Genomic DNA, 72089 nt, shown 5'->3' with positions numbered 1-72089 from the left:
TTGCAGTAATTGTAAGGTTTGAATACATAACATGTTGAACTTTTTACCTGCTCCCTCATTTTTCTCACAGTTTTCCTTCACCCCTATACAGCTCATAAGTTGTAATGTAAATTTCCAACATGTTGTTTTTGAGTATTGCTATTGCATTGGTTTGGCCTTTGTTCTTTGTCTCGCCATTTCATTGTGCGTCCTCCCTTGCCAAATTAAGATAAATGTATCTACAATACACAGGATACTGAAATCAAATATAACAGGGGATAAACCAAAGAGAAAACACAAAAGAAAAAAGAAATCACATAGTACATTAAAAACAACAACCACAAACAGAAAATTCTGTTCCCATATCCAGGAGGTCATTTTGCTCATCATCATCTTATATGGTCATAAAAACATAGTTATTGAGCAATTTTGCTCAACTGCTAAGACTATCCTAGACATTTCTAACTTATTACAAATGAGGAAACCACGGAATCTGTTTCTTTGTGTCTTGTTTATTTTACTTCATAGGATTTTTCCAAGTCTTTCCAGTGCATACATAAACCACATTTTGTCAATTCGTTCATCTACTGAGTGGCATATTGGTTTAAAACATGACTGCATATAACTATCACTTAGTGTCATTCAAAAATGAGAGAAGCCACTTCCCCAGACATTCTAAAAGCATGATTTCTAATTAAGATAGGATTTTCATGGTGGTACGAGTTTTGAGATATCTGGATGAGTCTCGTGTATATCTTGCACTGAATTAGGCAGGAAGATATCCAATATCATAGAGAATAAAAATGGTAGTGACAAAAATATTTCCCTTGAGAAAGATATAGAAGGCTTCCAGAAGTATAAAGTAGTTCAGATAATTTTGAAGAATTTAGAAATGCAAGCTTAAGTATGTCTCTTTAAATAACAATTATGTAAGTGGAAGGGCAAAAGAAGGGGAAGAGAAGAAAATGACTGACCGCATATCATTGTCCCATGATAGAGTATAAAAAGACATAATGTATAACTTTCAAGTTAGAGACCAATAGAATACATCCTACTTAATTTAGGTTCATGCAAAATAATTACTTGGCTTTTTCCTATTTTAATGCTCCAAAACAATTGAAGAATTATAGAAAAGTTATGTGATTGCCATTGCTTTAACCTGAACACTAACTGTGATGAGCCCTTTTTTTCTCACTTTGCAGTTGGAAAATAGTCCCTGGTTGATGATGTTGTGGCTGATTAAAGTCAGAGTTAAGGGCTTGTACTTGTACAATTATCCCAGAATAGGTTAAAGCAGGTTTTTCCCCAAGATATCCAAGTACATTGTCTGAATTTGTACTTTGAACACACCCTCACACCTGAGCACATTATTTGAAATTATACTTCAGCATTTCTTGGCACATTCTATTTTGTGCCCTTGTCTTCTTTGCACATTCCTTTTGAGCTCATATTTGCTCTATTTCCATTTCATCTGTAAAAACTGATAAGAAAATTGTTCAACTACCACTTCTTCTTTGCACATGCCCTGTCTATGTATGAAGGTACAATGTCCATGTTAAGCAATAGTGTAGTACTAACTCTCTGAGGAGAAAAGTTCCACAATATGACCCTATGTCCACATTAGAGTGTGTAGAATTTAAAGCATTGTAAGACAAACCGTGATATTGGAATTAGAAGGCTCCTTATGGACATTTTCTTGGAGCTCATTAGTTTTCCCAAGGGAAATATAAATACCCACAAAATCTGGATTGATATTTTTAATGTTACCACTGTGCACGCATGCATATTAAAAATTTGCACAAATAAAGAAACAAAAATACTAAACCATAACAGGTAGATTGACTACATGCTTATATCAAATTATGGAATAGATTTTGGAAGCATTGCAAATTCCTAACCAGTATGAAATAACTTCCTCTCTCCCCATCACTACACACAAAGATTTAAGAGTGTGAACAGAATTATTTCAAGTAATATAGTATAAATGTTACTGCAATATCATGTGTATATCTAAAATTACCTTGAAAGTAATAGATTCTACATTCTATTGAAATATTAATTATTCTATTCTAGGAAACTTTTGGAACAATAGACTGTATGTCTTTGAAATGAAAAAGGTAAAAAAATAGCATAAAAGTTTTAGAGTAAGTCTGTATTCAGCAACATATATATATATATATATATATATTATGTAGAAAGACATACATTTTTAGAGATTATTTGTCATCAGAAATATATACATATATATGAATTTATGTGTAGAACGATGTATATTATAGTGAAACAAAAATCTTAAAACATAATTAAAATTTAAAAAATACATCCAACCAAGCGCCAGGGACTCGTGCCTATAATTTAAGCTGTTCTGGGTAATGAGATCTTAGAATTGTGTTCGAAACTAGTTCAGACAGGAAAGTACTTGTTAGGGGGCTGGGAAGGTGGCTTAGTGGTAGAGCCCTTGCCTTGCATGCATGAAGCCCTGGGTAAGATTCCTCAGCACCACATAATCAAAAAGAAAAAAAGCTGGAAGTGGCTCTGTATCTCAAGTGGTCGAGCACTAGCCTTGAACTGAAGAGCTGAGGGACAGCCCCCAGGCCCCACTACTGGATCCCCCCACTAAAGAAGTACTTGTTAGATTCTGATCTCCAATTAACCACTAAAAACCAGAATTACCTCTGTGCCTCAAGTTGTAGAATGCTGGCTTTGAGCATAAAAAGGCTTAGGAATAATGCCCAGGCCTTGCAAACAACAACAACAAAATATATCACATTAATTTCACAAAAGCACCATTTAACTGCTGTGAACATTTCTTAGAAACATGAATACATGCCCCTGGAAAATGTTAGGTAAAAAGTATAGAATATTTATGTTTATGTTAAAGACATGACTATTTAGTTTGTTTAAGATATTAAGGTAATAATTAAGAATTAAGAATAATGATAATTTATTGGGACTGGTCTTTTATTCTATTTTACTATAGTAATAAAATGATATTTGTAATGATTGTATAAAAATACTCTTGTTTGGTATTTGAGTTATAATAAGTAATAAACACTTTTAATTGATTTCCAAAAAAATCATTTTCTTAATGGTATCAATCCTTTTGTAATTTCAAAACAATTAAAAAAATTAGTCCAGTGCTGGTTGGCTCCAAGGCTATATTTGTTTTCTTGTTCTAGTTTTAATATGTTGGTAGAAATTAAAATTCCAAAAATTCATTGGATATTGATATTCAGGAACATCTTCATAGGTACTAATATTGGAGTCGCTTAAGTGGAATTGTTTTATTTCATTTGTTATTTTCACAAATAAATAAAGATGATTATGTATTTTGTTTCTTTTCATTGCTATTGGCTCTTACCTTGAGAATAATTTTTTTCCTAGCAAAGTAGAGAAAAGCAATTGAATTGAGTAAGTAACATATGACTTTCATAGAATGCAGATGCATAGATTTGGGTCTTCTGTCATTTGCTAAAAGTTTCTTGCGGAAAAGGTTATCAATTACTTATATGTGATGCATAACTCCTAGATATTACAGTTATCACATACACTTTTTGATTGAGTTATCGCTGTATGAACTCAAAAAAAAAACGGACCAAAAACACTCAAAATACACAAAATCACATATTTGTTTTAAATGCTGTAGTTTACAAAGAATTTTTAGTCAATATTGAAAACATCTTTTAGGTATTCTGCAATTTATGTGAAGTATTTTAACAATTGTTTTGTTTTTGTTGCCATGAAATTTACATGCAATATTTAATCTCCTTTTATTGTATAGATTTAGTGCTTTGGAAGTAAATTATACAATAATAGGTTTTCCAAGCCTAATTTTCACAAACTTGCATTTCTTCAAATAGAAATGCTGTAAATTTTAGAACAGACATTAAAATAGATATAAAATTCACTTACAGGAATTTATCCAGCATACATCCTCTATAGTGTGTCTTTTCAAATTTGTTTTTGGGGATTATTTCCAGGGTCTCACACATATTACTCAAGTACACTGTCAATGAACTACATTCCCTGTCCAAACAAGATTTTTACTTCTCTTTAATACATACATAGAAGTGTAATGGCTGGATCATATACAATTCTCTTTGACCTTTTGAAGAATTGAAATCTTGCTTGCTAAAATGATCGAACTATTATACAAATCATTCTCCTATGTAGAGCTTATCATTTTCTCCACAAATGCATTACTATATTTTGTGTCATCTTTTTATATTAGGTTCAGACTAGTGAGTTTTCTTTGTCTTTTTTCTTAGATACTAAAGAGGAACTTATTTTATATGCTCCTTCTATTGACTATTAATTTGCATATGTTCTTCAAAGAAATATCTTATTCAGGAAAAAATTTATATAGAATTAGAAGATATAAAAATACTTAAGATTCAGAATCATTGTAGCATTAACATTGGAGCATTAACACATATGTTCCCTGTATCTGTTGGATATGTTTTCACTTCGGTTATAGGGTCCTTTGAATTATGAAATGCTATCAATTGATATAATCCAGTTTATTCTTGCTTATCTTTAGCCACTAATGCTTTCCATGTCCAAGTTTTAGAAACGTTTACTGATGTAATGTCATGAATTTTTATATTTATATTTTATAGGTTTTCACATCTCACATTTAGTTTGATAATCATTTTTTATTTTAAATTTTTGTGTAAGGATGGAGGTAGGACGTGTGCCTGAGGCTCATATCTGTTACCCTAACTACTGAGGAGTCTGAGATCTGAGGATCACAGTTTAAAGCCAGCCGTGGCAGGAACGTCCATGAGACTCTTATATCCAATAAACCACTAGAAAACCAGATCTGGTGCTGTGACTCAAGCGGTAGGGCACGCGCGTTGAGCAGAAGAGCACACAGACAGCGCCTAAGCCCAGAGTTGAAGCCTAATGAATGACAAAAAACAAAACAAAACAAAAAAGTATTGAGGTAGTAGTCTAAGATCATTCTTTAAATCTCAAGAGACAATAGTGCCAATACACCATTTAAGATTTTATTTTTATTTCATAAAGTTATAGGATAGTTTTCAAAATTTATTGACCATAAAACTAAGAATTTATTTTTGACAAATCTGTTACAATCTTCTATGTATCTGCTCTTATAGTAGAACTATTTTGTCTTCACTAGTAAACATGGTAATAAGTTTCAAAGCTAGAATGAAGGCTGAAGCTACATCATTTTACATGATTGTTCTGACTGACCTGTATTCCTTGAATTTACATACAAGTTTATTGAGCAGGTGGACCAATATTCTACAGAGATATCTAGATGTTTGATAGTCACTCATATTTTGTACCTTGTAAAAACACAAGACCCCAGATATTATATATCGAGAAATGTCTTTAGAGAATACTTGAAATAACTAAAATTAATTTAGGAATGAGTTAAGATTTAGATAATGCTGTAGCATAATAAATCTGAATGATAACAACTTGAGCTATACAACAGAGGAGAGTGAGAGGGGAAAGAATGATGGACCATGTAGGAGCTATATGACATTGCTATTGTGTTTCAAAAAACAGAAAGATTTCAGAGAAGAGAAGGAGAAGAGTAATTGTCCTAAGTCAAGTTTCTTTTTAATCCATCTAATAGTTTGGACCAAAAGTCAGTGAAAATGGAAAAATAAAATAAAAAATAGAGGATTGTATATACCTGTAACAATGTAAGGATATTGTAATAAGAATATGATAATTAATTCTCAAAGAAATAAGAGAAAGAGTAGCTAAACTCTAAAGGAAAAAAAATGAAGAGAGAAAAGAAGCAAAGTAAAACCTTTATCAATAACAAACACAAGAGTTTGGAAGTGGAAAGGCAGTGGGAATATTCTAAGTAACTAAATATTGCTAGCGTGGATAGAATATGGATCACGTTTTATCATATATTATTTTGAAAAAACATACTAGGAATGAAAGTTTCAAAGTCATGATTTAAAACACTATTTTGATTATAACTAGGCAGTATAGCTCAGTGGTAAAACATTGGCCTAGCATGTGTAAAGCAATGGTGTGACCTCCCAAACATTACAAAGTACACAGAAAGTGCACACACACAAAAACCATATAAACACACACATACACACCACATACACATATTTGGAATATAGATTTTATCATATTAAACAGAGGAAATTATAATAAATAGTAAAAGTATGTTATATGATATCATAATATTGCTTGTACTATTTAAAAGTTTAGTAGAAATAAAATAATCACAGTATGCTTGGATTTTAATAGCTTAAGTAAATTGAAAATTAATACAAGAAATGAGAACCTTTGCAAATAAGTTTTAAATAATAAACATTTTGAAACGTGTCCTTTTATTTTGAAAAAAGATTGATGTTACTTGTATTTTAACTCAAGATTTAGAATATGATAGCGAGGTGCTGTATATAACACTAGCGATGGCTATATCTCTAATCAGTTCACTATGAATAGTTTTATAATAAGGTCACAGAGTTTCTCAGTATCTCCCGAATTACAAACTCTATTTACACTTCCCACCATAGCTAGAAAATGGATTCCACAAATCAACATGCCGAGCTCAAACATTTTTTTTAATTCAAGTAAAAATATTTCCAAAAAGTGACCAAGTAATGAAGCCTTTCTTAATAAAGTATGTGCTTCTTGAAAATACAGTAAGTATTTGTTACCTGGACAAATATGTTCATAAGTATAAGAAAATAAATTTATTTGACATCATTAACATTATAAAAATTAAGAAAACAATTTTTAAATAGTCACATGTTAAATATTATAAAAGCAAAATACATGTCTGAATAATTTACATGTGTAAAAATCATGCAAAAATAAATAAACTAATTCTACAACTCTGAAAAAAATGAATTATCCTAAAGAAACAAATGAAAACATTTAAGCACAAAATATGAAATTTAGAAAATAAAATGAAGTGTACTCTTTAGTTGACTTAATTAAGTGTAAACCCTCTGTATATCAACCCATTGATCAATAGCAACAGCAAAAGTATCAGTGGTTCTTGTTTTGAGTGTACAAAAATATCGATGGAAGATATAACAATGTTCCTTCCCTAAGAAATGTATTCATTACCTCATTTATGTAACTTTAACTCCTTTGTACATTACCATTACAATAAAATTAATTGAAATTTAAAATAAACCTATATATATATATATATATATATATATATATATATATATATATATATATATATATATATATACCAATTAAGAATTCTTAGAAGCCATTGGTTAAAAACTTTCTAAAAATCTTCCCTAAATATGCAAGGAATATACTTTGATGATACTATTTAAATACTTCAACTTTAGCAGAAAAGCAAAAAGTTTAAAAACTATTACAAAGTAAAGTAATAAATCAGAATATATTACTATTAATAATAATCATAAGACGAATTTATAGTGGTAGTCAAATATGTAAGAAATGAGGCAATTTGCCATTCATTTGCACTTAATAAGTGTGAAAGAATTTTCTAGGATTTTTAAATTATCATAAGTTTAATGAAGAAACTATTCTGTCACATCATATGATAATCAGATAAAGCTGATATTAAAGAACAGATTGTACTAAGTTTTTGATTGTTCATGTATATACTTAATTTGGTTGTGGGAAATTGTGGGTATTTCAAGCTGGAGTATATTTTTCTTTCTAGGCCAGCGTCATATCAGTGGTTAATTTTAGGATAGGGATTTTCTTTCCACAAGAACATGCACCTGATCTGTCCTTTTAGCCTTCCCATTATCAATGGAATCTGACATGAACACCAACTTGTCTAGCCTGCTACCTTGACTGTCCTGGATCCGCAGTCCTTCCAATGTTAGTAACTAGATAGTTAAGGATGTTGGAAATGATCCAATGCACCCAGCTGTAGATTGAGAAGGAATTCCACTAAACTTTTGGCCTGGGTTCTATTCTCAAGCCTCCTAAGTAGGTAAGAGTATAGATGGGAACCCCTGGTACCAAGCAGTAACTATTTTTAAAGCAATTAGACATATATATATATATATATATATATATATATATATATATATATATATATATATATATATATATAACTTAGGCTTGTGATTACCTCAGGAAATGAATAAAAGAGCAGTGAAGCATAGAGGACACCCAGAATTTTAACTAGGTACTCAGAGGCTGAATAAGCTTAGCTAGCAACTAGGGAGTCTGAGATCTGATGACCACTGTTCAAAGCCAGTCCAATCATGAAAATACAAGCGATTATCTAAAAATAAAAACAGAAGTGGCTGAAGTGGTAGACCACTATCCTTGGGCACAGAAGCTGAGGAATATATCCCAGCCACTATCAAGCCTCAAGAATGATGAATGCATGCATGAGCACATGCACATATGAGTTTGCATACTCACAATCGCATGAACACACACACACAAATGAGTATTTCAATGTGAAGTTCTTTAATTTTTACCTTGCTGTACTTTATTTCCCTGTATTAGGTCACAAATTAACAAAATCAGCTAAGGACCTATTTACATAAAATTCATCATGTTTCTCTAAAATCTACTCTCATTTTGGAAGCCTGCTTTTATTTGACCCAAAAGTAAATTATTCAGGTAGTCAAGTCATCACTCTCAAGTCTACAGTATTAGATGATTGTTTAGGTTCCTCCTAGCAATATGATTTTGTGAACTCCTGCATCAAGTAATATATTTCTTTCACTAGAAGGGAAGCTTCTGTCAAACAATTAATAATAGGGTTTTCTCCTCTTGGCATGCATCTGTAGTTATATTATCTTCATATATTTCATGATCTGTGTATGACAAAGACTACCGTGAAAGTAAAAACACCCTTCTCAGCGTTTAGCATTTGTATACCATTCATAGATATGAAGGTGTTTAAATGTTACTGAAATTGCTTTGGAATAAATAATGTTCACCCTATTTTGAGAAAGAAGAATTGGTTTCACAGCACTTTAGGTAAGAACTTGAGGGAAATAAACAAAAGGAAAAGTAAGGAACAAATCAATACATACATTCAAATGAAACAAAACAACACAAGAAAACACAAATTAATTCAGTACTCAAGAACCTGCAGGAAATGAAAAGATTTAAAAAAAATCAGCTATGACAAACTTTTGAAAATCCTGACTACATGGGAGTGCACTGTTGTGAGAACAGTGGCTAAAGCCCAGACTAGACAGAAAGATCTGTACATAATACCATGCACTTATTATTCTAAATTGCAGGAAGAATAACATAAAGTGGACTGTGGCCAAGATCATACACAAGTAGGAAGCCAGTTTCTATCTGAAAAATAATCTTGATAATTTAGGGCTGGGCACATGACAAAGTGGTAAGAACACCTATTTAGGGAGCACAAGACACTGAATTCAAACTGTAATATTAGGGGTATTAAAGATAAAAGCCATGATTTTAAATAATTGGAATAATTGTAACACTTGAGTATTTGAGTCGAGAAAAATCCATGAGAGAGACAGAATGAACCTATGTTCCAATGCTTTCTACTTAAGTGATAATATTTATTGGTACTTCAGACAAAACAGAGTTACCTTGCAAATGAGCATGGATGTACATTTGGGTGATGGAAATACTCTACTTACACAGGTGTAAATTAAATAATTTTTTTGGGTAGATTGTAGTTCTTGAACTAAGAGCTTGGGTGATGTCCCTGAGCTTTTTCTCTCAAGGCTACCACTTTATTACTTTGAGCCACAGTTCCAATTCTGATTTTCTGTTGGTTGTTTGGAGATAAGAGGCTCATGTACTTTCCTGCCCAGGATGGTTTTAAACCATGTTCATCAGATCTCAGCCTCCCGAGTAACCAGGATTCCAGGCATGAGCCATCGATGTTTTTAATAATTTAGTAAATTGTATAGTTACAGAAGTTATAATTATCATTGTAACCTGTGTAATATATGTATGTGTGTATTTATCAATACATAAGGATAGAAATAGTTTAACATATTTTTGTATCTACAGTACATATATGAAATCATCCTTCATTATAAAATAAAATGGAAACAAAAGTTAATGAGGAGGAAAACAAAGGGAATTGTTACATGTTTCTTTTTGTTGAATGAAATATGAATCAGTTTGGGAAAACCATCTCTACTTTAACAAAATGGATAATTGCTATTAATTCCAATCCATCTATTTACCCATATTGTACATCCTCGTACATGCGTGTCAAAATCAAACCACACTTTTTGTTTTTATTTAACTCACCTGTTATAATTTAGGGGCTAGATGAAGTAATCAAATAAAGATTAAAAGAATAGTAAGTGAGGCTATGAGTTAGAGCTGAAAAAGATTTTAAATATGATAATAGCTAATTAAAATGCATATTTCTTACTTTTACACTGTTTTTATGTCTCTCATTCCCACATTAGGAAAGTACATAGAACGTTCTCACTAAATTTATGTAATTATTAAAAATGTATTGAAATAATATGGGCACAGTGTGGTTTTAGCTTATTGAGACCTGTATGGGGTAGTTTGTTTTTGAGGATTTGCAATACGTTGTGATGGAGATGAAGGGAAGGATGTGCTTATTCTAGAAAACTGGCTATAGGATTGCTCCCAGAAAGATAATGATGAATTCTTCTAAAAGGTTACAGTAAAATCACTTTCACAATCATCTTCATTACTGCACTATTCACCATAGCCAAGATGCCCTTTGGCAGAAGGATGATTGGAGAAAGTGTGTCATATATACACAATTGTATTGCACCTATCCATTATGAGGACTGTTACATTATTTGCAAAGAAATGGATAGATCTAAAAATATGTTAAGTAAATGAAGTCAGATCCAGACACACAAAGGACCCATGTTCTGTCTCGTATTTGGAAGCCAGAATTATATGCAAGTTAAACAACAATATTAACCAAAGCTTTCATTTTTCAGAGCAATATTTAAAAGGTGTAATTTCTTATAAAATTGAATTTTAATCCAAAAAATTGAATACCAAGAAACAATCACTTGGAAGATGTGAGGGGAAGTCAAATGGAAGGAATAAAAAGAGTTATGGAGTAACAGTGAAGACATTATATTCAATGGAAATAATATGAAACTAGAAAAAATTAAAGTGGGGTGAGGTTTGGAAGGGTAGGAAAAGTTATATAAAGATCCATTATACTTAAAAAACTCATTTATTGAATGGAAATTCCCGTGTACAACTAGTTAAGATAATAAAAACATGATTAAAAACAATGGATACATTTGATCTTAAACTGAATTCTCTTAAGCCATGAGTCATTATAATAGTTTCCTCCTCAGAAATTTTCTTTGCAGGTATTTTCCTCATAGTGACAGAAAAGTGATCAATGCAATGCATATCAATACATCACATTGCACATATAAAATCACAGTAAAAATGCTTGATTTCATCACATGATAAAATAACAGGTAGAATGTGCCAAATGCTAATTGATTGTTTTTCCAAGTACTTTACCTATGGTATATAATTTAATCCTCACAATAATTGCATGAAGTGGAGCTCCTTACATTTTTAATTCTCAGATGATTATATTGAAGTCTTCAGAGTTGGAATTACTAGTACAACATTGCAGACATGGTGTTAGCCTGAGGTTCATCTCCCACTGTATCAATTATCCTCATTCTATTTTATGACTAAAATACCAGCACTTAGTCTACAAATTCTAGGAAAAATTTCCCAGAATTATTGTGTACACTCATAATATTTTACTTTATCTTAGAAAATAGGGAACTGTAATATGAATACTCAAAGTTCATAATCAATGCATACCTCCCTGGTGAAAAGAACTGCTAAAGTATAACATTCTTGATTTCTAGCTCAAAATAGTAGAAATCATATTTTAACCCTTCACTAAACACTGAACTGCCTGGGGACCCTATCTCTATTTAACACTGTCTTACTGAAAGAATGACCTCCATAATTCCTGATGGAAACAGACTGCAGGTCTTATGGACCAATCATTTCCACATTGTAGCTCAACTAAGTTGTTTACCATTAGAAGTATTTTGATTGCTTTTTATACCTAACATTTTGAGAGAAAGGTACTACTTTAAAATGCTATTAAAGCAAGACTGATATAAAAATCACCTTTGACCCTAGATAAATATTTTATCTTTCCTATAACCAAAAATGCACTCTGACCTATCATTAATGTTAGGAATGAGAGGTTTAAAATCATAGACATCAAGGCCTAAGTATGAATTAAAGACTCTCCATTTTGTGAATACTATTGGTTTAAAAAGACATGAAGGGCTGGGAAGGTGGCTTAGTGGTAGAGCGCTTGCCTTTCATGAATGAGGCCCTGGGTTCGATTCCTCAGCACCACAAAAGCAAAAAGAAAAAAGCTGGAAATGACGCTGTGGCTCAAGTGGTAGAGCGCTAGAATTGACCTGAAGAGCTGAGGGATAATGCCCAGAGTTCAGGCCCCACTACCGAACGCCCCCGCAAAAAAGACATCAATACTACCAAATTTTTCAAAATTTCTTATGATGCTGAAGATTCAATTATAAACTATTAACACTTGATCATAACTCATTTTCATGGGAGTAGAATACAAAACACAAGATTAATCCTAATCATTTTAAAAGACCTTTATTTATACTACAAATTCATTCTTATAACTACAAATAATCTAAAAATAACAAGCACAGTGAGACAAAAAATAATTTAACTGCATCATCTACATTCAAAGGACTGTGCTAATAGAAAACAAAATTATACTAATAATTAGGTTACCCAATTCACTTACATTCTTTTATTCTATTTCTTTTAGTTTCATAAAAACTGGCTTTTCATGAAATGATGCATGAAAAGCCTATATACCCACTTACATTTTCAGATCTTAACAATATTTATTTCAGAAATGTCTTTAGCTATATAGTCAATGAACTAAAATAATAGTAAAATATTTAAATGTTTTTCAGAAATTGCAAAACTCGCTCTGGGATGTTATTTATATTGGAAAAGATATTCGAAAAGCCTTATTTGTTAAAGTTGTGATAGTTACTCCCACAAAAGAACTATTAATGAAGAAACCTTTGTATGTACAAACTTCAAATGCATCCACAATCTGGAGGTGACACATGTTTTTGTTTTTGTTTTTGAAATATATATCTAACACGCATAGCCACAATACTGATTTTCAGTCAATATGATGGGATATTCAAACCTTAAAAATACGGATTTTATTATCTTAGTGTGAATAGATACGATCTTACAAAGAAAGTTATTTTTAACAGAAATCCGGAGTTTACCTACCTTGAGTTTCACAGAAATAACCAGAGAGTAATACTTATTTGTTCAAGTCGGTCAAAATCACTCCATGAGTATTTCTTAAAAATATAATCAATTTAAGAGGTCAAATACATATCTTGAACTGACAGTCATAACTTACTACCCAATTATATGTGTATCTTTTTACCTAACACATACTAAACGCTGAAAATGATCTCTTTTATCTAACTTAATGTTGTAATTGCTTTGATTATGATGATGTTATTAACAAATAAAATGTACAGAAGGGTGTTTCCACTGAAATGACAGGACAGAACACTGATAAATAAAAAAACATTTTAAAAAACATTTTAACACAGCTCTTTTCAGCCTCACCCTGTTCATATTTGCAAGCAACATTGCAACAGCACACACACACACACACACACACACACACACACACACTTAAACACATATTTGTGCACATGTACACATATACACGCATGCCAAATTCAGAGTTTATTGTACAAAAAAGTTCAAATAAAATATTAGTGATTAGGACAAATTATAATTTGTCTTATTACAAAATAATACATATTCCAGTCACCAGGGTTGTTACATTTTACCTGCCCCTCCACATGTGACCACTTATTTTATTTTAGGTAATTAATTAACTAATTCATTCCTTCATTAGTTAAATACTAATACTAGAGCTTGAACTCAAGGCCTAGCTCTGTCCCAGAATTTGTTATTTTTTTGTTTTAGTTTTCTCAAGGCTAGCATTTTACTGCTTGTAAGACAGCTCCATTTCTAGCTTTTGCTGGTTACTTTCAAACCAGAATCTAATGGACTATTTTTCTTGGTCTGGTTTCAAACCACAATCATCAGATTTCATCTTTCTGATTAGCTAGGAATAATGACATGAACCACCAGTGTGGCTCCTACTTTTTCCTATACTTATCTATTGCATATACTTCGATAGCAATTAAATATTGAGAGTATAGAAGCAAGATGTACACTGAGTATACTCTTCTCTCAGAAAATCAAGTTAGTAATGTAAATTTCTTCTTAAGATCATACACAAAAATACTTAAGAAGAAATCTGATGATGATGATGATGATGATGATGATGATGATGTGTGTGTGTGTGTGTGTGTGTGTGTGTGTGTGTGTGTGTGTGTGCTGCAATATGTTTCACATATAAGCACTGTGCAGGGGTGTCCAGCCATTCAGATTTATCGCATAAATATCTGCCTTGAGCTACTAACTCATGGACAATGTCTAAGTGTCCGCTCTAGGCTTCCTGATGAAGAGGGGTATACTCATCCTCATGCCTAGTATTCATGAGTGGCCTTTTTGGAAAGTAGTGTCCGCACTGTAGTAAGCTACAAGAAAAACACTCTACCACTTATCACCTTCCCAGCCCAAGGATTAAGATTCTTGTCTGTAATTTAGTCAAAGCTATGTCTCTTTATGTAGGTGACTAAAAATGTATGTGCTAATTTCAAGTAAATACATAAATTCTATTTCCATCTCTTTTAACAAATAAAACAATAAAACTGCTTTATAAATAGATCAGAAGCATTGATTTTGTGGATAGCTAGGTCATTGCACATCTGTATCTCTCTTCCTCTCTCTCATGATTTTCATAGACAATATGGTTGCTCCATAATTGTCCTAATTTATTTTGCTTTTATATTTTTGGTTGCATCATTTCACTTTCTGCTCTATCATTTCCCATATCAGCACCACATAAACAGAACCACAGAAGTGATTCTGTGGTTCAACTAGTAGAGCGCTTGCTTTGATTTGAAGAGCTCAAGGACAGTGCCAAAGCCCAGAGTTCAGGCCCCACAAGTAATGTTTTTTTTTAAAAAAGAATCTAAATCCTTGATAACTCTAGGAACAAATATGACTGAAATCAGTTGAATCACACTTTTCCTGCACAATGAAAGAAAAGGTCCAGGCTAGGAAAGCTACTAGAGAAGGCAGGCAGATTGTATCTGTGAAAAAAAACTTTCAGGAAAATGGTATCGAGGATTACTTACTGGTGATCCACTTGCATTGGAAACATGATGCTGAACTATTACTTGCTGATTCTGAAATATTGCTTCGATCATTATATTCTCCAAGAAGAAAAAATGAAATTTAATTGATATCAAAGGAATACTAATACATTTTGACTTCTCATTAAGCATCTTCAATCATCAAAATCACTTGAAAACAGTAGATAGGCCAACTTTTTTAGATGAAAACAAGTGTCTTTAAAAAAACAAGGAATTTAAATAGTCATGCAAAGGACTTCTATTTTACTACTGTATTATACATTTTTTTTCTAATGTTGGGTACCAATAAATAATGGATCTATTAGAAAGCTCTTAAAGCTCATATATTGAAAAGTAAGTTCTCTTACACTATATCATAGTATTTCCCAAGTCATATACATAGAAGGCATTGTTTCCTATTTTCTCCTTCCTAGAATAAGCTGCACATGTAGACACCACTGGTCCTCATTTTCAGTCTGTGCATTTGAATACGGAGGAAATCTTTCCTCTGCTCTTTATCAATTCACTACTATCCAGTTAGAATAATTTAGAATAGTAAAAATGGAAAAAGAGAAAATAAATCATGGTGAAAAAACATATGCAGAAAATTCACCGGATTTTCTGACCATGTCAACCAACGTGAGCTACTGGGGAAATACATGGACACCTCATTCCCACTATTACTCAAAGTCTCTGGTTAGGCAATTCTGATGAAGACAAGGAACAAGATGAAAACGTGAAGAATGGTATCAATTGCAAGAAAATAATGGAGAAGAATCCATGCAAATTTCTTCTTTGGGATGCCGAAATTAATCGACTTACTAGAGTTCCGAGACTACTTTCCCAAAAGGCCACTCATATGTATACTAGGGATGAGGTAAGTATACCCCTTTTCATCGGGAAGCCTAGAGTGGACATTTAGACATTGTCCATGAGTTGGTACCTCAAGGCAGATATTCATGCAATAACTCTGAATGGCTTGGCACCCCTGCACAGTGCTTATACGTGGAATAACACCAGAATGGATTCTTTCTTACTTCATTATGATGAAGATACCAATCCCCAAACTAAAGGTCTCTTGACACCCTTGCATTTTGCTGCTGGGAATAGAAATAGCAAAGATATGCTGTATCTCCTTCTGTTGAAACATTATATCAAACCGGGTCTGAAGAACAACTTGGAAGAAACTTCATTTGATATTGCCAAAAGGATAAGTATGTATCACTACCTCTTTGAAATTGTGGATGGCTCTACAAATTGTTCTCCTACGTAGGAGTTTGGTTAAGTTTCTTAAATTTCAAAAGTGCCAGTCCATCCTTTGTGTCCCTACAACATATTTTCATATACAAAGCAACAGCAATATCTTAATTTAAAAATTCATGGATTCCATTGTATTCTTCCACGTGAATTGCCAGATTTGATATCAAAATGTATTCAAGAGTTGTTTGTATGCATCTATAATGATTGCTGCAGAGGTTGAGATTTTTTTAAATTTTAACTTATGGTTGAAATGAATAGTATAGAAACTAAAGATATTCCTGGTGCTTGTCTAAAAAAAGTATCTATGTTTGTATAAAGTCCATAATATATTTCATTGTCTTCTATATATAATACGTTGAAGTCTACATTGATTTACAATATATAGGTTCATTCATAAATGTGTCCTTTCAGATTACATTCCATAAAGTAAAACTTTAAGATTCCTTTTTCCTAGGTCCTTATATTATTTGTTTTTTATTTTTTTATTTTATTTATTTTTTAACAATTACGATTTTTTTATTGTGAAAATACCATACAAAGGAGTTACAGTTACTTGGGCAATATAATGAGTACATTTTTTAGCAAGAATTGTTGCCTCCTCTTTGTTTCCTTCCCATCTCTTCCCATCTCGCACCGCCAACCCCTCACCTCCGCCTACTCTCCCCCTACTCCTTACCCCGGCCTCCCCTCCACCAGGCCAAAGTTGTAAAGTTCATGTTTCAACATAATGACTTGTACATATCGTTGTTGCAAGGGTCCACCTGTATCCCTATTTAAATTATTTGTTTTTTTCCCTTCCCCTCCACAACTTATCCCAACATCAAATACAGTGAAACCAGGGGTTATACTCTGGGGAAGGGACATAGAAAGCAACAAACAAATCATGATATAAATGTGTTAGAAACAACAATATGAAAAAAAACACTTTTATTCCACCTTCCCATCCCTTCCCATCCTTCCCCCTCCTTCCCATCCAGCCCTCCCTGCCCCCCTACCAAAGTTGTAAAGTTCATTTTCGACATAACAACTTGTACTTGTCATTGTTGCAACGAGTCCACCTGTATTCTTATTTAAAGGACTTGTTTTTCCCCTTCCCCTCTACAAATTATACCGACATCAAATACAGTGAAAGCAGGGGTTATACTGTGGGGGAGGGACATACAAAGCAACAAAGAAATAATCTTATAAATGCATTAGAAACAATCACATGAAAGAAAAAGAACATTTGAATACATATCTTAGGGTTCATTTCCCTAACATCACCTTATTTGACCTTTTCTGCTTGACTCAGACATATACTAGATATGGCAAGTAAGGAACACCATGGGACCTATGTTTCTTTGGGCTTGGCTTACTTAATATAATTTTTTCCAAGTCTTTCCATTTCCTAACAAATGGGGCAATGTCATTCTTTCTGATGGAGACAGAGAATTCTATTGTGTATATATACCACATTTTCTTGATCCATTCTTCTAGTGAGGGGCATCTGGGTTGGTTCCATAAGGTAGTTATAGTAAATAATGCTTCAATAAACATAGTTGTGCTGGCAGCTTTAGTGTGGTCTTGTTTGTAAACATTTGGGTAAATGCTCAAAAGTGGGATTGCTCGGTAAGAGGGGAGCTCTATGTGGAGTCTTTTCAGGAACTTCCATACTACTTTCCAAAGTGGGTGAACAAGTTTACACTCCCATCAACATCCCCTCCAGCATCTGTTGTTGTTAGAGTTCTTGATTTTTGCCATTCTAACTGGGATGATGTGGTATCTCAATGTTGTTTTGATTTGCATTTCTTTTATGGCTCGGGAGGTTGTGCATTCCCTCATGTGTCTATTGGCCATCCTTCTTTCTTCTTCAGAGAAGTTTCTCTTTAAGTCTTTAGCCCACTTATTTATTGGGCAGTTGTTTCTTTGAGGATTTGTTGTTGGGGGGTTTGATTTTTTGAGCTCCAAGTATATTTTAGATATGAGACCCTTGTCCATTGTATGGTTAGTGAAGATCTTCCCCCAATCTGTGGGATTTCTATTGATCTTGCTAGCTATGTCCTTTGCCATAGAGAAGCTCTGCAGCTTCATGCAATCCCATTTGTCCAAACCTTCTTTGATTTGTTGTGTTTCTGGATCTCTATTAAGAAAATTTTGGCCTGCGCCAAGGAGACCTAGGGTTTCTCCTATTCCATCCTGTAATGTTTTCAGAGTGTCTGCTTTGACTCCAAGGTCTTTGATCCATTTGGAGTTGCTTCTGGTGCACGGTGATATATAAGAATCTAGCTTTGGTTTTATACAAGTAGTTAACCAATTTTGCAAGCACCATTTACTGAAAAGACTATCTTGCATTCTATCTTTTTAGCTCCCTTATCATTAGATGGCTATAGGTCCTGAGGTCTGTTCTTGTGCTACTATCATGCTGTTTTGATTACTATGGCTTTATAATAGAGTTTGAAATTTGGTATTGATATTCACTAGCAGTGTTCTTTCCGTTGAGGAGCGTTTTTGCTATTTGGGGTCTTTTATTGTTCCATATGAATTTTTGGATTGCCTCTTCTATTTCCTTGAAGAATGAGGTTGGATTTTGATTGGCATCGCTTTGAATTTGTAGATAGCCTTGGGAAGTATTGCCATTTTCACGATGTTAATCTTGCCAATCCAGGATCATGGGCATTTTCGCCATTTTCTTAGTTCTGTTTTTATATCCTTTTTCAAGTTTTTACAGTTTTGATCATAAATGACCTTCACTTCTTTGGTTAAGTTAATTCCTAGGTATTTTATTTTTTGTGGGGCTATTACAAATGAAGTTGCTTTCCTAATTTCAGCAACACTTTACTCATTATTGCCATACAGAAAAGCCATTGATTTGGGGGTTTAATTTTATACCCCAGTACTTTGCCAAAGTTTGGAATCAACTTCAGTAATTTGGGAGTCGAGTCTATCGTATTCTTTAAATACAAGATCATGTCATCTGCAAAGAGGGAGAGTTTTATTTCTTTTTTCCCTATTTGGATCACTTTTATGTTTGCATCTTGTCTTAGTGCTGTAGATAGGAATTCTATTACTAGATTGAAGAGAAGTGGTGATAGTGGACATCCTTGTCTTGTTCCAGAGTTAAGAGGAATGACTTTAGATTTTCACCATTAAGTATAATGGTGCCTGTAGTTTTGTCATATATAGACTTTATTCTATTGAGGAATGTTCCATGGATTCCTAATTTTTCCAGAACCTTCATCAGAAAGGGGTTTTGGATCTAGTCGAATGCTCTTTCTGCATCTATTGAGATAACCATGTGGTTCTTATCCATGCTCCTGTTGATGTGATGAATTATATTAATTGATTTGCGAATATTGACCCAGCTTTGCATCCCTGAAATGAATCCTGTTAGATTGTGGTGTAGGATTTTCTGAAGACGATTGGCCAAAATTTTGAGAAGTTTTGCATCAATGTTCATGAAAGAAATGGGCCTATAGTTCTCTTTCTTTGATGAGTCCTTTCCTGATTTTGGGATGAGAGTTATGATGGCTTCATAGAATGTGTTGGGTAGTGAACTTTCTCTTTCAATTTCATTGAAGAGTTGGAGTAGTATTTGTGTGAGTTCTTCTTTTAAAGGCCTTGTAGAACTCTGCTCTAAACCAACTGGACCTGGACTTTTCTTAGCTGAGAGGTCTCTATTGCAGTTTCTATTTCAATGCTTGAAATGGGCCTCTCAAGATGGTTTAACTAATCTTGGTTTAGTTTTGGCATGTCAATATTTGCTAGGAAAAGGTCCATTTCTGCCACGTTCTCAAACTTATTAGCATAACGTTTTGCGAAATATTCCCTTATAATGTTCTGAATCTTGGTTGTTTCTGTGGTGATGTTTCTATTCTCATCTCTGAGTTTTATTTGGGTGTGTTCTCTTCATTTTCTGATAAGATTTGCGAAGGGCCTGTCAATTTTGTTAATTTTTTCGAACAACCAAGTCTTTCTTTTGTTGATGTTTTCTATAGTTTTTTTGTATTCTAATTCATTTATTTCTGATTTAATTTTAATTAAAATGAATTAATTGAAATAATTATTTCTTTCCATCTATTACATTGGGGTATATCTTGCTGCTCTTTTTCAAGGAGGTTCAGATGTCTCATTAAATTGTTACTTTCAGATCTCTCCAATTTGTTGATGTAAGATCTCAGAGCTATAAACTTGCCTCTAAGTACTGCCTTTGCTTTGTCCCAGAGGAGCTGGTAATTTGTGTGCTCATTTTTGTTGGATAGCATGAACATTTGAATTTCCTGTCTAATCTCTTCCATGACCCACTCATGATTCAGCAGTGTGTTGTTCAGCCTCCATGTGTTACAGGACTTTCTTTGGTGGCTTTTGGTGTTGAGTTCTAATTTTAATCCCTTGTGGTCAGAGAGAATGCACGGTATCACTTCAATGTTTCTGAATTTGGACAAGTTTGCTTTGTGGCCTAAAACGTGGTCTATTTTAGAAACTGTTCATGTGTTGCTGAGAAAAATGTGTATTCTGATGCTGATGGGTGAAATATTCGGTAGATATCTGTTAAATCTAGTTGATCTATGAAGTTGTTTAGATCTGGGTTTCTCTGTTGAGTTTTTGCCGAGTTGATCTATCTAGTGGGGAGAATAGTGTGTTAAATCCACAACAATTAATGTCTTTGGACTCTATGGGATTTGAGGGAAACTAGTGTTTCTTGGATAAATTTGGATGCTCCCTTGTTTGGCGAGTAGATATTTAAAATTGTAATATCCTCCTGAAGGAGAGATTCCTTAATTAGTATGTAGCAACCTTCTTTATGTCTTCTCATGAATTTTCATTGGAAGTCTATTTTATCTGATATTAGGATTGCAACTCCCGCCTGTTTATGGGGGCCGTTTGCTTGGTAGATTTTTTTTCCAACCTTTAACATTGAAAATGTGTTTGTTTTTACTGGCAGGATGTGACTCCTGAAGGCAGCATATAGAAGGATCTTGCTTTTTAGTCCTACTAGAGAGTCTATGTCGCTTAATTGGAGAATTAAGACCGTTAATGTTGAGAGATAGGACTGAGAGGTATTTGGGAGTTCCTGCCGTGTTATCCACCTTGTTGGGGTCTACAAAAACTGGGTTCTTCCTAAGGTTCTTGGATTCTCAGTTTGGGTGCAGTTTCTAGGCCTTTATTGTGGTCTTGTTGGTTTTCTATGTGTAGGACATCTTTAAGAATCTTTTGTAGGGCTGTTTTGGTAGAGATGTACTGTTTCAATTTTTCTTTGCTATGGAAGGATTTTTTTTGGCCTTCAGTTATGAAGGAGAGTTTAGGTGGATACAGTATTCTTGGGTGGTAGTTGTTTGTCTTTAGGGCATGGCATACATCATTCCAGTCTCTTCTTTGCTTTGATTGTCTCTGCTGAGAAATCTGAGGTGATTCTAATTTGTTTCCTTTTATAGGTGATTGATCTTTTCTCCTTGACATGTTTAAGGACCTTTCCCTTGTTCTCAATTCATCCTATGTGGATTATAATGTGACGGTGGGATGTCCTATTCTTGTCTGGTCTATTTGTAGTTCTAAAAGCTTCTTGTATCTGAATAGGCCTATCCTTTTGCATGTTGGGAAGTTCTCTTGTAGGAGCCTGTTAAACAAATTTCCTTGACCATTAACTTCTGTTTCTAGGTGTTCCGCTACACCCATAATCCTCAGATTAGGCCTTCTGATTGTGTCTTCCAAGTGTTGGATAGATCTATCATATTTCTTGGACTTGACTTGGATGGCTGTATGTTCTTTCTCTATAATATCTAGGCTGTCTTCAATCCCCGAGTTTCGATCTTCTGCATGGTCTAAACTGCTGTCAAGACTTTCTATTTTAAAATTTCTTTTCCTTCTAATTGGTCAGCTTTGATGGCTTCAAATTCTTTGTTGAAGCTTTGTTTTTGATGTTGTATGAACTTTTTTACTTCCTTAATTTGGTGTTCAGTGTTCATTCTCAAATCACTTAGTTGAATGTTCATGGTTTGCTTAAATTCCCTTTTCTTCGGTTGGGTTCCATTCAGTATTCCCTTTGTGGTCTCCCTGACTTTCTTCAGCTGTTTATTAATGGATTCCATGTATACCTTTAGTGATCATTGTGTATACTCTCAATTCCTGTATTACTCTTTGCTTAGCTTCCTCATGTTCACGCCATTCCTGTAGTTCTCTTTGAGTGTTCTCAGCCTGCTCATGCCATTCCTGCCTTTTTCTTTAAGTATTCTCAAGCTGTACACCCAAATCCTGTATCAGTTTTTGAGTAGCTTCCTAAGCTCAGAATATTCCTGTATAAACCTTTGGTTTGCCTCCTCTCTCTCCCTATCACACTCATACAGAGTCCTTTGTAGGTTTTCAATCTTTTCCTGTATTGACCTTTTGTTTGCCTCCATTGAACTTTTGTTTGTATCCTCTCTCTCTCTCTCTCTCTCTCTCTCTCTCTCTCTCTCTCTCTCTCTCTCTCTCTCTCTCTCTCTCTCTCTCTCTCTCTCTCTCTCTCTCTCTCTTTCTCTATCATGCTCATACAGACTCCTTTGTATATTTTCAATCTTTTCATTTATCATGTTTGCCAGCACTGTTTGTAGAGCTAATTGGGAACTCTCCTCTGGATTATTCATTATCTGTTCTGTCCCCTGATTATCATGAGTGGGAGTTGAGATACCCAGGACTTGCCATTTTTCTTGTCTTTTTCTGGCTTACTCGGCCCATTTGGGATGAAAATAACACCAGTTTAGTGCTAGAACACTAACTTAAGACAAGCATCAACCAAAGTCTGTATTTGCACAGTCAATAGTCTGCAGATACAATTTTGTTCAATAGGTACATCTATTCAACGTCAAATGGGCTAACAACCACAAATATGAATTTGACAAACCAGAAATTATTAGGGTTAGGGAGAGATATGGGTAAAAAATAGGAAGGCACAGGGAGAGTTAACTTAACTAAGTCCTAATCTCAAAGCAGGAAATAGGTGGGATAGGTTGAAAGTAGAGATAAAAGAAGAAGAAGAAAGAGCAAGGGGAAAAATAAGAGACCAGAAAAAATAGAAAAGTAAAAATTAAAAATATTATGCAGATTCAAAACGAAATATTCAGAGAAGCACATGCATATAATGCAGAAGGGGAGGGATATAAAGGAGATGTGAAAAACTTAAAAATAAAAATACTGAAAATATTATATAGGTATAAAGAGGTAATACTGCCATTAAGGAATTTAAGTCTAAGAGGTTTTGAACTGAATAATCAATTCTTGGATTAAGTGTGTACACAATAAAGGATAAGGTCTAATAATCAACTGTGGGCATGTCTGAGGATGTGCAGAAAAACAATTAACTCACATAAAAGAGAATGAAAGAAAAGAAAAGGGGAAAAGAATAAGAAAGAAAGAAAAAAGATCAGAAATTCAATAGAGCAAAACAAAAAACAAAAAAAAATTTAAAAGAAAAAGAAAGAAAGAAAAACGCATACACACATATACCTCTAAAAAAATAATAAGAGGGAAAAATGTTACTAGGAAACATTTTATTTTAAAAAAGGTAAAAATTAAAAATTAAAAAAAAAGTTTTAGAAAAAAAATTTTATAAAATGTACAAAAAAAGGAAAAAAAATAGTTCTTTATTTTGGGAGTGGTGGGAAAAATCCTGTATCTCCCTTGTGTCTATAAACAGCCTTTTGTTTGAGTCTCTGGTCCGCTTGTGGTGTTTGATTTTCCTGTGGCTTGGTTGGTTTCTTAAGTCAGTTTGGTTGAACAGGCAGAAAAATGCTCTGCTTTACCCAGGATTTTGTGATCCTCCTCTCAGTTTAGTTCAATGGGAGGGATATGCTTTGATTATCACAAAAGAGGGAGATGGCTTTTTCCTCAAGTTTGGAGATGCTGTGATGAGGCTAGGTTCTGGGTAGAGTTGAGGCCTTTCAGCAAACAGTAGCTTTTCCTGGGAGCTAGTTTGTAAGAAACTCACAGAGCCCAGCCTGGATCCACTCTCTGGATTTATGTTTACTGAATTTCAATTGATTGTCAAGGCTGCTAAAGGGAGGGGCAGCCTCTGGCTCTGCTTATCCAGTGAAGAAAGCCACTCCTGGGGCTTGCGCCTGAGTTGGATTACTTTTCCCTGGGTCGAGCTGATTCTGGCAGGTCACATAAGCAAAAAGAAAAAATCCAGAAGTTGTGCTGTGGCTCAAGTGGTAGAGTGCTAGCCTTGAGCTGAAGAGCTGAGGGACAGGGCCCAGGCCCAGAGTTCAGGCCCCACGACTGGACCCAAAAAAACCACAACAACAAAAAAATGTAATTGTTCATTATACCTATAATTTCAAAAGTAGCTAAAGCCAAGAAGATGAAAACGTTGTTCATATGCATGTTTACTTAATGTCCTGGCCTGTCTACCATACAACCAGGCAGGAACTTACACTAATGACTTTCTATCACCAAATATTTCCATAGCTCCTGGAGAAGTCTATATATTTCTCCTCGATATTAGGCCTTAAATGGGTAATGTTTTAATCAAAGTGTTTCCTCTTGCCTCCAGGCTTTAAATTTACAAATGGTAAAGCTTTAGGTCTAACTCTACCAAAAACTGAGGTAGAAATAATGGGATAATACTTTAAAACAGAGTTGCCTTTGATACACTAACCACACAGAACAATGCATAACAATTTCTTATATTATATCTACTTATATATTTTATATTTATATGTGCTGATCTTAAATTTCACACAGTGAATCTAACTAGAATTAATTTATAAATTGACAAATAAATTGAAATTTATTCCCATAAATAGATTGGAACATAAATAATTAGGTTTAGAATATATATTCGAATGTAAAAATTATCAATTCATTGTCTTTGGTATAAGCTTGTGATACCTTCTAAGTGTTCTTGATCTTCTGAATTCACATAGTAAAAAAAAAAACAGTATTGTTTTCCTCTAATCTAGAAGAGATTTTACACTGCTGCTGTGTTTATTGTAATAACTCGCTGGTCCCAAAGTGTTTTTCTCCATATGATGCCTAAAAGCTATTATTCTTCTGCAGTACCCACGGGTCTGAGGATACCAGATCCCAGTTATCTGCATCATCAGATAACAATGGCAAGTCTTCTCACCTTGGCCCATGCAACATGCTAACAGAAAGTAATTGAAGTCCCATCTCAATTTCTCATTTCCTATAATATTTCAGGGCTCCAATTCCTTGCAGTAATTAGCAGTAAGCAATTGTGAAATGTAAGGCAACTTAAAATGAAAGAGGAAACCACAAGATATGAGAGAAAGTATTGTAGTTCAAACTTTCAATTTACAGATGACAAGCCCATATGAGTAAACAAAATCACAAATGTCACAAGATTTTTTTTTAATACCTCTCTCCTATTGATGAATGAAAGATTTCAGCCCAGCATAAATAGGCCAAAAAAATTCCTGGAATGATAGATCCATAATTGTTCTACCAAGGCTAGGAAACTTGACTTCGATGTCAAGTATAATTTAGAAAAACATTGAGAAGACCCTAGTGCTTCAAAACACTGGCACTTCAGTAAAACTTGGTTCTGTAGTATAAAAATGTTGTCATTCTCAAACCAATGTAACTTACATTTAATCTCCTGAAAGTATGTTCCTTTTCAAATAAACTTTTTAGAATCATATTCACCAAAATAACACTTGACAAGTAGATGATAGTGATATTAAAAGTTTCTCAAGTGTAGGAATCAAGTTACAATAGAGTTGATTTATTTACCGAGCACTAATGCCAAATAAGTTCAACCATTCATTAAAGTGTGGAAATAGTATCTCCCACCATTTGCGTTGTTCAGTAGGTGCCTTCCAGAAATGTGTTAAATAGATCAGCCTCCCATATTTCAAACCCAAATATTAGCTAATAAAGTAAATTTCATCACATAAGAAGGTACATTTTAAAAAGTCACTAATAGTTGCCTTATCATGTGTTGCCTTATCATATATTTTCCCTATCTGTCTAACATAGTAATAAATATGACTGTAAGTCTTGAATATGGGTACTGATCAGAGATGTGACAAACATAAAATCTATCTTCTATTTCTATCATATTCCTCTAAGTAGTAAATTTTAGTTTTCTTCTTTTTCCAAAACTTATAGGTAGTAGAAAATATTATCCCATGTAAAATCAAATAATCACAGACCATTGCACAAAGCCATTTATAAAAACTGGTAGTTAGCTATAAATTCTAAGCAATTTTTAAACTTTCTTGTTGACTAAAGATTAATCTTCCAAAAATATGAGAATAAAATCATGTTTAGGTCCTTCACGTCTCCAGTCTTGCAAATTGTTATTACAGATGAATGAATTATGGAAGTATATGCTGACATCAGTTCAAGTATATGCAGGATTGAAACACCATGGAATATATATAAACGTTTCAAAGTATTAACAGACAATTTAACAGAATAACTATCAGGAAGTTGAAACCAGAAAAAAATAATAGTAAAGACATAGAATGAATGAAAAATGGAACAAGGGGCAAGTACAGCTACAATACTCAATGTACACATATAATAAAAGAAGTGGTAAATCTGAAATAAATCTTGAAGAAAGTGTTGGTTGAGAATGATAGAAGGAGTGACTCTGATCCAGGAGCATTGGACAATTAGATGGACATATTTAATTGTAACACAATTGCACAACCTATTGAACTTCAGTTAAAAACACAACTACAAACAAAAACACACAAAAAGCACAACCAAACAGCAATCTCTAGAAAGTATGTATATGACCTCACAAAATTTTAAGCAGTAAATGAAGGGCAATCTTGGGAAAAGCAAACAAAGCTGTTCAAAGAGGGCAGTTTAAGGTAGGGGAGAATTTTGAACAGTTTTAAATAGATTGTCTAATGTTATAAATCACCTACATCTACTGCACATATTTTCTTCTGTGAGTATTTCTTTTTTTTTGGTCTGGTCATGGTGCCTGAACTCTGGGTCTGGGCGTTGTCCCTTAGCTCTTCAGCTCAAGGCTAGCGCTCTACCACTTGAGCCACAGCTACACTTCCGGCTTTTTTCTTTTTGCTTATGTGGATCTGAGGTATCTAACCCCCATTCTGTGAGTATTCTTTGTCTGAACTGTTTACTCCAGTCCTGAGCTGTGGCTTTATAGCTTATGAAGATAGAATGGAAGAATCAAGATCAAGAACCCATTACACCACTGGAGAGAAAACAGTACCCTATGGTTTCTCTCATCTGTCTTCACTAATCTTTTCTCATACTTTTAATAAAGTCAAGTGATTTTGAATTATATTTCCTTCTTTTTCAGAGAATTATTGTTTGGTAATTAAATGTCAATTCACAAATTTTGATGACTTTTTTTTTAAAGAACTTTGAATTTAAATTCCACTACAACTTTGTTTCACACAGTGAGAGTATATTTCCTGGGTAAGGACAATTCTCAAGGGAACCTACAGGATTTACAGCAAGGTTTGTGAGGTTTGTTTGTTTAGTGTGAAAATGAGCCATATTCACCCACATTGTTCCCTCTCAGCTAAGTCTCCATGGATTTCTTTGCATTAAAGCCTATTTTCTCAGACAATTTTAAATTTTCTTAATAGGCTAAGTTGTTAAAATGTTTGAACAATTAAAATTTACCTGTCAAAAATTTTTAACTCTTTTTAAATTCCTTTATCAGAATCATGAATTCACCAATCTTAATCCCACCTTTACCATCAAAAACAGTTAACATGTTGTTTTAATGATATAGTGTCCATGAAACTACTATTTTCCAGTGGGTTTGTATTGCGTATATTTGACCACATAAGCTGATGCTGAACAAAATGAATTCCAAGATATGGAAACAGATATTTATTTGCAGTTGTTTTTTTATGTACTATGTGATTTCTAGTTTCTTTGAGATTTTCCCCTATGGTTTATCCCCTGCTGTGTTTGATTTTGGTACCCTGTATATTGTGTATACATTTACCTTAATAAGGAAGGGAACAGGAACAAAAACAATGGCGAGTCAAAGGACAAACAGCAAACCAATGCAATAGCAATTCCCACAAGACAATAAGTTGCAAATGTACATTACAACTTGGGAGGGTTATTAGGGTGAAAGAAAAACTTAGAAAATTGAGTGAAGGGATAACAAATTTGAAAAGTTATGTACTCACTACCTTACAATGGCTGTAACCACAGTGCACATCATTTTCACATTAAAATAAAAAAAAATAAGCTGATGAAATAAAATTTCACTGTTTTGGTATAGTAAATATTATTCTTTATGTAGTAACTTTTAAAAAATTAGTCTTATTGGCATCTAATTTGAATTAATTACCTCTTCTTTATCAAAGGGTCATCAACTTGAACGATATCCAACTACAAAATTTTTTCACGGAGTTCCGGGAAGATGGCGGAGGAGAAGCTGGAATCTCAACAAGCTCTCGCATAGAAAGGAGTTTTAGAGTTCCAGTGAACAATCCTAAGCCAGAGAATCACACCAAGTGTGTCATCACAGGACAGAGAGTTAGACAAGAGAGGGGAAGCCAAGGAAACGCAGCAGCTGCTGCTCCGGTGGCGGGGCCGCGGCGGCGGCGACCACCGCCGCGGAGACATACCTGAGACACAGAGAGTCGGGGATGAAGGAGCCAGACGCAGCGGACGAGCGGATTCTACTCAACACCAACAAGAACCGACAAGGAGCGAACATCTTCATCCTGCTGTTTGCAGACCAGAGACGACCCAGGATCCAAGACTCGGCCTGAGTACAAGCCCGACATCCTCACTCCTTTTCAGGGAGCAGAGGAGGGAAGGCCACCCCTCCCCCCCCAGCACCGGTGATCTCCATCTTGGATACCGACAAAGTTCGGAGGAGCTGCTAGCTCCAGCTCAGGCCTTGGAATAAAATGAGTCATTTAGCAAGTCACAAGAACTTAACGGCGAAGTGACCTGCCAGACTCAGCTCCATCCAGGGAAAAGCCACCCAGCTCAGGCGCCAGCCATCGGAGTGCCTTACTTCACTGGGTAAGCAGAGCCAGAGGCTGCCCCTCCCTCTAGCAGCCTCGACAATCAATTGAAAAACAGAAAGCCTGAGAATGGCTCCAGGCTGGGCACTGTGAGCTTTATCACAAAATAGCCCGAGGGAAAAGCTACTGTTTATTGAAAGGCCTCAACTCTACCCAGAACCTAGCCTCATCACCACATCCCCCTCTTTTGTGACTCTCAAAGCAGACCACCCTCCCAGAAAACTAACCTGGGAGGGGGATCTCAAAATCTTGGGTAAAGCAGAGCATTTTTCTGCCTCTTCCAACCAACTGACTTAAGAAACCAATCAAGCCACAGGACATCAAGCTGACCAGAGACTCCAACAAGAGACTGGTTGCAGACAAAAGGGAGATACAGGATTCTTCCTACTCCTCCCCCCCCCAAAAAAAAAAATCAAAAGACTTTTTTTTCTTTTTTTCTTTTTTTTTCTTTTTCTTTTTTTTCTTTTTTTCTTCTTCTTCTTCTTTTCTTTTTTTTTTGCTTGTTTTTTGTTTTTTGTTACCTTATATATATATATATATAAATTTTTTCCCTTCTAAAACTTTTATTAATCTTTAATTTTTGCCTCTTCTGAAAAAATAATTGTTTTCCAGTAACCTTTTTTTTTTCTCATCTTATAATTTTTATTTTAGGAATATGTGAATAAGAGTTTTCCTTTCTTTTCTTGTCTTCTTTCTCTTTTTCTTTCTTTCTTAATTATCTTTTTGTTTTTTATCTAGCTCTACTGAACTTCTGATCATTTCTTCTCCCGTTCCCATCCTTAAAGCTTTTCACATCTCCTCTATGTCCCTCCCCTTCTCTGAACATATTCACATTCCACTCTAAATAGACGGTCTTTTAATCTCTATAATAACATTAATTTTTACGTTTCTATTCTTTTTCTGGTCTCTCTTTATTCCCCTTTCCGTCTCTTCTTTCTCTCTCTCTCTCTACTTGCATCCTACCCAACTCATTTCCTGCACTGTGATTAGGACATAGTTAACTCTCCCTGTGCCTCCCCACACCAATCTACTCCTATTTTTTACCCACATCTCTCCCTAGTCCTAATAATTTCTGGTTTTCCAAATTCTTTTCTGCGGTTCGAAGTCCTTTAACATATAGTCGTTTGATGTTGAATAGATGTATCTGTTGAACTAGATTGTATCTGTAGACTATTGACTGTACAAATGCAAACTTTGGTTGATGGTTGCCTTAAGATAGTGTTCTAGCACAAAACTGGTGCAATCTTTATCTCAAATGGGCCGAGTAAGCCGGAAAAACACAAGAAAAATGGCAAATTCGGGTATCTCAATTCCCAACCTTGATAATCAGGGATTAGAACAGATAAAGAATAATCCAAAGGAGAGTTCCCAAATAGCTCTACAAACACTAATAGCAAACATGATAAATGAGAAGTTTGACAATGTACAAAGGACTCTGTATGAGCGTGATAGGGAGAGAGAGGAGGCATCCCAGAAGTTTATACAGGAATATCATAAGCGTGAGGAAGCTTCTCAAAAACTGATACAGGATTTGCGTGAACAACTTGAGAATACTCAAAGAGAAAGGGAGGAATGGCGTGAGCAGGCAGAGAACACTCAAAGAGAACTGCAGGAATCCCACAGAAGGGAGGAAACTAATCAAAGAGTAATTCACGAATTAAGAGACCAGGTAGAGAATACACAAAGATCACTAAAGACATTCATGGAATCCATTAACAAAGAGCTGAAGGAAGTCAGGGAGACCACAAAGGGAATGCTGAATGGAACCCAACAGAAGGAATGGGAGTCCAAAGAAACCATAACCAATCACCTAAGTGATTTGAGAACAAACACTGAACACCAAATTAAGGAAGTAAAGAAAATCATACAAGACCTAAAACAGAGCTTCAACAAAGAACTTGAAACCATCAAAGCTGACCAATTAGAAGGAAAAGAGATAAAAAACAAAGTAGAGAGTCTCGACAGCAGGTTAGACCATGCAGAAGATCGAATCTCAGGGATTGAAGACAGCATAGATATTACAGAGAAAGAACATACAACCATCCAAGACAAGTCCAAGAAATATGATAAGTCTATCCAACACCTGGAAGACACCATCAGAAGGCCCAATCTAAGGATAATGGGTGTAGAGGAGCACCTAGAAACAGAAGTTAATGGTCTAGGAAATTTGTTTAACAGGATCCTACCAGAGAACTTCCCAAACATACAAAAAGATAGGCCTATTCAGATACAAGAAGCTTTTAGAACCCCAAATAGACCAGACCAGAATAGGACATCCCACCGTCACATTATAATCCAGACAGGATCAACCCACACCAAGGAAAAGATCCTTAAAGCTGTCAAGGAGAAAAGGGTAATCACCTATAAAGGGAAACCAATTAGAATCACCTCAGATTTCTCAGCAGAGACAATCAAAGCACGAAGAGCCTGGAATGACGTATGCCATGCCCTAAAAACAAACAACTATCAAACAAAAATACTGTACCCAGCTAAACTCTCCTTCATAACTGAAGGCCAAATAAAAACCTTCCATAGCAAAGAAAAATTGAAACAATACATCTCCACCAAACCAGCCCTGCAAAAGATTCTTAAAGATGTCCTACACATAGAAAACCAACAAAGGCCAAGAAACTGCACCCAAACTGAGAATCCAAGAACCTTAGGAAGAACCCAGTTTTCACAGCCCCCAAGAAGGTGGATAACATGGCAGGAACCCCCAAATACCTCTCAGTCCTATGTCTTAACGTTAACGGATTGAACTCTCCAATTAAGCGACATAGACTGTCTAATTGGATTAAAAAACAAGACCCTTCTATCTGCTGCCTGCAGGAGTCACATCTTGTGTGTAAAAACAAACATATTTTCAAAGTTAAAGGCTGGAACAAAATCTACCAAGCAAACGGCCCTCATAAACAGGCGGGAGTTGCAATCCTAATATCAGATAAAATAGACTTCAAACTAAAATTCGTGAGAAGAGATAAAGAAGGTCGCTACATACTAATTAAAGGATCTCTCCTTCAGCAGGATATTACAATTCTAAATATCTATTCGCCAAACAATGGAGCACCCAAATTTATCAAAGAAACACTACTTTCCCTCAAATCCCATATAGATCCAAAGACATTAATTGTTGGGGATTTTAACACACCACTCTCCCCACTAGATAGATCAACTCGGCAAAACTCAACAGAGAAACTGCAGATCTAAACAGCTGCATAGATCAACTAGACTTAACAGATATTTACCGAACATTTCACCCAGCAGCAACAGAATACACGTTCTTCTCAGCAGCACATGGAACGTTTTCTAAAATAGACCACATTTTAGGCCACAAAGCAAACTTGTCTAAATTCAGAAACATTGAAGTTATACCTTGCATTCTCTCTGACCACAAGGGAATAAAATTAGTTCTCAACACCAAAAGCCACCAAAGAAAGTCCGGTATCACATGGAGGCTGAACAACACACTGCTGAATCATGAGTGGGTCATGGAAGAGATTAGAAAGGAAATTCAAATGTTCATGCTATTCAACAAAAATGAACACACAAATTACCAGCTCCTCTGGGACACAGCAAAGGCAGTACTCAGAGTCAAGTTTATAGCTCTGAGCTCCTACATCAACAAATTGGAGAGATCTGAAACTAACAATTTAATGACACATCTAAACCTCCTTGAAAAAGAGCAGCAAGATAAACCACAATCCAGTCGACGGAAAGAAATAATCAAAATTAAATCAGAATTAAATGAATTAGAATCCAAAAAAACTATAGAAAGAATCAACAAAACAAAGAGTTGGTTCTTCGAAAAACTTAACAAAATTGACAGACCCTTAGCAAACCTTATCAGAAAAAGGAGAGAACACACCCAAATTAATAAACTCAGAGATGAGAATGGAAACATTACCACAGAAACAACCAAGATTCAGAACATTATTAGGGGATACTTCTCAAAACTTTATGCTAATAAGTTTGAGAACTTGACAGAAATGGACCTTTTCCTAGCAAATATTGACATGCCAAAACTAAACCAAGATGAGTTAAACCAGCTTAACAGGCCCATATCAAGCATTGAAATAGAAACAGCAATAAGAGACCTCCCAGCTAAGAAAAGTCCAGGACCAGATGGTTTTACAGCGGAATTTTACAAGGCCTTCAAAGCAGAGCTCACACCAATACTCCTCCAACTCTTCAATGCAATTGAAAGAGAAAGCTCACTACCGAACACATTCTATGAAGCCATCATAACCCTCATCCCAAAACCAGGCAGGGACTCATCAAAGAAAGAGAACTATAGACCCATTTCTTTGATGAACATTGATGCAAAACTTCTCAACAAAATTTTGGCCAATCGACTTCAACAATTCATCCAAAAAATCATACACCATGATCAAACAGGATTCATTTCAGGGATGCAAAGCTGGTTCAATATATGCAAATCAATTAATATTATTCATCACATCAACAGGAGCAAGAATAAGAACCACATGGTTATCTCAATAGATGCAGAAAAAGCATTTGACAAGATCCAACACCCCTTTATGATGAAGGTTCTGGAAAAATTAGGAATCCATGGAACATTCCTCAATAAAATAAAGGCTGTATATGACAAACCTACAGCCAGCATTATACTCAATGGTTAAAAACTAAAGCCATTTCCTCTTAACTCAGGAACAAGACAAGGATGCCCACTCTCTCCACTTCTCTTCAATCTAGTATTAGAATGCCTAGCTACAGCAATAAGACAAGATGCAGACATAAAGGGGATCCAAATAGTGAAAGAAGAAATAAAACTCTCCCTCTTTGCAGATGACATGATCTTGTATTTAAAGAATCCCATAGACTCCACTCCCAAATTACTCAAGCTGATTCAAAACTTTGGCAAAGTAGCAGGTTATAAAATTAACCCCCAAAAATCAATGGCTTTTCTATATGCCAACAATGACAAAAGTGTCGCTGAAATTAGGAAAGCAACTCCATTTGTAATAGCCCCACAAAAAATAAAATACCTAGGAATTAAATTAACCAAAGAAGTGAAGGACCTCTATGATGAAAACTTTAAAATCTTGAAAAAGGAAATCAACACAGAACTTAAAAAATGGCAAAACCTCCCATGCTCCTGGATTGGCAAGATTAACATCGTGAAAATGGCAATACTTCCCAAGGCTATCTACAAATTCAACGCGATACCTATCAAAATTCCACCCTCATTCTTCAAGGAAATAGAGGAGGCAATCCAAAAATTCATATGGAACAATAAAAGACCCCGAATAACAAAAACGCTCCTCAACGGAAAGAACACTGCTGGAGGAATATCAATACCAAATTTCAAACTCTACTATAAAGCCATAGTAATCAAAACAGCTTGGTATTGGCATAAGAACAGACCTCAGGACCAATGGAATAGAATTGAAAACCCAGAAATGAACCTACAGACCTATAGCCATCTAATCTTCGATAAGGAAGCTAACACAATAGAATGGAAGAAAGACAGCCTCTTCAGTAAATGGTGCTGGCAAAATTGGTTAACTACATGTAGAAAACTGTACCAGAATCAACTCCAAATGGATCAAAGACCTTGAACTCAAAGCAGACACTCTGAAAACATTACAGGATGGAATAGGAGAAACCCTAGGTCTCCTTGGTTCAGGTCGAAATTTTCTGAATAGAGACCTGGAAGCACAACAAATCAAAGAAAGGTTGGACAAATGGGATTGCATAAGATTGCAGAGCTTCTGCAGGGCAAATGACATAGCTGGCAAGATCAATAGAAAGCCCACCGATTGGGAGAAGATCTTTACTAGCCATACAACGGACAAGGGTCTCATATCTAAAATTAAACCACCCAACAACAAATCCTCAAAGAATCAACTGCCCAATAAATAAGTGGGCGAAAGACTTAAAGAGAAGCTTCTCTGAAGAAGAAAGAAGGATGGCCAATAGACACATGAAGAAATGTTCAACATCCCCAGCCATAAAAGAAATGCAAATCAAAACAACATTGAGATATCACCTCACTCCAGTTAGAACAGCAAAAATCAAGAACTCTAACAACAACAGATGCTGGAGGGGATGTGGACAGAAAGGAACCTTACTTCATTGTTGGTGGGAATGTAAACTTGTTCAACCACTTTGGAAAGCAGTATGGAGGTTCCTCAGAAGACTTCACATAGATCTCCCCTATGATCCAGCAATCCCACTTTTGGGCATTTACCCAAATGTTTACAAACAAGACCACACTAAAGCTACCAGCACAACTATGTTTATTGCAGCATTATTTACCATAGCTAAGATATGGAACCAACCCAGATGCCCCTCAGTAGATGAATGGATCAAGAAAATGTGGTATATATACACAATGGAATTCTATGCCTCCATCAGAAAGAATGACATTTCCCCATTTGTTAGGAAATGGAAAGGTTTGGAAAAAATTATATTAAATGAAGTAAGCCAAGCCCAAAGAAGCATAGGTCCCATGGTTTCCCTTATTTGCAATATCTAGTATAGGTATGAGTCAAGCGGAAAAGGTCAGATAATGTGATGTTAGGAAAATGAACCCTTAAATATGTATTTTAATGTTTTCGTTTCTTTCATGAATGTGTTTCTAACGCATTTATAAGATTCTTTCTTTGTTGCTTTGTATGTCCCTCCCCCACAGTGTAACCCCCGCTTTCACTATATTTGATGTCAGTATAACATGTGGAGGAGATCGGGACAAAAAGTCGTTTAAGGATTCAGGTGGACCTGTTGCAACAATGAGAAGTACAAAATGTCATGTCAAAACCAGCTTTACAATGTCGGTGTGGGGGGGGAGGGGGGTATAATTGGGTGGGGGGAGGGGGGTAAAATTGGGTGGGGGGAGGGGGGAGGAGGGGAAGGGAAGTGAAGGGTAAACAAAGGAGGAGGCTGCAATGCTTGGTAAGAAATGTATGCATTATCCTGCCCATGTAATTGTAGCCCCCCTGTACAGTATGTTCTCAAATAAAATAAAATACAATTAAAAAAAATTTTTTTTTCACAATATTTTGAAAATAAAATAAATATAGTACTTTGTAATACTAAAACAGAAAACAGTTTAATTCTATGAAATCCCATAACTTTTAAAAGTAAATAAGTTGTTAAGAAGACAGAATGTATGTGTTCTTCAAAATTCTTATGACTAATAAATACTCATTTTCAAATTCTGAACCTGTTTGCATGTTATTTAATTCTGCAGTAGATGCAGTTTCCAATGGGGTGTTACAGACTGAAATGTGAACAGGAAAAGAGCCACATTCTGATATGGGATAAAACTATGAAGCATCTTATAATTAATTCTTCAAGATTAAGCAGTTGTTTATCAGATTAAGCTATTATTTCTATGACCATCAATCACAAAATTTATGCCATAAAGTGATCCTAGCGCACCAGTTTCCAACTTGTAGGGTGCACCTCAAAATTCCCTTAATTTACTTCAAAAATAGCTTATGTCCATTGTGAAAATACACTGTACCTCTGCTAATGTGATGCCCAATATATTCTGAAAAGAACACCACTATAAATAGGGTTGTATCATTTTTCCTTCACTGGTATTCTTACAAATATTATTTATATTTATACTTTTTTACCTATCATAGATAATCAGGATGCAAAGATTGGAAGATTGCAGTTCAAAGACTGTGAAGACTCAGCGTCTATGTTGAAGGGGCAGAATGATGCAGGCTCTGGCCTCAGGATTATCTGAGAACTGTGTTTGAGTATTAGGAAAGCTCTTGGCATTGCGGGCTAGAGAGGGAAAATGTTCTCTCTCCCTACCTCAAAACACATGTCACAGACTCCTGGGAGCTGAGGAAGTGGCTCTTCTGCTTGCTTAAGGATAGATGAACACCTGGTTAAGCATTTTCCTGAGATTGGAGAAGTGGTTTGATCTTGCTCTAAAATAGTTTAGATAATAATATTCCAAGACATTATCTCAAAAGTCAAGTAAAAATGTATCTGTTGAAATATTTGTTTGAATGTCTTCTGACCACATCTTGGCAAAGATCATGCTTGCTTGTTACAATTGGCGCCCAAACAGGGACCCTGCATTGTTGAATTCAGGAAAGGATATTCAGGAAAGTACTTTTAATTACAGGGTGATGGGACAAGTTAAATCTACTCTGTACTTACATATGCTTAATCATTTACTTGCTGCTTATGCTGTAAATATGTCTTCTTATGATATAGAAATGTGTATTAATGTAGTTAGGGAATGGAATCCTTGGTTCTCCGAGTAAAGAATAATGTAGAAAGAGCTGTTCGAGAATGGGAAAAGATTGCTATTATATTTTTGTCCATTTGGGCTATTTTACATACCCTTTTTAAAGCTTTGAATGAGGAAAGATTAATAGCAGATGTAAAGAAAGAGTTCCCCCCTTCTTTTGTAGATTTACAATTGGACTCTGAGGTTAAAGATGCAATAGATAAGGATGCATTGCAATTAACAGAGAAAAAACAAGAGCTAAAGGCTGAAAAAGAATAAACTGAAAGTATAAATAAAATGTCTGAGCAAATGGAATTGATTTTATCAAGATTACAACATATGGAGTTGGAAATTAGCAGAGTGAATGGAGAACCTGAGAAAGTGAAAGTAAAGCAGCCTTCGGCTCCTCAACTGGCTGATGCAATATTTAAAGCATCACTCCCTCCCAAAACAGAGGGCTCAGACAGTGAGTTTGATGATGAAATGCCTATTTTTTCTTATCCTGTAATTCAACCACCCCCTATGAATGGTATAGCTCAACCAGCCAGATATGAAAGTGTTGCTGTTTATGATATTGGTAAACTTAAGAAGGCAGTTGTATGGTCCTCAGTCTCATTATGTTAAGGAATTGCTTAATGGGCTTGCCCGACATTACAATAATTTTGCTCCCATGGATTGGAAGATGCTTTGTAGAGCCTTGCTTAAGAAACCTAAACACCTACAATGGCAAATGTGGTTTACTGAGTTATGTACAAAAAGGGCTAGACAAAATGCACAGAGCAGTAATCCACACCTTTCCCATGTTAGGTCGAACAGAACAATATGCGGATGCTCATATAAAAGTAAACTCTCCTGAAGAAATCCATGAGCAGTTAAGAGACATAGGTATTGAGGCATGGGAAAGGATTCCACCGGTAGGAGAGCATTATGTCTCTTGGACTAAAGTAATTCAAAAACCTAGTAAACCCTATGTTGAATTTTTATCACGATTGAAATTGACCTTGGAACGTACTGTTGTGGGAGAGGCTGCATGGCAACAACTGCTGCGCGTGTTGGCTTATGAGAATACTAATGAGGACTGTAGATGAGCCCTATTGCCTATTAAAGAATCTGGGGATGTGAATACATATTTAAGGGCCTGCAAAGACTTTACATCTGAATCCAGGCCTATGCAGGTGTTTGCTGAAACTATGGCCACTACCTGGCATGCTATGCAAACAAGCCCTCTAATCTAAAGTGTTTTGGATGTGGTCAAATGGGACATATAAAGAAAAATTTAAAAAAGGCTACTGATGTTAACAAGAGAAGACGTGGAATTTGCCCTAAGTGTGAAAAGGGGAAGCACTGAGAAAGGGAGTGTAGAGCAAAAAGAGACAATAAAGGAATTCCTATAAAATATGCTTACCCTATGCAGGGAAACTCTCCATCGGGCTAGCCCGGGAGTCCAGGATTAATAACCGAGGGCAGCCAACCAACTTTTCCCTCGTCCCTGCCACAGCCCACAGCACCGCAGTGGACATACCAGCCTTAAAAGATTTTATTTTGAAAGGTGGTGATAAGCCACAAAAAATTCCTACCAGAATTTATGGGCCTTTACCTGAAGCAACATTTGGCCTATTGACCGGTAGATCCAGTCTTAATACAAAAGGAGTTTTAGTACATTTAGGAATTATTGATGCTGACTATATTGGGGAAATAAAAATTTTAATGTCAGCTTCTGCAGATAATTCCTTTAAAAAGGGAGAACGAATTGCTCAAATTTTGTTATTACCATAGATATCTATTGGAAAGTCATTTAAAGCCCACATTGGGGGATTTGGAAGTATTAACCAACAAAAATGTGTTTGGACTACTCATATTACTAAAATGCACCTAAGATTAAGATTAATATTCAGGAAAAGATATTGACAGGACTAATAGATACTGGCTCAGATATTACAATTATTAACACTCATGAATGGCCTAATCATTTATTATATAAAATAATCTCCTGTAATATTAAAGGAGTTAACAATACTCTTGTAAATTTTATAGGACAAGCAGTGTTGTATGTTACTATAACCTCAGAAGATAGACAGACAGCTGTCCTTAAACCTTATATTATGGAAGTTCCAGTTAACATAATTGGTAGAGATGTACTGGAACAATGGGGAGCTCATATTCAATTTTAACATTTTTAGATGGAGCCCATAATGATATTATGGAAATCTGAGGAACCTCTTTGGATTGAGTAATGGCCTTTATCGAAAGAAAAATTAGAAGCAGCTTATCAATTAGTTGAAGAACAGTTAACCAACGGACATATTGAGCCCTCTATGTCACCATGGAATTCTCCAATATTTGTTATTAAAAAGAAGTCAGGGAAATGGAGATTGCGGACTGATTTACGAGGAGTAAAGGCATCCATGTACCCTATGGGGGCTTTACAACCTGGTTTACCATCGCCTGCAATGCTTCCTAAAAATTGGCCAATAATAGTAATAGATTTACAAGATTGCTTTTTTACCATTCCTGTACATGTAAAAAATTGTAACAGGCCGGGCGCTGGTGGCTCATGCCTGTAATCCTAGCTACTCAGGAGGCTGAGATCTGAGGATCGCGGTTCAAAGCCAGCCCGGGCAGGAGAGACCGTGAGACTCCTATCTCCAATAAACCACCAGAAATACAGAAGTGGCGCTGTAGCTCAAGTGGTAGAGTGCTCGCCTTGAGCTGAAGAGCTGAGGGACAGCGCCCAGGCCCAGAGTTCAAGCCCCACGACCGACAAAAAAAAAAAAATTGTAACAGACTTGCCTTTTCTTTACCACAAATAAATCATCAAGGCCCTTATCAGTGCTTCCAATGGAAGGTGTTGCCCCAAGGAATGGTGAATTTTCCAACTATGTGTTATATGTTGATAAGATATATGTTGATAAGGCCTTAAAATCTGTTAGACAAAAATGGCCTCACATTTATATTTTTCATTATATGAATGATATTTTAGTTGCAGGACCAAATATGACAGAATTAGAAATGGTGTTACAGTGCTTACCATCTATATTTAAAGAATTTGGATTAATAATAGCACCTGAAAAAATACAAAAAGACATGTTGGTAAAATATTTAGGATATGTTGTCTGTAGACAAACAGTCGCACCTCAAAAAATATCTTTATGACGTGATCAATTACATATGTTAAATGATTTTCAAAAGTTCCTATGAGATATTAATTGGATGGAACTGGCCTTAAGAATTCCTACTTATCTATCCTGCCCATGTAATTGTAGCCCCTCTGTACAGTATGTTCTCAAATAAAATAAAATAATATTAAAAAAAAAAGAATTCCTACTTATCAATTACATAATTTGTTTTCATTGTTACAAGGGGAGCCTGATTTACATAGCAAAAGAACTTTAACTAAGGAAGCTGAAAGAGAAGTACAATTTGTAGAACAGAGAATAAAATAAATGGTTTTACATCCAGTAACGCTAAATCAACTCATAAATTTATATATTTTAGATACATGGAAACACCCAAAAGGAATTATAGGACAAAATGAGATACCATTAGAATGGATTTATACACTGCATAGATTTACAAAAAATATGCCTTATGAACAACAGTTGGCAATTATTATTCAACAGGCCAGGCAATGGGTATTCACCCTATCAGGGTATGATTTATTTGAAATTATCCTTCCTTTGCCAAAAGACCAAGTAAAATATTTGTTAAACATGTCTGAAATGCTATAAATTACATTAGTAAAATTTACTGGGCAATTTTCCTATCATTTTCCCAAAGGTAGATTGTGGAATTGCTTGCTTAAACAACAATTTGTATTTAATAATATAATTACCAAGGTCCCTATTTCCACTGCTCTTACTGTTTTTACAGATGGCTCCAAAACAAAAAGTGTTTATTGGACAACAAATACATATTGGGTTCAAACAACTACTTTAGCATCAGTTCAACAAAATGAACTTTTTGCTATTATTAAGGTGTTACAAGATTTTGTGGGAGATGTTAATATTGTTACTGATTCTGCCTATGCTGTAGGGGTTGTGACTAATATAGTCACTGCTGTTCCTTATTCATCTAAACCCCAGCTAAACCAATTATTTAAACAATTACAAGCATTACTGCAACAACATAAGGCCAAAGTGCTAACTCACATTAGGGCTCACTCTTCGTTACCTGGGTACCTTGTATATGGCGATAATCAGGTTGATAAATTAGTTTTGCTTCTGCTAAACAAGATCATGCTCATTTACATACAAATGATTGCCATTTACATATGCATTATAAAATACCTTATTCTCAAGGTAAACAAATTATAAAAAGGTGCCCCATCTGCAGACCAATGCATTTGAGAGTTGTACCTGCTGGAGTAAATCCTCAGGATTACAACCTAAGGAGCTCTGGCAAATGGACATAATCCATGTACAAGCCTTTGGCCATTTTTCCTTTATACATGTTACAATAGATACTTATTCCAAATTTGGGGTTTTGCCCTTACGGGAGAAACTGTTAACCATGTAATAGAACACTTATTGGAAGTTTTTGCCATTATGGGAGTGCCTGCCAAATAAAGACTGATATTGGATCAGCCTATAAAAGTATCAAATTTAAAAGATTTTGTGAACTTTATGATGTGGTACATATTACCGGAATAGAATATAACTCCCAAGACAATCCATTATTGAACGAGTTCATTGCACACTAAAACAACAAATCAAAAAATTAAAAAGGAGGAAAAGGTTGGATTAAGGTATGGATATTTTGTGGGTTTCCATGCAAAATCCTAAAATAATTTTACATCAAGCTCTTTTTGTTCTTAACGTTTTTAACTTACCACAAGGAGATATTTTACCTAGAGCTGAGCGCCATTTTGAACAAATATCACAAAAACCTTATTTAAATGCTCCCACATAGATTAAGATTACATTGAAAGCAGAATGGCAACTAGGAACATTACATAAGGGATGAGGATAGAGTTTTGTGTCTACACAGGATGGCAAACAATACTGTCTTCCTGCACAATGGATACAGACGCGGCCCAGTGAGGACAGCCCCATATCCTGCAAGGAATCCCCCACCAGTTGAGGAAGAAGAAATCCCCACTGCCCACCTGGGGACAGGTAAAAAAGTTGACTGGAGAAGGACAAAAGATGTTACAATGCACTGGTAAACCTGTCGTGGCTGAGAACTTGTTCTGGCCATGTGTGCCCTGCTTGCTGTAAACCCTGTCCATGCTAATGCTAATGTAAGTTATTCGGGCTTTTGTTCCTAACCCTCCTTTATTGGAACCTGTTGTTTGGGGAGACATGGATATAACCATCTATAATGTTCCTGCTGTTTAATCTCTCCTTGGAATAATTTGACATTTTGCAATAAGGATGATGGTAGCTTTTTAAATTTTACTTACTATACTCATCCCTTGCCTGTTTGTCTGGGGCCTCCTCCATGTTTAGTTATGAATTGGCAACATTGGGTTTTACCTGGGAAATGCACTTCCAATTCTAGAACACAGCTGAAGCGATTAACTACTTGGTCCATAAATAGTAGCTGGGAAAGTGTCACCTTTGATGGCAAGTTATCCTTACCTATGTGTCCTGATTTTACTTATATTGATTTATAATATCAGCCTTTTGTGTGGCAAGAGTGTAGAGGGACATTTGGAAAAGTGTTCAATAATTTTATTAATTAGGGACCTTTTGGACAGTTTATTAACACATGTTCAGAATGGAATAGTACCAGATGTGATTTATCAAATGTTACTAGGATGCTGGAAGCCATTAATGGATCACTTACTGGAGATTGACTGATGGCCTAGGGAGATGGAGGCATTGCAGATGCATGCTGGGTTTCATGGCTGTACTCACTGTTTTCAGACTCAATTTGGAAGGTCAGAGCAGTGCTGAAACCCGTGATGCTATCAAATGGATAGTTTTCAGGGACGTCGAACTCTGCATCCACTTATAATTTTACTTTGTACAAATCTTATGATGTTACTGCTTGTGTACCTCTGCCTTATGTATTTTTAGTGGTAAATTTTACATTTTCTCCTACTATTTTTTGTTTTAATTGTCGCCTGTGTTCTTTTTTTTATAATTTTATTTTATTTTATTTGTGAACATACTGTACAGAGGGGTTACAATTGCATGAGCAGGATAATGCATATATTTCTTACCAAGCATTGCAGCCTCCTCCTTTGTTTACCCTTCACATCACTTCCCAGCCTCCCCTCCCCCCCATCCTAATCCTTCTCTTTCCCCTCTCCCCCCCCCCCCCTGCACCGATGTTGTAAAGCTCATTTTGGACATGACAACTTGTACTTCTCACTGTTGCAACAGGTCCACCTGTATCCTTAAAAAACTGGGTTTTCCCCATCTCCTCCACAAGTTATACTGACATCAAATATAGTGAAAGCAGGGGTTATACTGTGGGGGAGGGACATACAAAGCAACAAAGAGATAATCTTCTAAATGCATTAGAAACACATGCATGAAAGAAAAAAAACATTAAAATACATATATAAGGGTTCATTTTCCTGACATCACATTATCTGCTTGACTCATAAATATACTAGATATTGCAAATAAGGGAAACCATCGGACCTATGTTTCTTTGGGCCTGGCTTACTTCACTTAATATAATTTTTTCCAAGTTTATCCATTTCATAACAAATGGGGCAATGTCATTCTTTCTGATGGAGGCATAGAATTCCATTGTGTATATATACCACATTTTCTTGATCCATTCATCTACTGAGGGGAATCTGGGTTGGTTCCATATCTTAGCTATGGTAAATAATGCTGCAACAAACATAGTTGTGCTGGTAGCTTTAGTGTGGTCTTGTTTGTAAACATTTGGGGAAATGCCCAAAAGTGGGATTGCTGGGTCATAGGGGAGCTTTATGTGAAGTAGTTTGAGGAACCTCCATACTGATTTCCAAAGTGGTTGAACAAGTTTACATTCCCACCAACAATGAAGTAAGGTTCCTTTCTGTCCACATCCCCTCCAGCATCTGTTGTTGTTAGAGTTCTTGATTTTTTGCCGTTCTAACTGGAGTGAGGTGATATCTCAATGTTGTTTTGATTTGCATTTCTTTTATGGCTAAGGATGTTGAACATTTCTTCATGTGTCTATTGGCCATCCTTCTTTCTTCTTCAGAGAAGTTTCTCTTTAAGTCTTTCGCCCACTTATTTATTGGGCAGTTGTTTCTTTGAGGATTTGTTGTTGGGTGGTTTAATTTTTTGAGTTCCAAGTATATTTTAGATATGAGACCCTTGTCCGTTCTATGGCTAGTAAAGATCTTCTCCCAATCCGTGGGCTTTCTATTGACCTTGCTAGCTATGTCATTTGCTCTGCAGAAGCTCCTCAACTTTATGCAATTCCATTTGTCCAAACTTTCTTTGATTTGTTGTGTTTCCAGGTCTTTATTAAGAAAATTTCAGCCTGAGCCAGGGAGACCTAGGGTTTCTCCTATTCCGTCCTGTAATGTTTTCAGAGTGTCTGCTTTGACTTCAAGTTCTTTGATCCATTTGGAGTTGATTCTGGTGCAGGGTGATATATAAGGATCTAGCTTTAGTTTTCTACATGTAGTTAACCAATTTTGCCAGCACCATTTACTGAAGGGCTGTCTTTCTTCCATTCTATTGTTTTAGCTCCCTTATCTAAGATTAGATGGCTATAGGTCTGTAGGTTCATTTCTGGGATTCCAATTCTATTCCATTGGTCCTGAGGTCTGTTCTTATGCCAATACCAAGCTGTTTTGATTACTATGGCTTTATAGTAGAGTTTGAAATTTGGTATTGATATTCCTCCAGAAGTGTTCTTTCCGTTGAGGAGCGTTTTTGCTATTCGGGGTCTTTTTTGTTCCATATGAATTTTTGGATTGCCTCTTCTATTTCCTTGAAGAATGAGGGTGGAATTTTGATAGTTAGTGCATTGAATTTGTAGATAGCCTTGGGAAGTATTGCCATTATCACGATGTTAATCTTTCCAATCCAGGAGCATGGGAGGTTTTGCCATTTTTTAAGTTCTGTGTTGATTTCCTTTTTCAAGATTTTAAAGTTTTCATCATAGAGGTCCTTCACTTCTTTGGTTAAGTTAATTCCTAGGTATTTTATTTTTTATGGGGCTATTACAAATGGAGTTGCTTTCCTAATTTCAGCCACACTTTTCTCATTGTTGGCATACAGAAAAGCCATTGATTTTGGGGGGTTAACTTTATAACCTGCTACTTTGCCAAAGTTTTGAATCAGCTTGTGTCATTTGGGACTGGAGTCTATGGGATTCTTTAAATACAAGATCATGTCATCTGCAAAGAGGGAGAGTTTTTTTACTTCTTTCCCTATTTGGATCCCCTTTCTTTCTGCATCTTGTCTTATTGCTGTAGCTTGTCGCCTGTATTCTTGCATTAATTCCTCTCTTAATTTTAATGACAGTAATAGTACTATGATATTACAACAAAGAACTCATATTTGGCTACCTGTTAAATTAGGAAGAGAATGGTCCCAAAATCCTTTGGATAGTGTTGTTATTGAATTTTTTTACCAAACTACTAAAACGTACAAAGCGTATGATTGGAGCCATTATATGTGATCTTAAACTTAATTGCTATTACCACTGTTGCTGCAGTGTCTGGAATTGCCCTATACACTTCCTTACAAACTAAGCACTTTGTGGAAGAATGGCACTGGGATTCACATGAATTGTGGGTCTCACAGGTAGAAATTGATGCTCTAATATAAACACAGATTAATATTCTTTTTTTTTTTTTTTGGGTCCGGTCGTGCGGCCTGAACTCTGGGCCTGGGCACTGTCCCTCAGCTCTTCAGCTCAAGGCTAGCGCTCTACCACTTGAGCCACAGTGCCACTTCCAGCTTTTTTCATTTTGCTTATGTGGTGCTGAGGAATCGAACCCAGGGCCTCGAGCATGCAAGGCAAGCGCTCTACCACTGAGCCACCTTCCCAGCCCCAGATTAATATTCTTAAACAGACAGTGGGATGGTTAGGAAAAATGTTATTGGTTGTGGAAAAACAGTTATTATTAAAATGTGATTGGAATTTTACTACCTTTTGCATTACTAATATAAAATATAATAAATCTATACATGATTAGAATGTAATACAGTAGTATTTATCTGGAAATTCTACAGCTGCTCAATTGATTGCTCAGTTATAATTTAATGTACATGATATTTTTGGTAAACAATTTACAAATGATGATGCTTCTAATATTGCTGATGCATTTATTAAACAATCGGAAGGGTTGGATCCGAAAGAAATACAACATAGCATTTTAAATACTACTAGTAGTATGGGAATCATGATTGTTTTTATTTTGTTTGCACTTGTACTGTTATATTTGATTTTTATGAAACCAATGCAAGCTTCTATGATAACGCTGTGGAAAGCTATTCTTTAAAAAAAAAAAAGAAAAAAGAATAAAGTTGTGAAGACTCAGGGTCTATGTTAAAGGGGCAGAATGATGCAGGCTCTGGCCTCAGGATTATCCGAGGGCTGTGTTTGAGTACTAAGAAACCTCTTGGATGCCGGGCTAGAGAGGGAAAATTTTCTCTCTCCCTGTCTCAAAACACATGTCACAGACTCCTGGGAGCTGAGGAAGTAGCTCTTCTGCTTGCTTAAGCATAGATAATCAGCTGGTCAAGCATTTTCCTGATATTGAAGAAGTGGTTTGAGCTTGCTCTAAAATAGGTTAGATAATAAAATACCAAGACATTGTCTCATAGGTCAAGTAAAAATGTATCTGTTGAAATTTTTGTGTGAATGTCTTCTGACCAAATCTTGGCAAAGATCATGCTTGCTTGTCTTTAAATACCACTGACAATAAAGCACAGCATTCAGTGGCAATTGCTGTTTGCACTCTGCATCCCTTATGTCTTGGTGATTTCGTTACCCTTACCCAGGGACCCCAACGCAATAGATGTTGACAAAAGCCCACTCGGGCAGGAAGGTTCCCTAGATTCTTATCTCCAATAAACTTCTCAGCAAAAGACAGACACAAGTGAGCTGAGGTTGAAATAGTAGGGCACACGCCTTGAGAATAAACAGGCTCAGAGAGAGTGTCCAGTCCCAGAGTTCAAGCCCTAGGACAAACCAATAAAACAAAAACAAAAATAAAAACAAATCCCAAACCTAGCATTTTTCTCACTGTATACAGAGGAAGTAATTAAGGGAAATTTCTTCCTGTGTTACATACAGTTAGAAGAAAGAAGATGTCACACAATTATTCTCTTCATACCATGTTATACCAAAGCCTCAAAAAATTGCCCTTTTTCGGGCTGGGAAGGTGGCTCAGTGGCAGAGCGCTTGCCTTGCATGCCTGAGGCCCTGGGTTCAATTCCTCAGCACCACATAAGGGAAATGAAAAATACCGGAAGTGGTGCTGTGGCTCAAGTGGTAGAGGGCTAGCCTTGAGCTGAAGAGCTGAGGGATAGCACCCAGGCCCAGAGATCAGGCCCCACTACCGGACCAAAAAAAACATTGCCCTTTTTCTAAATTTATAAATTAATATCATCCATTTGTTGGCAACTCTCTCTACATTATTCACATTATCATTTTATACATGAAGTGTTGTAATTATCTATTAGCTGAGTTCTAATTATAACTCTTATGAAAGAATATTCTAGGCAAATAGAATGCAAGAAACATTTGTAAATTTGTCAATTAAACACTGTACTTAAAAAGAATTTTGTAAGTATCTTATAGAATATGAAATTACAAACAAAACCGAAGTATTTATTTTAAATCTAAACTCCAATTTAGCAAGATCTACATAGTCCTTCATTAGATTAACTTTGCTATTTCCCCAGGCTTAAGTTTTTGTAATCCTTCATCCTTTCCTTGGAATCAAACAGAGTGATGATTACTTACTTTTTCAAATTTTGGATGGGAATCATGATCCATTTTGCATCTAAGGTTCTGTAATGAAGAGTGCATTTAAAACACAACTGAGGATTATATATGAGTTGCACTTCAATAGGAAACTTGACTTCTCAAAACATAATGACAAAATTAGCCCAAACGTCCAACTTTGTATTCCTTTCTTGTTTGGTTTATTTTATTAAGACAAAAGTATACTACCTGGTCCAGGGAAGGTATCACTGTGTAATTCCACTATCTAATCTCCTATCTTAATCTCAGTGCTAGAATTCTAGCCTTGTATCACATTGCCCCTCCATAGATTCTTGGTTTATTTAATCTAGATACAGACTAGCAATTCTGAACTTCTCCAGTAATATTATCCACTGCACTGCTGAGAGTGTTCATGTACTCTTCAAAGATGTTCTAACATTTGACACAGGATATGAATATTTTCAGATGAACCTGCAGGAGTCTCTGATTCATTCCTCCATGGATCTGATCCCTTTAATAATGAATACTTGACTCTCTTACTATCTCTGGTCCCTATCTATGTAGTATTCTTAAACTTTTTTGAAGAAAGTTCACTTGAGGATTTTCTAACATTAAAAATTATCAATTGATTCTAGTCTTACTCAGGACATATTTTCTATTGTTTTCTAACTTTTCCACATATTCTGAGAGTTGCTTCATATGTGTATTTGTGCACATATAAGTGCCTCTGTATATATGTGTATGATTGCATGTATGTATGTAAAGCCTCAACATCTTATTCAGCAACCTTGCTCATGACTGGTATTCCAATAGTTGAGCCATTCTTCCAATCCAACTTTTGGCTGCTTAATTATATATAGTTTCTCAAAGACTGTTCTGCCCAGGCTGGATGCAAACTGAACTTCCCAGACTACTTTACATTCTTAGGTTGTATTGCTCCAGTAGTATCAAATTTTAAATTACAAATATTTTGTGAGTGTAAAGGCTAAGGTGTAACATAGATTTTTAACAAATGGAAAGGTTTGGAAAAAATTATATTAAGTGAAGTAAGCCAGGCCCAAAGAAGCATAGGTCCCATGGTTTCCCTTATTTGCAATATATAGTATGGGTATGAGTCAAGCGGAAAAGGTCAGATAATGTGATGTTAGGAAAATGAACCCTTAAATATGTATTTTAATGTTTTCGTTTCTTTCATGCATGTGTTTCTAACGCATTTATAAGATTCTTTCTTTGTTGCTTTGTATGTCCCTCCCCCACAGTGTAACCCCCGCTTTCACTGTATTTGATGTCAGTATAACATGTGGAGGAGATGGGGACAAACAAGTCGTTTAAGGATTCAGGTGGACCTGTTGCAACAATGAGAAGTACAAAATGTCATGTCAAAACCAGCTTTACAATGTCGGTGTGGGGGGGGAGGGAGGTATAATTGGGTGGGGGGAGGGGGGAGGCGGGGAAGGGAGGTGAAGGGTAAAAAAAGGAGGAGGCTGCAATGCTTGGTAAGAAATGTATGCATTATCCTGCCCATGTAATTGTAGCCCCTCTGTACAGTATGTTCTCAAATAAAATAAAATTAAATTAAAAAAAAGAATTTATATAAAGATAGATGAACATGCACATTACATATGCTGAGTGTACACTGTTAGAAATGTGATCCTAAGCTTGGTGGTGGTGAGATCTTCGGATAGGGTTAAAAGCCAGCCTGGACAGGAAAGTCCCAGAGACTCTTTTTCCAATTAACTACAAGAAAATTAAAAGTGGCACTGTGGCTCAAGTATAGAGCATTAGGCTTGAGCTGAATAGCAGAGGGACAGATCCCAGCCCTGTGTTCAAGTGCCAAGACCACCACCAACAAAAAATATATAAGTAAAGGAAAGAAAATAAATGTGATCTTATCCACCAGTTGATGGCTAGTATAATACCTGCTCTCTCAGGATGGACTTTTTTTCCAATTAAGTCCATGCTCTTATATCTGATTTGCATTGGAAACAGAATTATGCTTCCATTCTACTGTCTACAAAGTTGCGTGATTAGCAAGCATGATTTAGAAAGGGAGTGGCCTCATACTTCGTGTTCCACGTAGGAGTAATGCTAAGTGACATCAACTGTATAGACGTCTCTTCAAAGAAGAAATATTAGATGTTTATTGGAAAGCTAGTATTTGACTTTTTTTTATTGTGAGAATACCGTACACAGGAGTTACAATTACACAGGCAAGATAACGAGCACATTTCTTATCAAGCATTGTTGCCTCTTCTTTGTTTCCCCTTCCCTTCCATTCCCATACCCCCTCTCCCCTCACCCTATCCTCCCCCCCCACCAAAGTTGTAAAGTTCGTTTTTCAACATAATGACTTATACATCTCATTGTTGCAATGGGTCCACCTGTATCCCTAAACGATTTGTTTTTAGAGAATATGTCCAGCAAAGATTCTATAACATAACTCAGCAAAAGTAGGTGCACTGAATCATTTTGGAATTAATTTTTTTGCTTGGGAAGATTATTGATCTTGTCGTTCCTTTTGGGAAAACTTAAAGTCATATTTCACTTTTTGTTGGTTGTGTGGCTTGAATTCTGATCCTGGGCAATGTCCCTCAGCTCTTCAGTTCAAGTTGAGCACACTACCACTTTAGCTACAGCACCACTTCCGGGTTTCTGGTGGTTAATTGAAGATAAGGGTCTCGTGGACTTTCCTGACAAGGCTTGCTTTGAACCACAATCCTCTGGTCTTAACCTCCTGAGTAGCTAGGATTACAGGTGTAAACCACCAACACCCAGCTCATATTTGCATATATGTGCACTGAATGACACTGTGTAGACAAAGAATGGAATTTTTAACCAAATGATAACATAGTAGATTTTCAGAAAAATTGAGGTAGCAGTAAATATGTCCTCCTTTTCCATTTTGTTACATTAATGACTCATGAGCTATGGGACCCTTACATTAGCATCCTGTGACATCTGTATAGGTGTATTTAGTATCAGGAAATGTTCATAGAGAAATGTAGAAAGAATGAGATTTTTAGAAAACAAAGGAGATAAGGTATGAAAGAACAGCATAGAAGGAGATACATTTATCATGCAGAGATTAAGAACTAGCCTAAGAGATTTAGAATGCTAAAGGCAATGAGGAAAAGCCTACTTGACAACTAGATCTTCAGTAACCAAAAATGGTTCTCTAGACCAGTTTCTGGTAAACTTAGTTACTATCATTTTTTCCTTCCAACTGGAGTTATTCCTTATTTTCTGTCACAACTATTAATTAACTTCTGCCTTTTTGGTGCCAAAACTGACCAGAAAGTTTTCAAAATCACACTTAGACTATTTTCACTTTGTGATTAGCAGTGATGACACAAAATCCTGGAATCGTTGAATTTCCAGAATTAATCTTCACCTAACATCTAAGCACATTCCTGGCATTAATTGCTGTGACTTAATGAACAAACCTTTTTTCAACACAGTATCCTAACATAAGTAAAATACATGAATTAGGGGCTATTGTCAGGTGTCAGTATGAAAGGAGCAATTATATATTTCAAGTATGGTTTCTTTATTTTCCAATTACTATTTTTTGCCAGTTCAGGGGCTTAAACTCTGTGGTAGGGAATTATTCCTGAGCTTTTTTTTTTCTCAAGGCTAGCACTCTACCACTTGAGGCACAGCATTCCTTTCAGTGTTTTTCTTTTTTATGTGTTACAGAGGAATTGAACCCAGGGTTTCATTCATGCTAGGCAATCACCATACCATGAAGCCACATTCCCAAGCCCTAAGAGAATTTCTTAAGAAGGCATTACATTTTCATTCCGTAAGTATGTATCATAAGTTTGTCCAGGTGCTAGAAAATGATGCAGAAAGCAATACAATATAATAAGTCCAGTAAGGCTGGATGGACAATGAATTTCACAGTCTAGCCAGGGCCCAGTGGGTCTTACCTCAGGGAGCTGTTTCAACAGGCTAAGCGAGACAGCTCGTGACCCAGAGCCCACCTCCAGAATGAGAGGGTCACTTTGGATTCCAGCCATATGGGAATGCTGGGCCCCTCCTCCAGAACCCATTCAACCAGTTTTTGTGAAAAGAGAGAGAAAAGTCAGAATTACAATTAAGTCGGGTGGCGGTGGCTCAGAACTCTAATCCTAACTACACAGAAGGCTGATATATGAGGATCATGGTTCATAGCCAGCCCCGGCCGGAACCTCTCTGAGACTCTTATTTCCAAAGAACCACCAGAAAACCAGAAGTGGTGCTGTGGGCTTAAGTGGTAGAGCACTAGCCTTTTGCTGAGGAGCTCAGGAACAGCGCCCATGCCTAGGGTTCAAGCCCCACAACTGACAAGAAGTGGACTTCCTACCACAAGAAGTGGATTGAATAGCACCCATTGTCCTTGGGAGGATGGTAATGAAGTCAGGACGAGTTTCCTGTGAAGTTAAAATGATAAGGAGATCACCTGACTTCTCTGTGCCTCGGTTTCCCCAGATGCAAAACTCAACACAGTGAAGCATCCCCTTACTCATGGGGATAGGGTAATGATGAAAGAGAGCCATGTTTTGTTTCAAAATCCCCACCTGTTGCATGATTAATAACTGACCCCACCTGAGCCCTTTTCAGGTATCTTCCTGTCATTTGCTAACAGAATAGCCGAGAACCTTCTCAAAAGGCCACTCCCTCCATGCCAAGTCATGCTCCAGAGATTCTCTCTGTATAAATCCCTTGTTTCCTCAAAACTGTCCTGTGAAGAGAATGAGGTCTGATGGTTGTGGCCCTACCCAGAGCTTCACCTGTGGTCAAGAATCGGCTGCTGTGGACTAAATGTTTGGGATAATCCATCTAAATCGATGACTGAGCATGGTGCTACATGTCTACCATCCCAACTACAGAGGACCAGGTCTGGTGGAGCGGTAGAGCATACCTGTCCCAGATAGGAGGACCTCAATCCAGTCCAACCAGAATCATATATTGAGTCTCTGTTTCAGAAATGCACAAGACAGAAAGGTGGCTCCTCAGAGCCAGCATGAGGAAACAAGCAGGGGGTCATGGTGCCCCCAGAGGGGTGTCTGACCTCGGGTAGTGGTGATTTGGGGGCAGCCACTCACCTGTGCTGCTGGGAAAAGCTGCTGGAGGCTGCTCCAGGTGGGGCAAGCATCAATGGCAGTGGCATAGCAAACAGATGGGCCATGAGCAAAGAACCAGGGCCAGGGACCAGGTCAGTGCTTTAGGAGGGCTGGTAGGCACCTTTACCTGAGGTTTGAAATCCTGCACCTGGGGAAGGGGGGAGGGAGCCAGGGTGTGGGCAGGCTTCTCAATTTCCTACTATAATCCAAAGTCGCTTGAGTCTCTTCCTCACCACTCAGCCACCTCTACCTTCCTCAACTGCTGGTAATGTTGTAAACTAACAGAGGGAATCCAGGTGCTACTGGGCATCACAGAATGTGGGCGTGGTCACCATTCTTGTATCCCATTGGTCAGAAAGAACCATGAAATAATGGGGGTGTGGCTGGATTTCTGTGATGCAAGCAGCATGGGTGGAGTCAAAAAGACAGCAGCTCCCGCAGCCCTTTTCCCAGGGACCAATTCAGTTGGAGACAAGAGGGTGACCTGCTTTAGCTGGATGGCTGCACAGATTGTTGTGTATGTCTGTTTGTTACCAGACCCGGACCTTGAACTCAGGATCTGGGAACAGTCTGTGAGCTGCTTTTGCTCAAGGCTCGCCTTCCACACTGGAGCCCTGGGCTTCTGGCTTTGTTGGAACTGAAGTTGGACAGAGGTCTCAAGGACTTTCCTTCCTAGGATGACTTTGACCATGATCCTCCCATTATAGCCTTGTAAGTATCAAGGAGGACTGTTGAGAGCCACTGGTGCCTGCCTAATCATTGGTCTTGCTGATATTCTTGGACAGACCGGTGCGTACCCTATCCCCAGGTTGAAGTGTTGGGAGCTGGAGCCCACAGTTGGAATCCTGGTCCTGCCACCTCCAAATGGCAGGAGATTCTAAGGAACTCATTCCTTTCCATATGAATACCAATGGAATGTGATGTATGTCCTGATTGAATGGGCAGTTCTTGAATGATTCTAGGATAAAATTATATACAATATATTATAGGACACTGATCGATTTTAGTTAATTCTTTATTAAGCATTTAAACAATCACATTCATAAAATTTAGATATAATAAAATACATAAGAATTGGGCCTCACATACTACAAAGGTGCCATTTTTCTGCCAGGTCTGGGTTTGAAATTCATGGTCTTAGTAACTCTGTTGCACTGTGTGGGAATGGGAAGCTGGCCTCCTTGAAATCAAGAAATTCCGGTCTGTTCCTTATGCCTAAAATAGATCCTCACCACTAGAAAATATCCTATTCATGTAGAATTTACATATATGATTTATATTTATATACATTGGTTGACTCCATATTGCATTCAGTATAGTTATTTTATTTTTTGTTTTATTCATGTATTGACCATTTATTTTATTGACTATTATGGAACATAAAACATTGATTACATTGATTACACAGGATATAGGTCTGCATATGTATTCCACTTCATACCTTACACCCAGAACTTTCAGAGAAAAGGAAAACATGTGTCACCATCATCTTCTTCCTCCACGATTCATTTTTGGTAGTGCTGGCAGCTTAACTCAAGGCCTACAAGCCTACAAGGCCCAATTCATGAATGGGTGAGTGTTAGCATGCCATCCTGGGGCAAATTGAGCTGATAGGGTGTTCCCAGGACCTCAGATCAAGCCCCAGGGGTTACCAAAATAAGAAAAGATTGACATGCAGATGGCAGTACGCTAATAAATATATATCTTTATAGAGTGTCAAAGATGTTATATAAACTACATTCTTACCAATTCCTGGGTATTAATTGTGCCTCAATGTAGTTAATGTAATTAATGTAATGTAATTAATAAATTGTTTCCATTCTTAAACTATTAATGAAATCAATGTCCTGAATTTATTGCATTCCTTTAAGTAATAATATTCTTTCAATGCTTCATAAATATTAAATCAAATCAATCAGCCTCCTGAAATGATGCTGTCTAATTTTATAAAGCATCATCCATGATCAATTCATTCAACCCTGACATTGACAACATTCCATTGTTAATCCTGATAGTCTGGCAGCCTTCAGCAATGCAAGGTGAAGTACCCTTTGCAACAGTGTCATTCAGACCCATGATGGTCACCATGCAAAGGAAGAAAACGTAAAATGGCCATTTTTGTGCATTGATTTCCCTGCAAGGCCTGGGGGTCTAGGATCCCAGGAGGAGCTATAGATCTAGTGGCTGTACCCCAGCCTAGGGTTATCAAAGCTGAGGCAGAGTTGCCATAACCTGAGTTCAAGCGCCGTATTGAGAAAAGTAAAATAAAAAAATTAGCTCCCTGGCTTGCAATTCATGCTGTTTATTCTTCCAGGCTTTGGATTCGAACTCAGGATCTGGGTAAACCTGCAGCAATGGGGATGAAGATAAAAAAGTCAGGCCTGTTCACTAGTACTGAATTCAAGCCCCAGCCCTGGAAACATACTATTTATATACATTGTAAAGATAGGATATTTACTTACCTATAGATGTTCAACCATACATGTTTGGTGTGGTTGTTCTTGTATCTTTTGTTATATTCATTTATTTACCATTGATTGTACTATGATGAAACCCCTTCCATGTATTACATTGATGACATCCTTTCACAGAGCATATAGATTTATAGAAATGTTCTCCATCATACCAGGATTCTCAGGATCACCAAGGATATTCAGAGAAAAGGAAAACAAGTTTTACACTTCGCTTCTTACTCCACGATTCACTTGTTGGTAGTGCTGGGATCTTAACTCAGGGCCTAGTAGAACCAATTGGCCAATAGGTCAAGGTGAACACACTAACCTGTGAGCTACTAATGAGCTAGGCCATTCCCAGGATCTGACAGTGATCACCAGGGTGGTCCACTACAGTCATGAATTCATAATTTAAACATACGATCTATATTGACATAGTGTGTGTACAACATCTTGTGTTCGGTGAATTTCTCCTTATTTTGTTTCTACTTTATGGAGGTATTGTGTATTTTACTAAGTAAGGTGACAGGTTTAACTGTGCTGACATGGAGGACAACCTGTTCCCATGGTTATAGGGTTGCCTATGAATTCCCCTTCCTAGTTGAGACTCAGGACTTACACAGGAGATGAAAACATTTAAAACAACTGGCTTCTGACATCAGGATGAATATTTTTGTGAGTGACGGGATTTGAACTCAGGTTTCGATAGCTCTGTTGCACTGAGGGGGAAGGGGAAGCTCACCATCCTTGAAGACTATAATGTCAGGCCTGGTACAGGGCCTGATTTAAAGCCCCAGGACTGAACAAAATAGCAAACGCACCTTTTTATTTTTTTATTTTTATTTAAATTTTATTTATTTTATTTGTGAACATATTGTATGGAGGGGTTACAATTACATGGGCAGGATAATGCGTACATTTCATACCAAATATTGCAGCCTCCTCCTTTGTTTACCCTAGACATCCTTTCCCAGCCTCCCCCCTCCCTCCCCAATCCCAATCCTTCTTCTCCCCCAAAACCGACATTGTAAAGCTCGTTTTGGACATGATAACTTGTACTTCTCATTGTTACAACAGGTCCACCTGTATCCTTAAACGACTTGTTTTTCCCCATCTCCTCCACAAATTATACGGACATAAAATATAGTGAAAGCAGGGGTTATACTGTGGGGAAGGGCATACAAACCAACAAAGAAATAATCTTATAAATGCGTTAGAAACACATGCATGAGAGAAAAAAAAACATTAAAATACATATCTAAGGGTTCATTTTCCTAACATTACATTATCTGACCTTTTCCGCTTGACTCATACAAATACTAAATATTGCAAATAAGGGAAACCATGGAGCCTGTGTTTCTTTGGGCCTGGCTTACTTCACTTGATATAATTTTTTCCAAGTTTATCCATTTCCTAACAAATGGGGCAATGTCATTCTTTCTGATGGAGGCATAGAATTCCATTGTGTATATATACCACATTTTCAAGATCCATTCATTAATTGAGGGGCATCTGGGTTGGTTCCATATCTTAGCTATGGTAAATAATGCTGCAATAAGCATAGTTGAGCTGGAAGCTTTAGTGTGGTCTTCTTTGTAAGCATTTGGGTAAATGCTGAAAAGTGGGATTGCTGGGTCATAGGGGAGCTTTATGTGAAGTATTTTGAGGAACCTCCATAATGCTTTCCAAAGTGGTTGAACAAGTTTACATTCCCACCAACAATGAAGTAAGGTTCCCTTCTGTCCACATCCCCTCCAGCATCTGTTGTTGATAGAGTTCTTGATTTTTGCCATCCTAACTGGAATGAGGTGGTATCTCAATGTTGTTTTGATTTGCATTTCTTTTATGGCTAAGGATGTTGAGCATTTCTTCATGGGTATATTGGCCATCCTTCTTTCTTCTTCAGAGAAGTTTCTCATTAAGTCTTTCTCCGAGTTATTTATTGGGCAGTTGTTTCTTTGAGGATTTGTTGTTGGGGGTTTAATTTTTTGAGTTCCAAGTATATTTTAGATATGAGACTCTTGTCCTTTGTATGGCTATTAAAGATTTTCTCCCAATCCGTGGCTTTCTATTAATCTTGCTAGCTATGTCCTATGCCATGCAGAAGCTCTGCAACTTTATGCAATCCCATTTTTCAAACCTTTCTTTGCTTTGTTGTGTTTCCGGGTCTCTATTCAGAAAATTTTGGCGTGAGACAAGGAGACCTAGGGTTTCTGCTATTCCATCCCATAATGTTTTCAGAGTGTCTGCTTTGACTTCGAGGTTTTTGATCCATTTGGAGTTGTTTCTGGTGCAGGGCTATATATAAGGATCTAGCTTTAGTTTTCTACAAGTAGATAACCAATTTTGCCATCACCATTTACTGAAGAGGTTGTCTTTGTTCCTTTCTATTTTTTTAGCACCCTTATCTAAGATTAGATGGCTATAGGTCTGTAGGTTCATTTCTGGGTTTTCAATTCTATTCCATTGGTCCTGAGGTCTGTTCTTGTGCCAATACCAAGCTGTTTTGATTACTAGGGCTTTATAGTAGAGTTTGAAATTTGGTATTGATATTCCTCCAGTAGTGTTCTTAGCGTTGAGGAGCGTTTTTGCTATTTGGGGTCTTTTATTGTTCCTTATGAATTTTTGGATTGCCTCTTCTATTTCCTTGAAGAATGAGGGTGGGATTTTGATAGCTGTCACGTTGAATTTGTAGATAGCTTTGGGAAATATGGCCATTTTCACGATGTTAATCTTCCAATCTAGAAGCATGGGAGGTTTTGCCATTTTTTAAGTTCTGTGTTGATTTTCTTTTTCAGGATTTTAAATTTTTCATCATAGAGGTCCTTCACTTCTTTGGTTAAGTTAATATCGAGGTATTTTATTTTTTGTGGGGCTATTACAAATGGAATTGCTTTCCTAATTTCAGCCACACGTTTCTCATTGTTGGCATACAGAAAAGCCATTGATATTGGAGGTTAATTTTATAACCTGCTACTTTGCCAAAGTTTTGAATCAGCTTGAGTCATTTGGGACTGGAGTCTATGGGATTCTTTAGATACAAGATCATGTCATCTGCAAAGAGGGATAGTTTTATTTCTTCTTTCCCTATTTGGATCCCCTTTATGTCTGGATCTTGTCATTGCTTTAGCTAGCCATTCTAATACTAGATTGAAGAGAAGTGGAGAGAGTGGACATCCTTGTCTTGTTCCTGAGTTGAGAGGAAATGGCTTTAATTTTTCACCATTAAGTATAATGCTGGCTGTAGGTTTGTCATATACAGCCTTCATTCTATTGAGGAATGTTCTATGGATTCTTAATTTTTCCAAAACCTTCATCCTAATGGGTGTTGGATCTTGTCGAATGCTTTTTCTGCATCTATTGAGATAACCATGTGGTTCTTATTCTTGCTCCTGGTGATGTGATGAATAATATTAATTGATTTGGGTATATTGAACCAGCTTTGCATTCCCGAAATGAATCCTGTTTGATCATGGTGTTTGACTTTTTGGATGAATTGTTGGAGTCGGTTGGCCAAAATTTTGTTGAGAAGTTTTGCATCAATGTTCATCAAAGAAATGGGTCTATAGTTCCCTTTCTTTGATGAGTGCCTGCCTGGTTTTGGGATCAGGGTGATGATGGCTTCATAGAATGTGTTCCGTTGTGAACTTTCTATTTCAATTTCATTGAAGAGTTGGAGGAGTATTGGTGTGAGCTCTGCTTCGAAGTCCTTGAAGATTTCCGCTGTAAAACCATCTGGTCCTTGACTTTACATAGTTGGAAGGTCTCTTATTGCTGTTTCTATTTCAATGCTTGATATGGGCCTGTTAAGCCTGTTTAACTCACCTTGGTTTAGTTTTGCCATGTCAATATTTGCTAGGAAAAGGTCCATTTCTGTCAAGTTCTCAAACTTATTAGCATAAAGTTTTGAGAAGTATTCCCTTATAATATTTTGAATCTTGGTTGTTTCCGTGGTGAGGTTTCCATTCTCAAATCTGAGTTTATTTATTTGGGTGTGTTCTCATCTTTTTCTGATAAGATTTGCTAAGGGTCTGTCAATTCTGTTAATTTTTTCGAAGAATCAACTCTTTGTTTTGTTGATTCTTTCTATAGTTTTTTGGAATCTAAATCATTTAATTCTGATTTAATTTTAATTATTTCTTTCTGTCTACGGTATTGGGGTTTAACTTGCTGCTCTTTTTCATGGAGGTTGAGATGTCTCATTAAATTGTTGGTTCCAAATCTCTCCAATTTGTTGATGTCGGAGCTCAGAGGTATAAACTTGCCTCTGAATACTAGTTTTCTGTGTCCCAAGGAGCTGGTAATTTGTGTATTCATTTTTGTTGAATAGCATGAACATTTGAAATTCCTTTCTAATCTCGTCCATGACCCACTCGTGATTCAGCAGTGTGTTGTTCAGTCTCCATGTGATACCGGACTTTCTTTGGTGGCTTTTGGTGTTGAGTTCTAATTTTATTCCCTTGTGGTCAGAGTAAATGCAAGGTATAACTTCAATGTTTCTGAATTTAGGCAAGTTTGCTTTGTGGCCTAAAATGTGATCTATTTTAGAAAATGTTCCATGTGCTGCTGAGAAAAACGTGTATTCTTATGCTGCTGGGTGAAATGTTCAGTAGATATCTGTTAAATCTAGTTGATCTATGCAGCTGTTTTGATCTGCGGTTTCTCTGTTGAGTTTTTGCCAAGTTGATCTATCTAGTGGGGAGAGTGGTATGTTAAAATCCCCAACAATTAATGTCTTTGGATTTATATGGGATTTGAGGCAAAATAGTGTTCCTTGGATAAATTTGGGTGCTCCATTGTTTGGCGAATAGATATTTAGAATTGTATTCTCCTTCTGAAAGAGAGATCCCTTAATTAGTATGTAGCGACCTTCTTTATCTCTTCTCACGAATTTTAATTTGAATTCCATTTTATTTGATGTTAGGATTGCAACTCCCGCCTGTTTATGGGGGCCGTTTGCTTGGTAGATTTTGTTCCAACCTTTAACATTGAAAATGTGTTTGTTTTTACGGGCAAGATGTGACTCCTGAAGGCAGCAGATAGAAGGGTCTTGGTTTTCAATCCAAAAAGACAGTCTATGTCGCTTAATTGGAGAGTTCAGTCCGTTAACGTTAAGAGAAAGTACTGAGAGGTATTTGGGAATTCCTGCCATGTTATCCACCTTCTTGGGGTTTGCGAAAACTGGGTTCTTCCTATGGTTCTTGGATTCTCAGTTTGGGTGCAGTTTCTTGGCCATTATTGTGTTTTTGTTGGTTTTCTATGTGTAGGACATCTTTAAGAATCTTTTGTAGGGCTGGTTTGGTGGAGATGTATTGTTTCAATTTTTCTTTGCTATGGAATGTTTTTATTTGGCCTTCAATTGTGAAGGAGAGTTTAGCTGGGTACAGTATTCTTGGTTGATAGTTGCTTGTTTTTAGGACATGGCATGCATCCTTCCAGGCTCTTCTTTCTTTGATTGCCTCTGCTGGGAAATCTGAGGTGATTCTAATTGGTTTGCCTTTATAGGTGATTAATTTTTTCTCCTTGCAGTTTTAAGGATCTTTTCCTTGGTCTGAGTTGATCCTGTGTGGATTATAATGTGATGGTGGAATGTGCTATTCTTCTCTGTTTTATTTGGAGTTCTAAAAGCTTCTTGTATCTGAATAGGCCTATCATTTTGCATGTGTCGGAAGTTCTCTGCTAGAATCCGGTTAAACAAATTTCCTAGGCCATTAACTTCTGTTTCTAGGTGCTCCTCTACACCCATTATCCTTAGATTAGGCCTTCTGATGGTATCTTCCAAGTGTTGGATACATTTATCATGTTTCTTGGACTTGTCTTGGATGGTTGTATATTCTTTTCTATAATATCTAGGCTGTCTTCAGTCCCTTTGATTCGATCTTCTGCATGGTCTAACCTGCTTTCAAGTCATTCTACTTTGTTGTTTATCTCTTTTCCTTCTAATTAGTCAGCTTTGATGGCTTCAAATTCTTTGTTGAAGCTTTGTTTTAGATCTTGTATGACCTTCTTTACTTCCTTAATTTGATATTCCGTGTTTATTCTCAGATCACTTAGTTGAATGCTTATGGTTTCCTTGGACTCCGATTCCTTCTGTTGGGTTCCATTCAGCATTCCATTTGTGGTCTCCCTGACTTTCTTCAGCTCTTTGTTAATGGATTCCATGAATGCCTTTAGTGATCTTTGTGTATTCTCTTCCTGTTCTCTCAATTCCTGTATTACTCTTTGATTAGCTTCCTCCCATTCGTGGAATTCCTGTAGTTCTCTTTGAGTGTTCTCAGCCTGTTCACGCCATTCCTGCTTTTCTCTTTGAGTATTCTCAAGCTGTTCATGCAAATCCTTTGTCAGTTTTTGAGTAGCTAACTCAGGCTTATGATATTCTTGTATAAACTTTTGGATTGCCTCTTCTCTCTCCCCATCACGCTCATACAGAGACCTTTGTATGCTTTCAATCTATTGATTTATCATGTTTGTCAGCAGTGTTTGTAGAGCTATTTGGGAATTCTCCTCTGGATTATTCATTATCTGTTCTGTTCCCTGATTATCAAGATTGGGAATTGAGATACCCAGATTTGCCATTTTTTCTTGTGTTTTTCCTGCTTGCTCTGCCCTTTTCAAATGAAAATAGCACCAGTTTTGTGCTAGAACACTATCTTAAGGCAAGCATCAGCCCAAGTCTGAATTTGTACTGTCAATAGTCTACAGATACAATCTAGTTCAACAGATACATCTATTCAACATCAAACAACTATACGTTAATGGGCTATGAACCGCAAGAAAGAATTTGGAAGACCAGAAATTATTAGAGTTAGGGGGCGATGTGCATAAAAAATAGGAATAGATTGTTGTGGGGAGGCTCAGGGCAAGGTAACTAAGTCCTAATCTCAAAGCAGGAAATAGGTTAGGTAGGATGACAGTAGAGAGAGAGAAAAAAAAAAAAAGAAGAAAGGGAATGGGAAAAGAAAAGAGACCAGAAAAAATAGAAAGGTAGAAATTAATCAAAATATGTAGATTCGATAACAATCTATTTAAATAAGAACGTGTATTTATTGAGAGAAGGGGAGGGATTTAATGAAGATGTGAAAAACTTAAAAATAAAAATATTTAAAATATTATATAGGTATAAAGAGGTAGTACTGCTATTAAGGAGTTTAAGTCTTAGAGGTTGTGACTTGAGTAATAAATTTGTGGATTAAGTGTGTTCACAATGGGGGATAGGGTATAATAGTCAACTACGGGTTTATCTGAGGATGTGCAGTACAACAATTAAGTCACATAGGGAGTTCCGGGAAGATGGCGGAGGAGAAGCTGGAATCTGAACAAGCTCTTGCATAGAAAGCAGTTGTAGAGTTCCAGTGAACAGACCTAAGCCAGAGAATCACACCAAGTGTGCCATCACAGTACAGAGAGTTAGACAAGAGAGGGGAAGCCAAGGAAACACATCAGCTGCCGCTGCGGCGGCAGGGTCGCAGCGGCGACCACCGCCGCGGAGTCATACCTGAGACACAGAGAGTGCGGGACGAAGGAGCCAGACGCAGCGGACGAGCGGATTCTACTCAACACCAACAAGAACCGAAGAGGAGCAGACATCTTCATCCTGCTCTTTGCAGATCAGAGACGACCCAGGATCCAAGACTCGGTGTGAGTACAAGCCCGACGTCCTCACTCCTTCTCAGGGAGCAGAGGAGGGAAGGCCACCCCTCCCCACCAGCACCGGTGATCTCCATCTTGGATACCAACAATGCTCGGAGGAGCTGCTAGTTCCAGCTCAGGCCTTGGAATAAAACGAGTCATTTAGCAGGTCACAAGAACTTAACGGCGAAGTGACCTGCCAGACTCAGCTCCATCCAGGGAAAAGTCACCCAGCTCAGGCGCCAGCCATTGGAGTGCCTTGCCTCACTGGGAAACCAGAGCCAGAGGCTGCCCCTCCCTCTAGTAGCCACCACAATCAATTGAAAAACAGAAACCCTGAGAATGGCTCCAGGCTGGGCGCTGTGAGCTTTATCACAAAATAGCCCCAGGGCAAAGCTACTGTTTGCTGAAAGGCCTCAACTCTACCCAGAACCTAGCCTCATCAACACATCCCCCTCTTTTGTGATTCTCAAAGCAGATCACGCTGCCAGAAAAATAAACTGGGAGGGGGATCTCAAAATCTTGGGTAAAGCAGAGCATTTTTCTGCCTCTTCCAACCAACCGACTTAAGAAACCAATCAAGCCACAGGACCTCAAGCTGACCAGAGACTCCAACAAGAGACTGGTTACAGACAAAAGGGAGATACAGGATTCTTCCCACTCCTCCCCACCCCCCCAAAAAAAATCAAAAGACTTTTTTTTCTTTTTTTCTTCTTCTTCTTTTCTTTTTTTTGCTTGTTTTTTGTTTTTTGTTACGATATATATTTTTTTTCCCTTCTAAAAGTTTTATTAATCTTTAATTTTTGCCTCTTCTGAAAAAATAATTGTTTTCCAGTAACTTTTTTTTTCTTATCTTGTAATTTTTATTTTAGGAATATGTGAATGAGCGTTTTCCTTTCTTTTCTTGTCTTCTTTCTCTTTTTCTTTCTTTCTTAATTATCTTTTTGTTTTTTGTCTAGCTCTACTGAACTTCTGAACTTTTCTTCTCCCTTTCCTATCCTTAAAGCTTTTCACATCTCCTCTATGTCCCTCCCCTTCTCTGAACATATTCACATTCCTCTCTAAATAGACGGTCTTTTAACCTCTATAATAACATTAATTTTTACGTTTCTATTTTTTTTCTGGTCTCTCTTCATTCCCCTTTCCGTCTCTTCTTTTTTTCTCTCTCTCTACTTGCATCCTACCCAACCCATTTCCTGCATTGTGATTAGGACATAGTTAACTCTCCCTGTGCCTCCCCACACCAATCTATTCCTATTTTTTACCCACATCTCTCCCTAATCCTAATAATTTCTGGTTTTCCAAATTCTTTTCTGCGCTTCGAAGTCCTTTAACATATAGTTGTTTGATGTTGAATAGATGTATCTGTTGAACTAGATTGTATCTGTAGACTATTCACTGTACAAACGCAAATTTAGGTTGATGGTTGCCTTTAGATAGTGTTCTAGCACAAAACTGGTGCAATCTTCATCTCAAATGGGCCGAGTAAGCCGGAAAAACACAAGGAAAATGGCAAATTCGGGTATCTCAATTCCCAATCTTGATAATCAGGGATTAGAACAGATAAAGAATAATCCAGAGGAGAGTTCCCAAATAGCTCTACAAACACTAATAGCAAACATGATAAATGAGAAGTTTGACAATGTACAAAGGACTCTGTATGAGCGCGATAGGGAGAGAGGAGGCATCCCAGAAGGTTATACAGGAATATCATAAGCGTGAGGAAGCTACTCAAAAACTGATACAGGATTTGCGTGAACAAATTTAGAATACTCAAAGAAAAAGGGAGGAATGGCGTGAGCAGGCAGAGAACACTCAAAGAGAACTGCAGGAATCCCACGAACGGGAAGAAAGAGAACTGCAGGAATCCCACAGACGAGAGGAAGCTAATCAAAGAGTAATTCAGGAATTGAGAGACCAGGTAGAGAATACACAAAGATCACTAAAGGCATTCATGGAATCCATTAACAAAGAGCTGAAGGAAGTCAGGGAGACCACAAAGGGAATGCTGAATGGAACCCAACAGAAGGAATGGGAGTCCAAAGAAACCATAACCAATCAACTAAGTGATTTGAGAACAAACACTGAACACCAATTTAAGGAAGTAAAGAAATTCATACAAGACCTAAAACAGAGCTTCAACAAACAACTTGAAGCCATCAAAGCTGACCAATTAGAAGGAAAAGAGGTAAAAAACAAAGTAGAGAGTCTTGACAGCAGGTTAGACCATGCAGAAGATCGAATCTCAGGGATTGAAGACAGCCTAGATATTATAGAGAAAGAACGTACAACCATCCAAGACAAGTCCAAGAAATATGATAGGTCTATCCAAAACCTGGAAGACACCATCAGAAGGCCCAATCTAAGGATAATGGGTGTAGAGGAGCACCTAGAAACAGAAGTTAATGGTCTAGGAAATTTGTTTAACAGGATCCTAGCAGAGAACTTCCCAAACATACAAAAAGATAGGCCTATTCAGATACAAGAAGCTTTTAGAACCCCAAATAGACCAGACCAGAATAGGACATCCCACCGTCACATTATAATACACACAGGATCAACCCAGACCAAGGAAAAGATCCTTAAAGCTGATAAGGAGAAAAAGGTAATCACCTATAAAGGGAAACCAATTAGAATCACCTCAGATTTCTCAGCAGAGACAATCAAAGCAAGAAGAGCCTGGAATGAGGTATGCCATGACCTAAAAACAAACAACTATCAACCAAGAATAGTGTACTCAGCTAAACTCTCCTTCATAATTGAAGGCCAAATAAAAACCTTCCATAGCAAAGAAAAATTGAAACAATACATCTCCACCAAATCAGCCCTACAAAAGATTCTTAAAGATGTCCTACACATAGAAAACCAACAAGACTGCAACAAAGGCCAAGAAACCGCACCCAAACTGAGAATCCAAGAACCTTAGGAAGAACCCAGTTTTCACAGCCCCCAAGAAGGTGGATAACATGGCAGGAACTCCCAAATACCTCTCAGTCCTACCTCTTAGCGTTAACGGACTGAACTCTCCAATTAAGCGACATAGACTGTCTAGTTGGATTAATAAACAAGACCCTTCTATCTGCTGCCTGCAGGAGTCACATCTTGCCCATAAAAACAAACACATTTTCAATGTTAAAGGCTGGAACAAAATCTACCAAGCAAACGGCCCTCATAAACAGGCGGGAGTTGCAATCCTAATATCAGATAAAATAGACTTCAAATTAAAATTCGTGAGAAGAGATAAAGAAGGTCGCTACATACTAATTAAAGGATCTCTCCTTCAGGCGGATATTACAATTCTAAATATCTATTCGCCAAACAATGGAGCACCCATATTTATCAAAGAAACACTACTTTCCCTCAAATCCCACATAGATCCAAAGACATTAATTGTTGGGGATTTTAACACACCACTCTCCCCACTAGATAGATCAACTCAGCAAAAAATCAACAGAGAAACCGCAGATCTAAACAGCTGCATAGATCAACTAGACTTAACAGACATTTACCGAACATTTCACCCAGCAGCATCAGAATACACGTTCTTCTCAGCAGCACATGGAACGTTTTCTAAAATAGACCACATTTTAGGCCACAAAGCAAACTTGTCTAAATTCAGAAACATTGAAGTTATACCTTACATTCTCTCTGACCACAAGGGAATAAAATTAGAACTCAACAAAAAAAGCCACCAAAGAAAGTCCGGTATCACATGGAGACTGAACAACACACTGCTGAATCATGAGTGGGTCAGGGAAGAGATTAGAAAGGAAATTCAAATGTTCATGCTATTCAACAAAAATGAACACACAAATTACCAGCTCCTCTGGGACACAGCAAAGGCAGTACTCAGAGGCAAGTTTATAGCTCTGAGATCCTTCATCAACAAATTGGAGAGATCTGAAACTAACAATTTAATGACACATCTAAACCTCCTTGAAAAAGAGCAGCAAGATAAACCCCAATCCAGTAGACGGAAAGAAATAATCAAAATTAAATCAGAATTAAATGAATTAGAATCCAAAAAAACTATAGAAAGAATCAACAAAACAAAGAATTGGTTCCTCGAAAAACTTAACAAAATTGTGAGACCCTTAGCAAACCTTATCAGAAAAAGGAGAGAACACACCCAAATTAATAAACTCAGAGATGAGAATTGAAACATCACCACCGAAACAACCAAGATTCAGAACATTATAAGGGAATATTTCACAAAACTTTATGCTAATAAGTTTGAGAACTTGACAGAAATGGACCTTTTCCTAGCAAATATTGACATGCCAAAACTAAACCAAGATGAGTTAAACCAGGTTAACAGGCCCATATCAAGCATTGAAATAGAAACAGCAATAAGAGACCTACCTCCCAGGTAAGAAAAGTCCAGGACCAGATGGTTTTAGAGCGGAATTTTACAAGGCCTTCAAAGCAGAGTTCACACCAATATTCCTCCAACACTTCAGTGCAATTGAAAGAGAAAGCTCACTACCGAACACATTCTATGAAGCCATCATAACCCTCATCCCAAAACCAGGCAAGGACTCATCAAAGAAAGAGAATTATAGGCCCATTTCTTTGATGAACATTGATGCAAAACTTCTCAACAAAATTTTGGCCAATCGACTTAAACAATTCATCCAAAAAATTATACACCATGATCAAACAGGATTCATTTCAGGGATGCAAAGCTGGTTCAATATACGCAAATCAATTAATATTATTCATCACATCAACAGGAGCAAGAATAAGAACCACATGGTTATCTCAATAGATGAAGAAAAAGCATTTGACAAGATCCAACACCCCTTTATGATGAAGGTTCTGGAAAAATTAGGAATCCATGGATCATTCCTCAATACAATAAAGGATGTATATGACAAACCTACAGCCAGCATTATACTCAATGGTGAAAAACTAAAGCCATTTCCTCTTAACTCAGGAAAAAGACAAGGATGCCCACTCTCTCCACTTCTCTTCAATCTAGTATTAGAATGCCTAGCTACAGCAATAAGACAAGATGCAGACATAAAGGGGATGCAAATAGGGAAAGAAGAAATAAAACTCTCCCTCTTTGCAGATGACATGATCTTGTATTTAAAGAATCCCATAGACTCCACTCCCAAATTACTCAAGCTGATTCAAAACTTTGGCAAAGTAGCAGGTTATAAAATTAACCCCCAAAAATCAATGGCTTTTCTATATGCTAACAATGAGAAAAGTGTGGCTGAAATTAGGAAAGCAACTCCATTTGTAATAGCCCCACAAAAAATAAAATACCTAGATATTAACTTAACCAAAGAAGTGAAGGACCTCTATGATGAAAACTTTAAAATCCTGAAAAAAGGAAATCAACACAGAACTTAAAAAATGGCAAAACCTCCCATGCTGCTGGATTGGCAAGATTAACATCGTGAAAATGGCAATACTTCCCAAGGCTATCTACAAATTCAACGCGATACCTATCAAAATTCCACCCTCATTCTTCAAGGATATAGAAGAGGCAATCCAAAAATTCATATAGAACAAAAAAAGACCCCGAATAGCAAAAACGCTCCTCAACGGAAAGAACACTGCTGGAGGAATATCAATACCAAATTTAAAACTCTACTATAAAGCCATATTAATCAAAACAGCTTGGTATTGGCATAAGAACAGACCTCAGGACCAATGGAATAGAATTGAAAACCCAGAAATGAACCTACAGACCTATAGCCATCTAATCTTTGATAAGGAAGCTAAAACAATAGAATGGAAGAAAGACAGCCTCTTCAATAAATGGTGCTGGCAAAATTGGTTAACTACATGTAGAAAACTAAAGCTAGATCCTTATATATCACCCTGCACCAGAATCATCTCCAAATGAATCAAAGACCTTGAACTCAATGCAGACACTCTGAAAACATTACAGGATGGAATAGGAGAAACCCTAGGTCTCCTCGGCTCAGGCCGAAATTTTCTGAATAGAGACCCGGAAGCACAACAAATCAAAGAATGGTTGGACAAATGGGATTGCATAAGGTTGCAGAGCTTCTGCAGGGCAAATGACATAGCTAGCAAGATCAATAGAAAGCCCACGGATTGGGAGATGATCTTCCATAGCCATACAATGGACAAGGGTCTCATATCTAAAATATACTTGGAACTCAAAAAATTAAACCACCCAACAACAAATCCTCAAAGAAACAACAGCACAATAAATAAGTGGGCGAAAGACTTAAAGAGAAGCTTCTCTGAAGAAGAAAGAAGGATGGCCAATAGACACATGAAGAAATGTTCAACATCCCCAGCCATAAAAGAAATGCAAATCAAAACAACATTGAGATATCACCTCACTCCAGTTAGAACAGCAAAAATCAAGAACTCTAACAACAACAGATGCTGGAGGGGATGTGGACAGAAAGGAACCTTACTTCATTGTTGGTGGGAATGTAAACTTGTTCAACCACTTTGGAAAGCAGTATGGAGGTTCCTCAAAAGACTTCACATAGATCTCCCCTATGATCCAGCAATCCCACTTTTGGGCATTTACCCAAATGTTTACAAACAAGACCACACTAAAGCTACCAGCACAACTATGTTTATCCCAGCATTATTTACCATAGCTAAGATATGGAACCAACCCAAATGCCCCTCAGTAGATGAATGGATCTTGAAAATGTGGTATATATACACAATGGAATTCTATGCCTCCATCAGAAAGAATGACATTGCCCCATTTGTTAGGAACTGGAAAAGTTTGGAAAAAATTGTATTAAGTGAAGTAAGCCAGGCCCAAAGAAGCATAGGTCCCATGGTTTCCCTTATTTGCAATATCTAGTATAGGTATGAGTCAAGCGGAAAAGGTCAGATAATGTGATGTTAGGAAAATGAACCCTTATATATGTATTTTAATGTTTTCGTTTCTTTCATGCATGTGTTTCTAACGCATTTATAAGATTCTTTCTTTGTTGCTTTGTATGTCCCTCCCCCACAGTGTAACCCCCGCTTTCACTATATTTGATGTCAGTATAACATGTGGAGGAGATGGGGACAAACAAGTCGTTTAAGGATTCAGGTGGACCTGTTGCAACAATGAGAAGTACAAAATGTTATGTCAAAACCAACTTTACAATGTCGGTGTGGGGGGGAGGGGAGTATAATTGGGTGGGGAGAGGGGGGAGGCTGGGAAGGGAGGTGAAGGGTAAACAAAGGAGGAAGCTGCAATGCTTGGTAAGAAATGTATGCATTTTCCTGCCCATGTAATTGTAGCCCCTCTGTAAAGTATGTTCTCAAATAAAAAAAAATAAAATTAAAAAAAAAAAAAGAATTAAGTCACATAAAGCAGAATGAAAGAGAGGAGAAGGTGAAAAGGATAAGAAAGGAAGAAGAAAAAGATGAGAAGTTAAGTAGAGCTAAACAAAGAACAAAAAGATAATTACAAAAGAAAAAAAAAGAGAAAGAAGACCAAAAAAGAAAGAGAAACGCACACTCACGTATCCCTAAAATAAAAGTATAAGAGGAAAAAAATATTTCTGGAAAACAATTTTCTTTTCAAAAAAGACTAAGATTAAAGATTAAAAAAAGTTTTAGAAAAGAAAAAAAATTAATATAAGATACCAAAAATAAAAAATAAAAAAAAGAAGACGAAGAAGAAGAAGAGAAAAAAAAAAGTCTTTGATTTTTTTTGGGAGAAGTGGGAAAAATCCTGTATATCCCTTGTGTCCTTAACCAGCTTCTTGTTGGAGTCTCTGGTCTGATTGTGGTCCTGTGGCTTGGTTGGTTACTTTTATTTTTTTTTTAAATTTTATTTTATATTTGAACATTCTGCACAGAGGTGTTACAATGACGTGGGAAGGATAATGCGTACATTTCTTACCAAGCATTGCAGCCTCCTCCTTTGTTTACCCTTCACATCCCTTCCCAGCCTCCCCCCTCCCCCCAATCCCAATCCTTCTCCTTCCCCCCCCCCCCCCCACCGACGTTGTAAAGCTAGTTTTGGACATGACAACTTGTACTTCTCATTGTTGCAACAGGTCCACCTGTATCCTTAAACAACTGGTTTTTCCCCATCTCCTCCACACTAAAGCTACCAGCACAACTATGTTTAGTGCAGCCTTATTTACCATAGCTAAGGTATGGAACCAACCCAGATGCCCCTCAGTAGATGAATGGATCAAGAAAATGTGGTATATATACACAATGGAATTCTATGCCTCCATCAGAAAGAATGACATTGCCCCATTTGTTAGGAAATGGAAAAACTTGGAAAAAATTATATTAAGTGAAGTAAGCCAGGCCCAAAGAAACATAGGTCCCATGGTTTCCCTTATTTGTAATATCTAGTATATGTATGAGTCAAGCGGAAAAGGTCAGATAATGTGATGTCAGGAAAATGAACCCTTAGATGT

The 72089-nt window shown here is 36.7% G+C and overlaps 1 long non-coding RNA gene across 1 annotated transcript; it reads right to left on the bottom strand.

The window, feature by feature from the left end:
• Positions 1-13240: 13240 nt before the first annotated feature.
• Positions 13241-52490, bottom strand: LOC138836694 (uncharacterized). Its single transcript, XR_011375006.1, has 4 exons — positions 52448-52490; positions 48537-48584; positions 15228-15305; positions 13241-13298 (listed from the first exon to the last, which is right to left on the bottom strand). It is a non-coding gene; the product is annotated as an uncharacterized lncRNA (long non-coding RNA).
• Positions 52491-72089: the final 19599 nt, after the last annotated feature.

This window comes from Dipodomys merriami, unplaced genomic scaffold (assembly GCF_024711535.1).
Source record: "Dipodomys merriami isolate MVZ:Mamm:240054 unplaced genomic scaffold, mDipMer1.0.p SCAF_252, whole genome shotgun sequence".
Classification (NCBI taxonomy): Eukaryota; Metazoa; Chordata; class Mammalia; order Rodentia; family Heteromyidae; genus Dipodomys; species Dipodomys merriami.
Note: the sequence above shows the minus strand (reverse complement) of the source record. Positions and strands in the feature narration are given on the sequence as shown.